The sequence below is a fragment of the Giraffa tippelskirchi genome, chromosome 12, assembly GCF_054371585.1.
Source record: "Giraffa tippelskirchi isolate mGirTip1 chromosome 12, T2T-mGirTip1v1.2.pri, whole genome shotgun sequence".
In the NCBI taxonomy this organism is placed as follows: Eukaryota; Metazoa; Chordata; class Mammalia; order Artiodactyla; family Giraffidae; genus Giraffa; species Giraffa tippelskirchi.
This window is the reverse complement of record NC_137286.1, coordinates 81,293,111-81,365,199: the sequence shown is the minus strand read 5'-3', so window position 1 is coordinate 81,365,199 and position 72,089 is coordinate 81,293,111.

Sequence of the window (72,089 nt, the reverse complement as noted above, 5' to 3'; positions counted from 1 at the left end):
CTATCACAGTTATAATTTCATGCTTGTACGAGAGTCTCTGATTTACCTTTCTCTGTCTCCATAATAAGCTTCGCAAGGACAGAGACATTTTCTCTTTTGATTCACCTTTTTATTTCTAGGACCTAGATGGTGCTTGAATGAATGTCTTTTGTTGCCTGGAGAAGTCATTCATTGCATGTCACATGAGTATGGATTTTATAATTTTTTTTCAGTCTCAGTGCCATGAATAAGGTTTTGGGGAAATGGACTAGAAAAAATATGGGGGATCCTGAACCTGGCAAGTATCTTCAGAGTATTTAGGCAGTTGCTGTTATAAGGGAAATAGTAGTGCTTGTATCTTGTGTTTGCATGAAAATAAGTAATAATTCAACTAAATGTAATATATATTTTAAAAAAGATAACAGAGCTTTATCTATGGCAGCTCTATATTGAACAGTATAAATAAAATAAAATGTAAAACACTAAAGATCAAATAAAAGCTCTAGCTTATAACTCTTGTAAGCTTCTTAAAGCATATCGGAAACAAGAGAGAAGTAAACTAATAAACATTATTTTAATAGAACATTTGCTATGTATATGCATTGTAATAAATCTTCAAAATATCTCACTTTATGCTTGTTAGTCTGACAGAAGAAAGATACTTATATATTAATTTTAGAGCAAATAAAATTGAGGCTCCAAAATGTGAATTATATCCTAGTCCACACAGCTAGTAAGTGAACTGTTTTGCATATACTTCAGGTCTGTCTGATTTTAAAATCAATGAATTCATACTTAAAACAAATATTTGTCAGATTTCAGTAATATTTGAACCCTCATTCAGAGATAAAAATATTTCTGAAACTTTGTGCTATAGAATTAAATTAACACTATGACATTTCCTAAATTTATAAATAATTATGAAATTATTTTGCTTGAAAATTTATAGAACTACAAAAATAAAATAATATTTCATTTTAAAAATTTTACAAATTATAGGAAAAATAGAAAACAAAAATTCAACATAATGGTATTACTGTGAACCATTTTTATTTATAAATTAAATAAAAATTGATTTCTGTATTGATGGCTATGCTCCAGACTCTGTATTAGTTTTGATAGCTTAAATTTTGCTTCAATGACAACAAACCCTGAATATCAGTGGCTTAACAAATTTCTATTGTATACTGTATGTCAGGTGATTCTATAGGATGTTTCACCATTTAAATTCAGGATTTCCATTCTTGCTGCCAAGGCAGAGAAATAATTGGAGTGACATAGAACAATTTTTACTGCTTCAGTCTTGAATATTGATTACAACTAGCTGTCTGGCTCCCCATAGCTGTAAGAGGGCTGGGAATTGTGGGTTGCTATGCGTCCAAGAGCAACATTCCAATAGATCTTGCTGAATGCAAATAAAGATGATCACAGTCTCAAAACTGAAATCTTTTGCTCCAAAATATTTTAAAATTATGAATTACATTGACCGACAACATGTAGACTGCAAATCTTTCACCAGGAAGGTGGGTTGGGATCAGTAGAGAGTGGCAGTGTGGGGCCTGCAGCCAGGAGGAGACACACACAGATCCCGACACGTCAAGGAAAGCGATGGCTTTTGTAGAGGGGCAAAGGGAGCTGGAAGGGCTCCGGTAAACAAAGAGCCTGCAACTTTCATGGGCTGCGTCCCTTCCATGAAGGAGTCTTTCTTCTTACAGTTGGGCTCTTCTATCATCAAAGGCCAAGAGAGTGTCCCGTTCTAGTCTGCCAAGTCGATTTAACTGAGGTTTCTGTTTAGTAAACTTTTACAGTTACCATCCACAATAAAAACCAAATTTAGTTTTATTACTGGTGAATTATCAAACATAAATGCAAGAGTAGACACAGATGCTTGTTATTGCCTTTACATCAGAACTGTGAACAATAAGATGTGCTTCTCAGTATACTGAAAATTAAACAATAGCTGCCATTTGTATGAGTGCTCTTTTGATCCCAACTGAATTATAAATACTAACACAAATATGAGCTAGGAACCCTTACGTAATAATTGGTTAGAAGGTGGTCACTGAGATGATTCAGAATGAGAGTGCTTTATTGTGATCAACATAAAAGCTTAAAATAAAATTGTACTGACAAGTCATGGCCACATGTGAGAATATATTGCTAACCCCACAGGGTGAAAAAGTATATACAGCTATTGTGTCTATAGAGCTACTTGCCAATATAAGTGAAAAAAGAGTATTCAGGAATGAGCTCACTGCAGACTGGAGGAGGACTGAAAGGATTCATAGTCAGGGTGGATTTGAGTTCAGCCTTGAGAAAAATGGTAGAACTTAAGCATAAAAGAGAATTGGATTCTCAGCAGGTTGAACATCATAAATAAGAAAAAGGGAGAGCAAGGTTTGCTCATGGGTCAAGAAGGTGAAGTTGTTTGGATTCAAGTGTTTGTTCTAAAGAGTATTTTGAATTTTCTTTTATGTAAAATGTGAAGCTAATGCAAAATTCTGAGTGAAGAACTATGCCTTATTGAAAGTGGTGTTTTGGAAAAAACATTGTGATTTTTCAGTGACTGGTGGTTATGACATTGTCAGTCATGATTACTATGTATTATATAACCAAGCTGTGCAGGGTAGTATAGCAGGCACTGTAGATGAAATATCTAATTTCACGATAATGTGAACACTAACAGTTAGACAGTCCTTTCCTTGCTTTAGAGATAACAGAAGAGCATTTCAGAAATGTTGGGCAACTTTATTTACAATAATAGTATGAACCTGAAAACAAGGAATTTTAATCCACTTTGACACCAAAATTCATATTCTTTCTACTACATCATGCTAAGTGAAGAGAGCTGCACATTTCCGGCCCTGTATTGATCCATATGAAGAAATGAGCAGTCATCCTTACTGACGCAGAGGATTTTTGTTTCTTTCACAGGACTAGATAATACAACATTCGTAAGTGATCAACATTGCTAACAATAAAGTATGTTTTTATGTGACTATCAAAAGGAAAGTAACCTAGATAAGTTGGAACTATTTCTATTCTCATGAGACATTAATATCTAAGAAATATCTGCTGAAGTTTGAGATTCTGTGGGGTCACATGACATTTTTATCAGATTTGAGAAATTTATGATATAAATAAAAAGGAAATATGTTGATTTCATAATCTATTTATTATATTGTACCTTTGTATTTTCCTAGAAATAACTCAATAAAAGGTTGTACTCTCAATGCGATAAATGGCAGTGTTTAAACTTGTATAACTGGGCTAAAGATTAAACACATTATTTAATATTCTCTAAGGGCAGCCCATTAGGCCTTGAAGCCTTCTTATCCCTCTCACTTCTTTAAAAAAATAAACATTTGAATAGCCAATATAGCCCACAAAAGAGAATCATCTTGTAACAGAGAACAAATATGACTCCATATTGGTTCTGTTTCTTTCACTTAAACTGCTACATTCTACTTCTTTTGTTACAAATTATTCACTAAAGGTTCATTATGTATAGCTTAAAGTATGTATAATAGCTCATCTCCTGGGAACCTGTCTCCCATAAGTGAATGTTAAGCTAAAATATCTTTGTTTAAGCTGACAAGAAACATCCTGACCAGATTCACTGGTGAACGGCTCCAGGAAAGGAGAAAGAAAAAAATCTGGCCTGAATCAGGAAATATTTGTAACAATTTATCATCTTTTTTACACCACCCCATCTTTTTCATTGCAGCCAAAGATGGAGAAGCTCTATACAGTCAACAAAAACAAGACCAGGAGTGGACTGTGGCTCAGATAATGAAATCCTTATTGCAAAATTCAGACGTAAATTGAAGAAAGTAAGGGAAACCACTAGGCTACTCAGGTCTGACCTAAATCAAATCCCTTATGATTATACAGTGGAAGTGAGAAATAGATTAAAGGGATTAGATCTGATAGAGAGAGTGCCTGAAGAACTATGGAAGAAAGTTCATAACATTGTACAGGAGGCAGTGATGGAAACCATCCCCAAGAAAAAGAAATGCAAAAAGGCAAAATAGTTGTCTGAGGAGGCCTTACAAAATAACTGAGAAAAGAGAAGTGAAAGGCATAGGAGAAAAGGAAAGATATATCCATCTGAATGTAGTGTTTCAAAGAACAGCAAGGAGAGATAAAAAGCTTTCCTAAGTGATCAATGCAATGAAATAGAGGAAAACAATAGAATGGGAATGACTAGAGATCTCTTAAAGAGAATTAGAGATACGGAAGGAACATTTCATGAAAGATGGGCACAATAAAGGACAGAAATGGTATGGAGCTAATAGAAGCAGAAGATATTAAGAAGAGGTAGCAAGCATACACAGAAGAGCTATACAAAAAATATCTTAATGACTCAGATAACTGAAATGATGTGATCACTCACCTAGAGCCAGACATCCTAAAATGCAAAGTCAAGTGGGCCTTAGGAAGCATCACTATGAACACAGCTATTGGAGGTGATGAAGTTCCAGTTGAGCTATTTCAAATACTAAAGGATAATGCTGTGAAAGTGCTGCATTCAATACGGCAACAAATTTGGAAAACACAGCAGTGGCCACAGGATTGGAAAAGATCTGTTTTCATTCCAATCCCAAAGAAAGGTAATGCCAAAGAATGTTCAAACTACCATACAATTGCACTCATTTCACATGCTAGCAAGTAGTGCTCAAAATTCTCGAAGCTATGCTTCAACAGTATGTGAACCGAGAACTTCCAGATGTTCAAGATGGATTTAGAAAAGGCAGAGGAACCAGAGATCAAATTACCAACATCTGTTAAATCATAGAAAAAGTAAGAGAGTTTCAGAAAAAACATCTACTTCTGCTTTATTGACTATGCCAAAGCCTTTGACAGTGTGGATCCCAACAAACGGTGGAAAATTCTTCAGGAGATGGGAATACCAGATCATCTCACCTGCCTCCTGAGAAACCTGTATGGAGGCAGAGAAACAATGGTTAAAACTGGACATGGAACAACAACTGATTCAAAATTGGGAAAGAAGTACATCAATGCTGTAATTTGTCATCTTGCTCATTTAACTTATATGCAGAGTACATCATGTGAAATGCCAGGCTGGATGAAGCACAATCTGGAATCAAGATTGCCGGGAGCAATATCAATAACCTCAGATATGCAGATGACACTACTCTTATGGCAGAAAGAGAAGAGGAACTACAGAGTCTCTTGATGAAGTTGAAAGAGGAGAGTGAAAAAGCTGGCTTAAAACTCAGTATTCAAAAAAAAAAAAAAAGGCAACTGATCCCATCACTTCATGGCAAATAGATGGGGAAACAATGGAAACAGTGACAGATATTATTTTCTTGGGTTCCAAAGTCACTTCAGATGGTGACTGAAGCCATGAAATTAAAATTGCTTGCTCCTTGGAAGAAAAACTGACAAACCTAGGTGGCATATTACAAAGCAGAGACATTACTTTGCCTACAACTATCCATATAGTAAAAGCTATGGTTTTTCCTGTAGTCATGTATGGATGTGACAGTTGGACCATAAAGAAGGCTGAGCCCTGAGGCACTGATGCTTTTGAACTGTGGTGCTGGAGAAGATTCTTGAGAGTCCCTTGGACAGTAAGGAGATCCAACCAGTCCATCTTAAAGGAAATAAACCCTGAATATTCATTGGAATGACTGATGCTAAAGCTGAAGCTCCAATAATTTGGCCACCTGATGCGAAGAGCTGACTCATTGGAAAAGACCCTGATGCTGGGGAAAATTGAAGGCAGGAGAAGGGGACAACAGAAGATGAGATGGTTGGATGGCATCACCAACTCAATGGACATGAGTTTGATCAAAGTCTGGTAGATGGTGATGGACAGGGAAGGCTGGCATGCTGAAGTCCATGGGGGTCACAAAAGTTGGACACAACTGAACTACTGAACAACAGCAATATTTTTTAACACCATCTTTTTAAATCATTGCACAGTGGTAACAAATCCGCTTGCCAATTCAGGAGATGCAACAGATGCAGGTTTGATCTCTGGGTCTGGAAGATTACTGGAGAAGGAAATGGCAATCCCCTCCATTATTCTTGCCTAGAAAATTCCATGGACAGAGGGCCTTGACAGGCTGCATTCCTGGGGTTACAAGCAGTCAGACATGACTGAGCACACATATCCGTTTTTTTAAGCCCCCAGCTTCCTGTGTGGCTCAGTAGGGATTTCCAGGTGCTGCTGCTGCTGCTAAGTCACATCAGTCATGTCCGACTCCGTGCAACCCCATAGACGGCAGCCCACCAGGCTCTTCCGTCCCTAGGATTCTCCAGGCAAGAACACTGGAGTGGGTTGCCATTTCCTTCTCCAATGCATGAAAGTGAAAAGTGAAAGTGAAGTCGCTCAGTGGTGTCGGACTCTTAGCGACGCCATGGACTGCAGCCCACCAGGCTCCTCTGTTCATGAGATTTTCCAGGCAAGAATACTGGAGTGGGTTGCCAGTGCCTTCTCCATTTCCAGGTGACTTAGTGGTAAAGAATCTGCCTGCCAAGCAGGAGTTTGGGGTTTGTTCCCTGTGTCTGGAAGATTCCCCGGAGAAGGAAGTGGCAATGCACTCTAGTATTCTTGCCTGGGAAATCTCATAGACAAAAGAGCCTGGCAGGCTACAGTCTATAGGGTCGGAAAGAGTCAGACACGGCTTAGCAACTAAACAAACAACAACTCTTCTGTTTAACTTTACCTGCTCACCTCCCCTTATTTATTCCATAAAAGATGCTAGCATCCAAACCTGGACAAGATAGCTCTGTGTGACACCAGTCTGCCGGCTTCTTGGTCTGCTGACTTTCTGAATATAGGTGCTCTTCCTTGCCCCGACAACGTGTCTGTCAATATATCAGCCTGTCGTGTGGTTAGCAGTGTGATCCTGGACTCAATCACAGTCTGAAAAGTGAAAGAGAAAGTCACTCGGTTGTGTCTGATTCTTTGCGACCCCGTGGACTATTCTATACAGTCCATGGAACTCTCCAGGCCAGAATACTGGAGTGGGTAGCCTTTCCCTTCTCCAGGGGATCTTCCCAACCCAGGGATCGAACCCAGGTGTCTCGCCTTGAAGGTGGATTCTTTACTAGCTGAGCCACAAGGGAAGCCCAATAAGACCTCTATAAGCTGATGTTAGAGAATTAGACAAGGCCCAGAACATCAACTTATAGAGCTCTTAAACTATACTTCTTGATTCGTGCCAGCCTGGCCATTTCTAAGGCACCTGATAGAGAATTCTCTGAGAAGAAGCATGGTACAGCAGTTACAAGCAGGAACTCTGACGCCAGAGCGCTGCAACTTGAATTCTCCCTCCGCATTTTATTGACGAGACACCTTCCTTCTCCTCATTGTGCCTCATTGATTCCTCATTTTTAAAATGGAGCTAATAACAGTGCCTTCCTCAGTATGTCATCATGAAAATGAAAAAAATTAACTGTAAGGTAATCAGAACAGTACCTGGTCTTTATCACAAGCCTGGTAATATGAAACTCATTGAAGCTATATACGTTTCCTTACAATATAGTAAAACAAAGCACAAAGCAACAGGGCACTTAGGCCGGCCTGAAAGGCTTGGACACACTGCTGCTGCTGCTGCTAAGCCGCTTCAGTCGCGTCCGACTCTGTGCGACCCCATAGACCGCAGACCACCAGGCTCCCCCGTCCCTAGGATTCTCCAGGCAAGAATACTGGAGTGGGTTGCCATTTCCTTCTCCAGTGCATGAAAGGGAAAAGTGAAAGTGAAGTCGCTTAGTCGTGTCCAACTCTTAGCGACCCCATGGACTGTAGCCTACCGGGCTCCTCCGTCCATGGGAGTTTCTAGGCAAGAGTACTGGAGTAGGGTGCCATTAGCTTCTCCGTTTAGACAGAAGCAGGGAGAGAGAATTGCTATGAGCTGTTTTGCACCCCATTATCTTTAACTTGCATTTCTGTTTGGAAACCATGAGGCACATTGGGTGTCACAATAAACTTCCCTTATTGAGAGACACTCTGTATCACTGACTTTCACAAATTTTCCCTACTTTGTATGCTGTTAACTTGATGTTTAATCCATACACCCGCTGCTTTGTGCGCTCAGAATGCCTTTTCTTTTAAATCTCATTTCTCCCATACAGACTTCTCAATTAAGTAACTGTTTAGCAACTGAAACAATTTTTAACTCCAAGAAACTTCTTTGGCATTTCCAGAAACATTGCAAACACAATTAAGTGGGCATTACTTGTGATCTCACTTCCCCTTCGGTGAGAGGTCATCACTTGGTCAACACTGTTGGCCAATAATTGACACCTGAGGTGAAAATACCAATGGGGCAGTGACTATGTCCACTTAACCTACTTCTCAGATCATAGCAGGTTTGCATGTGTTTTACAGGAATTTATGTTCCATTTGATAATGATAATGACCCATTATTTTTATATCAGAAGTCTCTTAAAATTGGTTCAACAAAAGCAGAGGACAGAAAATGGACAATTTTGTCAGACCATCTAGAAACTTCCATCTAAGAGATATTAGTTTGTGAAAATCTTCTAGGATATTTGAACCTTAAGTTTAATTGCCCAGCCTCCTATTTGAAATCCTGTGGAATTTTCTGTAATCTGAGTCTAGAACCAACAACTAAAACTCTAGAAAACTCAAGTTTAATATCTTTGTATATTTAAAATAACCAAGATAACCCTCTGAACATGCTCATGTTTTTATGATAACACAAGTTTTACCTGAGAAAAAGGAAACCTCTAACACATGTTTGGTTCTCCCACCCCACAAATGTGTGTATTCTTTCTTTTATTTTCAGTAAAAGGGGAAAATGAGTTTGAGGAAATGACTTAGGACGTATTACCAAAGAAGAACTAAGGAATTTAGCTATGACATTCTCATTAAGCTTACAAAAGGGAATAAGTAAAATCATGTTCTGACTTTGTGACTTTCACCATTAGTAAATCATCAAAACATTGAGAAAAATGATTTCAAGATCAAAGTAAAGCATAGTAACTTCAAAGACAGATAGAGAGCTGAGTGCTGAAAAAGCATGGTCCTCTAATGTCACTTCCATTAGAAGGTTGTAAGAATTCAGGTAAACAAGACCTGTGTCTGAAATGGACCTAAGAACATCTACTGCAACCTACCAAGTTTATATTTCCCATATTTTTTTCAGAGTTACGCACAATATCATTTTCTGCTCCACAGATGAAACTCAAGTGTGTTTTGAGAGATCAATAAGCTATCTTTAATCTCCTAAACAGAATGATAAATTGACTACATAATTTAACATTTAAATTTGCACATTCTGAAGAGAATAAATGGCACTATTAATAATTATGTCTCAAAATAAGTGCTAATTTGATATTTCCTAAGCAAGTGAAAAGTACCTTACTATGGCATTCTTCCAAAAGAATAGCTTTACTTAGGATAAAATGTACCTTTGGCCCTAGATTAACAGTTATTTCTTTTGAAATCTTACCATTTCTCAGCCAATTCACTTTATGTGTCCCCCATTAACTAATCCTAATAATCACAAATACAAGTAGTTTATTACCTTTAAGTTATGAAAACACTTCATACCAACATCAGCACACACAATACTCAACAACAACAAAAATGATATTTAAATGCTAACACTGTTACCATATAAAAAATTATTGATGGGAAAATCAGTGTCATATTTTTTACATTTTCAGTAATTTTTGGCAAGTTGCCTATATCATCAATGATAGAACAATAAATAACTATAAAAATAACTATAGCTTTAGCTACTTCAATATAAAGTTATGTAAACAGCATCATAGCAGTGCTGAAAAATAGGATTGCTTTCAATTTTACCACTTTAAACACAGCTGTTGTGTATCATTGTTTCCTTTTTCTGTCTTTATATTTTTTATGGTTGTGTATGAGTATCCATTTTTCAAACTATCATTCTAAACCATTTTCTAGAGCAGAATATATATAATTGCAGTCAGGGTCTATAGCAAAATTTTACCCAGTTTGAATTTATTTCTGTGTTGTCATAGAATCTATGTAATTGTACTTTGAGAGTATAAATTAAGTTGCAACTGTGCCCTACTTTAATTTATCACACTCCATCTTTGGGTATTTAGAGTGACTCTCATTCTTCACTATGTTAACATTGAAATAAATATTTAAATACATATAGCTTTTCCCAACTCTTGAAATTTTAAAATATATACCCATATGAATGATTACTGAGCCAAACTGTAAAAATGAAAAAGAATAAAAAAGAGTATACAGGCTCAGAATCTTCAAGTAATTCTAATTATATCCGAAGTGACTTATTAGAAATACAACTTATTTATATATATTTAACATAATCAGTGTGATTCAAAAATACTTTGTTCATTTGTGATGTTTGAATAATGAAAGGCCATCTAACCTACTTCCTGAATATTCGAGTTCTCTTTTACTATGAGCATGATAAATTACCTGACTTAGTGATCCTCTAGTTTTGGTTTGGTTCACTACAAATGAATGAATACATAGAAATGTTATAGGCAAAATGTATAAGTCAGCAAATGGAAAGTGACAGTATTACTTAAGCATAAAATATGTAGTACCAGTTCAGGATTAAGAAGACAAACTACTTATTCCAAATAAAATATATCATTTTAAAGTCAGTGAGATGGTAAACTAGCTCCACCTCTACATACAAAGATTTCTCTGTTTTGATATTGTGGTATGTAAAAATATTTCCATTATTTTATTGTAAATAGTGGTTTATTATCTTGTTCCTAAATCAGATCCTGGTCTGACCTGATCCAGAAATAATTGTATTTAAACCTCTTTCTTAAACCCAGTATTATCTTCCTGTCTGTTTATCATCTTATTACCTTCATAAAGGTACACAGAGACCTGTAAAAAAGAAGAGGCTCATTCTCTGACAGTTGATAGCAGGAGGATTTTGCCTATAAATCTTTGCACAAAATCTTAAAATAATCCTTTTGAACAGAAAGTAAGGAGAAGTGTAAACAGACTTAAGTTTCTTTCTAGCTAAAATGTTTTGTGACTACCTTATGTTATGCATGTACCTTGTGTGATTTTTACAAAATCAGAAGCATTTCATTACTAGTATTTCTATTCACACGGAGAGGTGGAAATACATCAAGAGGAATTTATAGACCAAAAATAATCAGAGGTGTGGAAAATAGAAGAGGCATATTTGAGATTTAAAAGTAAGAAGAAACTTGAACAGCAGTGTTCAGAAAATATTGAAAACATTTAGAAATAGACAGCACTTTCTAGATAATGAATGATAAAGAAAAAATCAGTTGATTGCATTTATGTAGGAATGGTTAGCAAGAAAACCAAACTTGTACTCAAGGTATATGGTCATCAAAACTTGATCACAATGAACATTTCCAGGCTCATCTTTAAACTGAAATCCTGCATCTTTTGCTGGAGTGAACTGACCACTTTTTCCAGAAAGATCATCTCACTTCCAAATCTTACCTTTGAATGTCTCCCTCATCCAATCCTTCTCTGTTTACAGAAACCCTCATAATTCAAGAAAGAAGGTCCTTCCTTAAACCCCACAAAACTTTCTAAGCACCCTCATCTCACCCACAAGCTAGCATTCTGTGATGCAATTCTTCCTGACAGCAGCACAGAGCAACAGTCTTCCTGTGGAGCAGAGGAAGGGTTTTTGAAGAAATTGTATTAGCTAATGTTTCTAATAAGGTTAAATTACATTAAATAGCTAACATTTAAAGAAAAATGTGATAAAGTGGATAAGATAAATGTCTTTAACTGTAAGTTGAGGTCTTAAAATTTTTAAGTAAAGAGAATGAATTCATCAAATATATATATATATATATATATATATATATATATATATATAATTTACTTACTTTTTATTGAAGGATAATTTTGTGGTTTTCTGTCAAACCTCAACATGAATCAGCCATAGGTATACATATATCCCCTCCCTTTTGAACCTCCCTCCCATCTTCCTCCCCACCCCACCCCTCTAGGTTGATACAGAGCTCCTGTTTGACTTTCCTGAGCCATACAGCAAATTCCCCTTGGCTCTCTATTTTACATATGGTAATGTAAGTTTCCATGTTACTCTTTCCATACATCTCACCCTCTCCTCCCCTCTCCCCATGTCCATGTCTATTGTCTATGTCTGTTTCTCCATTGCTGCCCTGTAAGTAAGTTCTTCAGTACCATTTTTCTAGCTTCTGTATATATATGTTAGAATACAATGTTTATCTTTCTCTTTATGACTTACTTCACTCTGTATAATAGGTTCTAGGTTCATCTACCTCATCAGAACTGACTCAAGTGTGTTCCTTTTTTGTGGTTGAGTAATATCCATTGAGTATATGTACCACAACTTCTTTATCCATTCATCTGTTGATGGACATCTAGGTTGCTTCCATGTTCTAGCTATTGTAAATAGTGCTGCAGTGAGCAATGGGATACATGTGTCTTTTTCAATTTTGGTTTCATCAGGGTATATGTTTAGGAGTAGGATTGCTGTGGTTTTATTCCTAGTTTTTCAAGGAATCTCCATATCATCTTCCATAGTGGCTGTATCAATTTACACTCCCACCAACAGCGCAAGAGTGTTCCCTTTTCTCCACACCCTCTCCAGGATTTATTGTTTGTAGACTTTTTGATGATGGCCATTCTGACTGGTGTGAGGTGATATATCATTGTGGTTTTGATTTGCATTTCTCTAATGAGTGATGTTGAGCATCTTTTCATGTGTTTGTGAGCCATCAGTATGTCTTCTTTGGAGAAATGTCTGTTTAGGTCTTTTTCCCACTTTTTGATTGGGTTGTTTGTTTTTCAAGTATTGAGTTGTATGAGCTCCTTGTATGTTTTGGAAATTAATCCTTTGTCAATTGTTTCATTTGCTATTATTTTCTCCCATCCTGAGGGTTGTCTTTTCACCTTGCTTATAGTTTCCTTTGCTGTGCAAAAACTTTTAAGTTTAATCAGGTCCCATTTGTTTACTTTTGTTTTTATTTCCATTACACTAGGAGGTGGATCATAGAGGATCTTGCTTTGATTTATGTCATCGAGTATTCTGCCTATGTTTTCCTCCAAGAGTTTTATAGTTTCTGGTCTTACATTTAGGTCTTTAATCCATTTTGAGTTTATCTTTGTGTATGGCGTTAGGAAGTATTCTAACTTAATTCTTTTACATGTATCTGTCCAGTTTCCCAGCACCATTTATTGAAGATATCTTTGCCCCATTATATATTCTTGCCTCCTTTGTCAAAAAGAAGGTACCCATTGGTTCATGAGTTTATTTCTGGGTTTTCTATCTTTTTCCATTGGTCTATATTTCTGTTTTTGTGCCAGTACCATACTGTCTTGATGACGGTAGCTTTGTAGTATAATCTGAAGTCAGGAAGGTTGATTCCTCCAGCTCCATTCTTCTTTCTCAAGACTGCTTTGGCTATTTGGGGTCTTTTGTGTTTCCATATGAATTGTGAAAATTTTTGTTCTAGTTCTGTTAAAAATGCCATTGGTAATTTGATAGGGATCACATTAAATCTGTAGATTGCCCTTGATAGTATAGCCATTTTCACAATATTGATTCTTCCTACCCAGGAACATGGAATATCTCTCCGTCTATTTATGTCATCTTTGATTTCTTTTATTAGTGTCTTATAATTTTCTGTGTACAGTTCTTTTGTCTACTTAGGTAGGTTTATTCCTAGATACTTAATTCTTTTTGTTGCAGTGGTAAATGGGACTGAGTCCTTAATTTCTCTTTCTGATTTTTCATTGTTAGTATATAGAAATGTAAGTGATTTCTTCTTATTGATTTTGTATCCTGCAACTTTGCTAAATTCACTGATTAGCTCTAGCAATTTTCTGATACTATCTTTAGGGTTTTCTATGTACAGTATCATGCCATCTGCAAACAGTGAGAGCTTTACTTCTTCTTCTCCAATCTGGATTCCTTTTATTTCTTTTTCTTCTCTGATTGCTGTAGCTCGGACTTCCAGAACTATGTTGAATAATAGTGGTGAAAGTGGACACCCTTGTCTTGTTACTGATCTTAGGGGGAATGCTTTCAGATTTTCACCATTGGGAATAATGTTTAGTGTAGATTTATCATATATGGCCTTTACTATGTTGAGGTAGCTTCCTTCTATGCCCATTTTTTGGAAGAGTTTTAATCATAAATGGGTGCTGAATTTTGCCAAAAGCTTTTCCACATCTATTGAGATGATGATATGGTTTTTATCTTTCAATTTGTTAATATGGCATATCACATTGATTGATTTGCATATATTGAAGAATCCTTGCATCCCTGGAATAAACCCAACTTCATCATGGTGTATGAGCTTTTTGATGTGTTGCTGACTTCTGTTTGCTAAAATTTTGTTGATAATTTGTGCATCTATGTTCATCAGTGATATTGCCCTGTAGTTTTCTTTTTTTGTGTTTTCCTCATCTGGTTTTGACATCAGGGTGATGATGGCCTCGTAGAATGAGTTTGGAAGTGTTCCTTCCTCTGCAATTTTTTGAAAGAGTTTTAGAAGGCTAGGCATTAGCTCTTCTCTAAATGTTTGATGGAATTCTCCTGTGAAGCCATCTGGTCCTGGACTTTTGTTTTTTGGGAGATTCTTGATCATAGCTTCAATTTCAGTGCTTCTAATTGGGTTGTTCATAATTTCTATTTCTTCCTGGTTCAGTCTTGGAAGATTGAATTTTTTTAAGAATCTGTCCATTTCTTCCAGGTTATCTATTTTGTTGCCATATAGTTGTTCATAATAGTCTCTTATAATCCTTTGAATTTCTGCGTTGTCTGTTGTAACCTCTCCTTTTTCATTTCTAATTTTGTTGATTTGATTCTTCTCTCTATTTTCCGTAATGAGTCTGGCTAAAGTTTGGTCCATTTCATTTATCTGCTCAAAGAACCAGCTTTTAGTTTTATTAATCTTTACTATTGTTCTTTCTTTTAATTTCTTTTTCAATTATTTCTGCTCATATCTTTACTATTTCTTTCCTTCTACTGATTTTGGGGGTTTTTTGCTCTTCTTCTTCCAGTTGTTTTAGGTGTAAAGTTCGGTTGTCTATTCGATGTTTTTCTTGTTTCTTGAGGTAGGACTGAATTGCTATAAACTTCTGTCTTAGAACTGCTTTTGCTGCATCCCATAGGTTTTGAGTTGTTGTGTTTTCATTGTCATTTGTTTCTAGAGTTTTTTTTTTATTTCCCTTTTGATTTCTTCAGTGACCTGTTGGTTATTTAGAAATGTGTTGTTTAATCTCCATGTGTTTGTGTTTCTTACAGACTTTTTCTTGGAATCAACATCTAGTCTCACAGCATTGTGGTCAGAGAAGATGCTTGATACAATTTCAATTTTCTTCAATTTACTGAGGTTTGATTTGTGACCCAAAATGTGGTCTATCCTGGAGAATATTCCATGTGCACTTGAGAAGAAGGTGTATTCTTCTGCATTTGGGTGAAATGTCCTGAAGATATGCATAAGATCCAGCTCACCTAATGTACCATTTAAGACTTGTATTTCCTTATTAATTTTCAGTTTTGATGGCCTGTCCATTGGTGTGAGTGGGGTGTTAAAGTCTCCTACTATTATTGTGTTACTGTCAATTTCTCCCTTGATGTCTGTTAATGTTTGTCTTATGTATTGAAGTGTTCCTATGTTGGGTGCATAGATATTTCCAGTTGTTGTGTCCTCCTCTTGGATTGATCACTTGGTCATTATGTAGTGTCCTTCCTTATCTCTTGTAATCTTCTTTATTTTAAGGTCTGTTTTGTCTGATATGAGGATTGGTACTCCAGCTTTAATTTGCTTCCCATTTGCGTTGAATGTATTTTTCCATCCTCTCACTTTCGCTCTATACATCTCTTTAGGTCTGCACTGGGTTTCTTGTAGACAGCAAATATATGAATCATGTTTTTGTATACATTCAGCCAGTCTGTGTCTTTTGGTTGGAGCATTTAATCCACTTACATTTAAAGAAATTTTTGAAATGTATGTTCCTGTATTCATTGATATGTACGTGAACCGTGAACTTCCAGATGTTCAAGCTGGACTTAGAAAAGACAGAGGAATCAGAGATCAAATTGTCAACATTTGTTGGATCATTGAAAAAGCAAGAGAGTTCTAGAAAAAAATCTATTTCTGCTTTATTGACGATGCCAAAGCCTTAGACTGTGTGGATCACCATAAACTGTGGAAAATTCTTCAAAGGATGGGAATACCAGATCACTTGACCTGCCTCTTGAGAAATCTGTATGCAGGTCAGGAAGAAACAGTTAGAATTGGACATGGAAAAACAGACTGGTTCCAAATTGGGAAAGGAGTACATCAAGGCTGTATATTGTCATCCTACTTATTTAACTTATATGCAGAGTACATCATGAGAAACGCTGGGCTGGAAGAAATACAAGCTGGAATCAAGATTGCAGGGAGAAATATCAATAACCTCAGATATGCAGATGACACCACCCTTATGGCAGAAAGTGAAGAACTAAAGAGCCTCCTGATGAAAGTGAAAGAGGAGAGTGAAAAAGTTTGCTTAAAGCTCAACATTCAGAAAATGAAGATCATGGCATCCGGTCCCATCACTTCATGGCAAATAGATGGGGAAATAGTGAAAACAGTGACAGACTTTATTTGTTTGGGCTTCAAAATCACTGCAGATGGTGACTGTAGCCACGAAATTAAGAGATGCATACTCCTTGGAAGAAAAGCTATGACAACCTAGACAACATATTAAAAAGCAGAGACATTACTTTCCGAACAAACGTCCAACTATTCAAATCTATGGTTTTTCCAGTAGTCATGTATGGATATGAAAGTTGGACCATAAAGAAGGTGCAGCACTGAAGAATTGATGCTTTTGAACTGTGGTGTTGGAGAACACTTTTGAGAGTCCCTTGGACTGCAAGGATATCCAACCAGTCCATCCTAAATGAAATCAGTCCTCAATATTCATTGGAAGGACTGATGCTGAAGCTGAAACTCTGATACTTTGAACACCTGATGCAAAGAACTGACTCATTGAAAAAGACCCTGATGCTGGGAAAGATTGAAGGCAAAAGGAGAAGGGAATGGCAGAAGGTGAGATGGTTGGATGATATCACCAAGTCAGTGGACATGAGTTTGAGTAAACTCCTGGAATTGGTGATGAATAGGGAGGCCTGGCGAGCTGCAGTCCATGGAGTCACTAAGAGTCGGACATGACTGAGCGACTGAACTGAACTGAACTGATGTTCCTATTGTCATTTTCTTAGTTGTTTCGGGGTGATTTTGTAGATCTTTTTTCTTCTCTTGTAATTCTTGGCTATATAAATCCCTTTAACATTTGTTGTAAAGCTTGGTTGGTGGTACTGAATTCTCTTAACTTTTGCTTGTCTGAGAAGCTTTTTATTTCTTCATCAATTTTGAATGAGATCCTTGCCACATACAGTAATCTTGGTTGTAGATTTTTCCCTTATAGTACTTTAAATATATCCTGCCTTTCCCTTCTGGCTTGCAGAGTTTCTGCTGAAAGATCAGCTGTTAAGTGTATGAGGTTTCCCTTGTATGTTACTTGTTGCTTCTCCCTTGATGCTTTTAATATTCTTTCTTTGTCCTTGGTCTTTGTTAGTTTGATTGGTATGTGTCTTGGCATGTTTCTTTTTGGATTTATCCTGTATGGGACTCTTTGTGCCTCTTGGACTTGATCGACTATTTCCTTTGCCATGTTGGGGAAATTCTCAACTATAATCTCTTCAAAAATTTTCTGATACCCTTTCTTTTTCTCTTCTGGGACCCTTATAATTCAAATGCTGGTGAGTTTGATATGGTCCCAGAGGTCTCTGAGACTATCCTCAGTTCTTTTCATTCTTGTTACTTTATTCTGCTCTTTAGAAGTTATTTCTCCCATTTTATCTTCCAGCTCACTGATTCATTCTTCTGCTTCAGATATTCTGCTATTGATTCCTTCTACAGTAGTTTTAATTTTAGTAAATATGTTGTTTGTCTCTGTATGCTTATTCTTTAATTCTTCTAGGTCTTTTTTATTTGATGCATTTTTTCCATTTTGTTTTCAAGGTTTTTGATCATCTTCACTATCGTTATTCTGAATTCTTTTCCAGGTACTTCGCCTATTTCCTCTTCATTTATTTGGACTTTTGTGTTTCTAGCTTGTTCCTTCTTTTGTGTAGTATTTCTATGCCTTTTCATTATTATTATTATTATTATTTTTAACTTACTGTGTTTGGGGTCTCCTTTTCCCAGGCTTCAAGGAAAGTTGAATTATTTCCTTGAAGAAGTTTGAATTATTTCTTCCTTTTTGTTTTTGCCCTCCTAAGGCTGGTCCAGTGGTTTGTGTAAGCTTTCTATAGGGTGAGGTTTGTGCTGAGTTTTGTTTGTTTTTTTGATTTTCCTCTGATGGGCAAGGCTGAGTGAGGTGGTAATCCTGTCTGCTGCTGATTTGGTTTGTATTTTTGTTTTGTTTGTTGTTTAGATGAGGTGTCCTGCACAGGGTGCTACTGGTGATTGGGTGATGCCAGGTCTTGTATTCAAGTAGTTTCATTTGTGTGAGTTCTCACTATTTGATACTCCCTAGGGTTAGATCTGTGGTAGTCTAGGGTCTTGGAATCAGTGCTCCCACTCCAAGGCTCAGAGCTTGATCTCTGGTCAGCGATGAGATTGCACAAGTGGTTTGTTATGGCATTAGTGAGATTAAAACAAATATCCAAAGACGAGAAACCAAAGATGAAACCCAGATAAATGGCAGTTACAAAGTCAGGCAAATAACAATGAAAATAATGGAATATACACATGTACATATACACCCATGAGCAAAGTCAAAACAGTCCAACAAAAATTAAGTATGGTAGATTGATCCGGCAAACAAAGGAAGTCAAAAATTACCAGTTAAGAAAAAAACTAACTAAAGCACAAACTGGAAAACAAAAGTAAAGCAAGGTGCCAAGTGGAGAATAAAGCAATGAAAATAAAACTAACAAATATATTGATAGGAAAGGAAAGAAAGAAAAGAAAGAAATAATAGATATGCAAAGATAAGCAGGGTAGATGAAGAATATTTATATACATTAAAGATTAACTGCAAGAGGAAAAGAACAGTGGGGAAGCAAACAAAGGAATAAATGTAGAAAAAATATAATAGGTTTAAAGAAGTTAAAATTATAAAAAAGAGAGAGAGAGAGAAAAAAAAAGGAAAACTCCCCAGAACTGCAAAAGCACAACGTAGAGACAGAGGTTTATAACAACAACAAAAAGTGTGACTCAATATACCCATGTACATATACATATATATATATATATATATATATACATATAGCAAAATCAAAACAGTCCAACAGAAATAAATAGACTCACCCAGAGAACAAAGGAAATCAAAACTTATATCTACCAGAACAAAACAAAGCTCAAACTGGAAAACAAAACTAAAGCAAGGTGCCAACTGGGGAAGAAAGCAATGAAAATAAAACTAACACGTGTTTTGAGAAGAAAGGAGAGAAAGAAAAGAAAGAAAGGATAAATAGGCGAAGTTAAACAGAGGTAGACAAAGAAGATTTATATATGTTAAAAATTAACTGCAAAGGGAAAAGAAGAGTAGGAAAAGCAAAAAAGGAGTAAATGTAGAAAAAATAATAATGTGAAAAAATTTTAAAAAAGAGAAAAGAAAAAAAGCAAAACTCCACAGAAATGCAAAAGCCCAGTGTAGAGGCAGATATTTATGAGAGAGAAAAAAAAAAGAAAACCTCAAAACTTATTTGGATTTCATAGTGCCATTAAAATCAACAACTACAGCAGACGGGGTCAAAAAAGGGACAAAAAAAGAAAAAAAATCCAAAAGATTCTATAGCACAAGTCGAAAAATTAGAATTATAAATGTTTGTCTTGAGTCACTGCTGCCAGAGTCCTTGCCCTTGCTGGGAGTCCCAGTCCACCTCACCTCCCTAGGATACCCTCCAACACTGCGCTGATCTCTGGACCTGCCGTGGGGGCAGCTCAGATTCTAATCTGCTCCTGCTTCTGTGTGTTCTTGCCTCCAGTGAACACGGCTATCAGAACTAGTGCGTTTTCTTTCATGGGAGCTCTCAATGTCCTTTCATAAAGCCCTTAGACACAGAGTCTGCCTAGTTGATCTCGTGGATTTAATCTGCAGCTTGTACAGCTGGTGAGAAGGTGTTGGATCTTCTTCCTTAGCCACACTGCCCCTGGGTTTCAATTGTGGTTTTATTTCCACCTCTGCATGTGGCTCGTCCACTGGGGTTTGCTTCTGAGGCTGCCCTGGAGGACTTGGGTTTGCCCATGTGAGGGCCAGGTGTGGAGGTGGGGCTGCTTGGGTCGCAGGGGTTCTGGCAGCACCAGGTACTCAGGGGAGTTGGCGGCTAGGGCAGCGGGAGGTATAGTGCTCTAGAAGGGTATGGCAACCAGTATTGGCCAATACGCTCCAGTATTCTTGCCTGGAGAACTCCCCTCCTGATAGAGAAGCCTGGCAGGCCATAGTCAGACACTACCGAAGCAAACCTACGTGCATAGACGCAAGACTTTTTTCCTTGTGGCAGCTCTGCCCCAGTGAGAGTTGAGCGTGAAGGTAGCGCAGCTGCTTGGCTTGAGGGGACCCTGGCGGCGCCAACTGTGCAGGGACATGGACTGTCTCCGCTCCAGGAGTGATGGCCCTATCAGTCTTTTTTCAAGCCTCTTGTAGCTGGCGATCAGAAGGCCTCTTTGGCCAGTCTTTCTCTGCAGCTCCACCCGTTCAGGCACTTAGAGGGCTCCTTGCCTGGGGTCCTTCTCTGTTGTTCAGTGCATCAGGCACTTAGAGGGGCCCCCTTGGCTGGGGACCTACTCTGTAGATTTGCGCATCAGACACTTAAAGAAGCATCCTGCGTGGGGTCCTACTCTGTAGTTCAATGCGTCAGGTGTTTGGTGGGCCAGCCTCTCTGTTGTTCAGCTGGCAGGGCTGGCGTGTGGGGAGAGAGAGAGGCTATGGTGAAGGCTCCACCCCCTACGCATGACTCAGAAGTATCCCTTGCTTCCATGGCTGCCCAGCTTTCCTCCACAGGCATTTTCCACCACAATCTCCTCCCTTGCATCCCCTCGATTCGTCTCTCCTCAGTCAACAGCAGCCCTCGCCCTGGGATTGCTCCACAATCCCTAAACTCCAGCTCCCAGCCACTGCATCTTCCAGGGGACTGTGGCAAGGACTGTCTGATTCTCATTCTATTTAGACTGCCACAGATCAGCTGTTTCACTCTCAGCCTTAAATGTTTCTCCTCTGACTCAGACAATTGCCCTGATGTGGGGTTAGGACCCCTGCTTCAATTCCTCCACCCACCAAGGGCAGGTCCAGTTCTACTAACACTCCTGTTTTTCCGCCTATTTCCTTCATCCTACCGAGTTTTGTGTGGTTCTGTATATTCTTTTCCACTGGTCATGTACTCCTGTCCACTCTCAGCTGGTGTTCTGTGTGTACTTCTGTGTCTGAAGGTGTATTCCTGATTTATCCGTAGAGAGAGATGTACTCCACATCCACCTACTCCTCCGCCATCTTGTTCTCTCCCATCAAATATATTTTAAGTAACTGTTATATTCGCAGTTTTATGCTAGACCTACTACTACAATGATGAATACCTGTATTCTAAAATATTCCACTATAATGTGAGACATTTTATGTTCATAATAATATTTCCTATACTTAAAATATGTTTTAAATATAGTAACTCCAGACGATGGAGCAATTCTGTGACTATTGGGATTAAGTCATTGATGAAAGTGAAAGAGGAGAGTGAAAAAGTTGGCTTAAAGCTCAACGTTCAGAAAACTAAGATCATCATCTGGTCCCATCACTTCATGGGAAATAGATGGGGAAACAGTGGAAACAGTGGCAGACTTTATTTTTGGGGGCTCCAAAATCACTGCTGATGGTGATTGCAGCCATGAAATTAAAAGACGCTTACTCCTTGGAAGGAAGGTTATGGCCAACCTAGATAGCATATTTAAAAGCAGAGACATTACTTTGCCTACAAAAGTCCATCTAGTCAAGGCTATGGTTTTTCCAGTGGTCATGTATGGATCTGAGAGTTGGATGGTGAAGAAAGCTGAGCGCTGCAGAATTTCTGCTTTTGAACTGTGGTGTTGGGGAAGACTCTTGAGAGTCCCTTGGACTGCAAGGAGATCCAACCAGTCCATCCTAAAGGAGATCAGTCCTGGGTGTTCATTGGAAGGACTGATGTTGAAGCTGAAACTCCAATACTTTGGCCACCTCATGCGAAGAGTTGACTCATTGGAAAAGACCCTAATGCTGGAAGGATTGGGGGCAGGAGGAGAAGGGGACAACAGAGGATGAAATGGTTGGATGGCATCACTGACTCGATGGACATGGGTTTGGGTACACTCTAGGAGTTGGTGATGGACAGGGAGGCCTGGCGTGCTGCAATTTATGGGGTCGCAAAGAGTCGGACATGACTGAGCAACTGAACTGAACTGAACAGAGGAGATACTATCTCTTTGAACCTGACACTAATCAGCAAATAATTTGGTGATGTGTGAAGTCAGTAATGAAAAAAAAAAGAGTTGGAATAACTGGCTGGACCAATAGTATCTAGGATGCAGATCATTCTGGCACAAGATAACCGCTAAGGCCACCACATTTTAGACACAATATTGTGTATTTACTTATAGTACTGGTGTTTGTATCATACAAAAACACAAAATAATAAAAAAAAATCCTATTTAAATATCTCATTTTAAAATAATTATTGTGTTCTCAATTTTATTCTTTACACATTGGGGCCATTGTTTCCCATTTGAATTGAATGTCAATTTTAGAGCAGTAGTCAAGAGAAGTAATTGAAGCTTTAAAATATATCTCCCAGGAAAACATTTAATATGTAAAAATTGTGTGCATTAAATATCTACACTATATTTAGTCCAGTCAAACAATTAGTAACAAAACCTGTAATTTCTAATCATATTTTTTCTGCCATATCACTTTTTTCTTCTATGTAGGTTTCAATGGATATATAACATGATTGCATTTAGTTTTACATAGAAGAAAGGGAAAGGAAGTTTGCTTTTTAAGGGAAAAATTCCAAGATGTCACTAGTATTTATTGGTTTCCTTCCTGGTTATATAATTATAGTGTCCCCAGATGCTTAACACCAAACATGGAATCCCAGGTCCCCAAAAATAAAGGGACCTGATTCCTCAAGTCTCCAGAGTGCAAGCACAGGCACAGAATTCTTAGCAATATTGATTTTATTGATCACCAGTTCCCTATGTGTCTCCACAGGACTTGAGTTTGAATCTTATTCTGGGAGGGCTCCAAACAATTGACACCAAAGCTTCATCACAGCACAGATGATTAATGTAACCCTTTTATGATCATTCCAACCTCCTTGCTAGGAGTTATATGGTTTAATTTGAAACAATGAACTGCAAAGACCAATCACTTTGGTGAATCTTTGAACAATTTTCTCATGCATTAAAAAAATGAGTATAATTTTGTTTAGAACTGAGATCTGGAATACTCACTATCATGTTTCATGCTGGATTCAAAATTGGGAGAATTCTGACAAATTAAGGATATCAGAGCTGAGAATTGCAAAAAAAGTTTCAACTCTACTGTGACGTTATTGAATCATAAAATGAAACATAACCAAACATTCTCAGACTTTTGTTTACTGAAATGATAAACTACCTTAGGCTTTTTTGTGTTTTTACAATTAAGACCATTTTTTTAAAAGAGCAATTTAAAGTTCACAGCAAAATTGAAGGAATGTTATAAGGTTTTGGTGTAATATCTTTGTCTTACTTGGGTACTTGGGTAATGCCAACCTCATATGATAAATCAGAAATTATGACCTTTGTTTCTATCCTCTGAAAGCTATTATGGAGCACTGGTATAATTTCCTTCTTAAATGTTTCATAGAATTCCCCAGTAAATACATCTGGTTGTTTGCCCTGTTTTGGATGGTTATTACGTATTAACTTAATTTCTTTAATAAATATAAGCCTATTCAAATTATCAGTTTCTTCTTGTGTATTTTGGCAAGGCTTGTCTTTCAAAAAAAATGGTCCATTTCCTCAAAGGTTATGAAATTTGTGAACCTAGAGTTTGTCTAGTTTTCCTTATTGTCTTTTAATGTCGATGTGATCTGTACTAATCTTACCTCTTTCATTTCAGGTATTAGTAATGTGTCCCACCCCCCCTCCCTTTTTTTTTTCCCCAGTTAACTTAGCTAGAATCTTATAGGTTGTATTGAATATTGTCAAAGACCAGCTTTTGGGTTTATTGATTTTCTCTATTGGTTTCGTGCTTTCAGTTTCATTGATTTCTGCTCGAATTCTTATTTCTTCTGCTTATTTTGGAATTAATATGCTCTCCTTTTTCTAGTTTTCTAGGATGGAGTCTTAGATTATTTTTATTTTAGATCTTTCTTCTTTTAAAATGTATGCATAAAATGCTATGATTTTCCCTCCAAACCCTGCTTTTGCTGGATTTCACACATATTGATGAATTGTGGTTTCAATTTGATTTATTTAGGATATTTTAAAATTTCGTTAAATTTCTTGTTTAAGCCAAATATGTTATTTATAAGAATGTTGTTTAATTTTCACCTATTTGGTGACTTTTCACTTATCTGTTATTGAATTTTAATGTAGTCTGAGGACAGATATTGTTTCCATTCTTTTAAATTTAAAGTGTATTTTATGACCCAGAACATGGTTTTTCTTGGTGAATGTTCCATAGAGCATTGAGAAAAATGTATATTCTGCTATTGTTGGATGAAGCAATCTCCAGATGTCAATTGTATCCAATTGACTGATGGTATTGTTGAATTCAGTAATTTCTTTAGTAATTTTTTGAATTATCTTTTATATTCTTTTTCTGTGCTTTAAACTTTTTGTTTTGTATTGGTGTATAGCCAATTAACAATGTTGTGGTAGTTTCAGGTGAGCAGCAAAAGGATTCAGCCATACGTATACACACATATCTAATCTCCCAAATCTCCCTCCTATCCAGGCTGGCACATAACTTTGAGTAGAGTTCCATGTGCTGTACAATAGGTCCTTGTTGGTTATCCATTTTTAATATAGCAGTATGTGGGATCTAAATACATATGTGGAATCTAAAAAGAAATGATACAAATAAAATTATTTACAAACAGAGACTCACACACTTAGAAAACAAGTTTATGGTTGGTGGGGCTAAAGGATTGTTAAGGAGTTTGGAATGGTCATGTACACACTATTCAAAATGGATAACCTTGCTGATTTTCTGCCTACTGAATCTATTCATTTCTAAGAGAGGGGCCTTGAAGTCTCCAACTATGATACTGAATTGCTCTTCACGATTTTATTTCTTGTCACAATTTCTATAAGTTTTTTTTTTTTTTTTTAACCTCACATAGTTTGACACTGTTGATAGATGCACACATGTTAAGGATTATTTCTTCTTGGAAAATTGACCCATTTATTTTTCTGCAATGCCCTTCTTTCTGTGATAACTTTTCTTGTTTTGGCATTGGCTCTGTCTGTTATTATTGCAGCTAATCCTGCTTTGTTATGATTAGGGTTAGCATGGTATATTTTCCTCTATCCATTTATTTTTATCTGTATGCAATTTTATATTTAAAATGTATTTCTTGTAAGCATCATATAGTTGGGTCTTGTCTTTTTTTTTCTTTTGCATATTTTTGTTAGGTTTGCTTTGTTATTTTTCTTTCTTTTTATTTATTTTTTATTGAAGGATAATTGCTTTACAGAATCTCGTTGGGTCTTGTTTTTGATCCACTTTAAGAATCTCTTTCAAGCTGATGTTCATAGTTATTCTTGATATAGTTGGATTAAAATTTATCATGTTCCTTACTGTTTCCTATATGTTGCTATTGTTTTCTGTTCCTACTTTTGTTTTCCACTTTTTTTCCTGCCTTCTGTGCTTCTTTTCCCACTTTTTGTGTGTTTTTTTTCTTTTTATAATTTCATTTTCTCTTCTTTCTTTTCTGTTTGTTTGTATTTCTCTCTCTGCTTTCCTAAAAAACTTTTTTTTTTTTAACATCTTTTAGTAGTTGCCCTAGAGTCTGCAATGTACATTCACAGGTAATTCAAGTCCACTTCCAAATAACACTATACCACTTCACATGTGATGTGAGTACTTTATAATAAATAATCCTAATTCTTCTTTCCCATCCCTGTATCACTGCTTTCATCCTTTCTCTTACATATAACATTCATACCCATATATATTGGAAATAAAAATATATGACACGTACTTAAACATAAATAACTAAATTGTTGAAATTATCATTATGAATATGAACAAACTATTGTCTGTTAGATTAATTATGAATAATACAAATAAAAGTTTTTATTTTATCTTTACTCATTCCTTCAATGGTCTTCCTTTCTTTATGTAGATCAGTGTTTCTGACCAATATTATTTTTCTTCTCTCTAAATAACTGTCTTTAACATTTCTTGAAAGGTTAAGTCTGCTGGCAACAAATTCCCTAGATTTTTGTTTGTGAGAGAAAGTTTTTATTTATCTTCCACTTTCAAAGAATAATTTTGCGGTCTACAGAATTCTAGATTAGTGGCATTTTCTCTGAATACATATTGCACTTCACTATTTTCTTTCTTGCATGATTTCTGAGCAGAAGTTGGATGCAATTCTTTGTTCAAACATAAGTAAAGTGTTCCCACCCCCACTTCACTTCTTTCAGATTTTTTTTTCCAGAATTTTTCTTTACTTTTTGTTCTCTGTAGCTTGAAAATAATATGCCTGTTTGTATTAGCATTTATTCTGCTTGTTGTTCTTAAGCTTCCCGGATCTGTGGTTTATAATCTGGCATTAATTCTGGGAAATTCTTAGTCATTATTGATTCAAATATTTCTTTCCGTTCCTTTCTCTATTCTCTGATATTCGCAATTACATGTATGTTACAACTGTTGTGGTTGTCCCACAGTCTTGAATTATGTGTTTTATTTTTTCAGTCTTTACTATCTGTTGTTCAGTTTTCAAGAATTCTACTGATACATCCTCTAAGTCAGAGATTCTTTCCTCACCTGTGTGCAGTCTACTAATAAGCCCATCAGCAGCAATCTTTATTCCTGTTCTGGTGTTTTTGTTTTGTGTTTTTTTGGTATGTGTTTAAATTTTTCTTGATACCCAGGCATGATGCACAAAGAAAACAAGGAACTGCTCTAAATAAACCTTAATAATTGGTGGTGGGGACTTCCCTGGTGGCTCAGTGGTAAAGAATCTACCTGCAGGAGATGCAGATTTAATCCTTTGGTTTGAAACATCCCCTGGAGAAGGAAATGGCAACCCACCCAGTATTCTTCCCTGGGAATCACAAGGACAGAGGAGCCTGCCAGGTTACAGTCCATTGAATCACAAAGAGTAGGACATGAATTAGCCACTTAACAATTGTTGGTGAGGTTGGGGAAAGCACAAGTATGCTATAATCCTATGATTAGGTCTCAGCCCTTCAGTGAGCCCATGTAGCCGAACTGTGAACCTCACAAGAGTGTCTTCCTTCGCCCCCTCCCCCACCTTAGGTGGAAAAGGGTAGGTGGAGTGTCACGGGGCTGGGTATTTCTCTTCTCCCAGTGGCAGGCTGAAGATGACTGGAGTTGGGGGCTGCCCTTCACCAGGTCAAATCAACAGCCCACCTGGTTATACTCTGCTGTTTGCTTCCCTTCAGGGCAGACCTTGTTAAGAAGAAATGGGTACCTTTGTAATTCAAAATGTTTCCAATTCCCCTCCCTCTGCTGGAAGCCCTGAGGGTTCTTCTCTGCTGCTGCTGCTGCTAAGTTGCTTCAGTCTTGTCCAACTCTGTGCGACCCCATAGACGGCAGCCCACCAGGCCCCACCAGGCTCCCCCGTCCCTGGGATTCTCCAGGCAAGAACACTGGAGTGGGTTGCCATTTCCTTCTCCAGTGCATGAAAGGGAAAAGTGAAAGTGAAGTCGCTCAGTCGTGTCCGACCCTTAGCGACCCCATGGACTGCAGCCTACCAGGCTCCTCTGTCCATAGGATTTTCCAGGCAAGAGTACTGGAGTGGGGTGCCATTTCCTTTTCTCTGCTATTTCCTGTAAAAAGCTCCTCAAGCTCCTGGAGGTGAATCTCACAATATTGTTGGAGTTCTTCACAATATTTTAAATGTTAAACTCTTAGTGGTCCATACTGGGTCTCCAGCAATGCCCTAGTTACAGTCACATTTTCCTATCTGACATGTTTGTATCTGATCTGCTAAGCCGCAGCTCCCTGAATCTTCTGTCTGTCTCTCCAATACTCCGGCACTGGTTTGTCCTGTGTCCACCATTCTCCTAGGGATCTAAGAAGAATTGATTTTTCAAGTCTGTTCAGCTGTTTATTTGTTGTTAGGACAGAGTGGCAGCTGTAAGATTTTTACATGAAGGGTAGAAAACAGAAGTTCTCCTACCTTAATTTTGAAGAATTTTTGGTTGTGTTTTCTAGTCCCTGTGATTGAAAATATCTCAAATGATATATATGACCAAATAAATTATAAAAAATAATGCAAAGTATGTATCACTATCACTAATATGTTAATGAACATATCAAAAGCCACTTAAAACCCTGGGTATAAAATTATGTCTTTATTAATGCCAATAATCTATATATTTCTATAAATAGGTAATATATTTCTTGAATAATGTAAACACTCAGAGAAGCATATCTTTAAAACACTATAATGCCTCTCTATTAGCTAAAATCATAGATTCTATGCAACAAAAACTATAATATTTGAGACACAATTAGTGTATTTGTTTATTTTTAATTTTAATAAACTTTATTAGAATTGGTCAAAGTTAACAATTAAGGAAGAAATTATTTTCTTTTCCTCACTTATTCTGTTTTTTTGTTAGTTTAATGAATATAGCCTTTAGTATTAATGGGCTTATTATTAATGTTTTTATTGATAAAAATTGAGAAATGCAGGTACTAAACTTCAAATCAATGGTAAAACCTTTAAAAGAGCAGTTTCACTTGAAAGCTTTTAAGGGAAGTTGTATCATCCATTTGAATTAAATGTGTTAAAGATTTGCTTCTATTTCTAAGGCCTGAAAAGAATAGAACTTTTACTAATGATGTGAAATTATGTGTGAATTGTTTTAGCACCAGAGATAGACAAAGAGATTCAGAGTAATTGTGTTTTAACATCTCATCACTAAATAAGAAGTCAATAAAGTCCGTTTATAATTCACATAGATTAGAGAATTCAAATATCTAAATGTGGGTTAATTGAAAATAAATCAAGAGATGAAGAGCTGCCAAAAAAAAAAAAAAAGTGGTTAGATTGAATTTAAAGTTTGGCAAGGAACTGGACTTATATCCTCAGAGAAATACTCTTCTTTAAATGTAAAACATAGTCTAAAAAAGGCCCATTCCCCCACTGGCATCATCTTAATTCAAGAGATGGCATTCATGGCCTCAAAGCTACAGCTTTCAGAGCTCTACAACAGGCAAGAATGACCTTAAATGAATAGGATTTTTTTCCAGTTATTACAGCCGAATGCATCTGAAATAGGGAATTCATGCATTTCACTTCACTATGGAAATCATCATATAAATGGGATAGTCAGTGGAAATTTCAGCTTATATATAGCAAGAAATTATGTCATTTACAATAATGGTACAATTTGCATCGTGTATACTTTTTTCTATCTTGATTTAAATTTAAAAAATAATTCAGTGGTTATATTTTAACTCTCTTTTAAAATAAAAGTCTGTTGGAACCCATTTAAAACAGAGATTGAAATGGTTTAATATAACAGTAGGCCAATATATCAAAATACAGTATGTTTAAGTGGTAGCCCATTATTTATCTGCTAAAGTCAGGCCCTGTAAGTTCTGAACAAAAGTCATTTTGTGCCAAATCTCACACCATAACAGTAATAATAATAATAGCAAAGAGTATTGCTCATATCACTTTTAAATGCCACTGCTTGGAAGATAATCACCAGGCAATGCATAAAAGATTAAAATATATTAACAAAACAAAAAAATCCTTTCTAAGGCACTTAGAGGTTAAAGGAAAAGACACCATTTTCAAGCAACTTTAATCTTTTACCAGTTTACTCTTAATCTATTTCATCACAACTAATATCACTTTTCCTCTTTCCAGAAGTCTCTAAACCAGCCTCCATTTGCTTGTGTGACTGTCTTTTTGTCAATTGGATTGTAAGCTCTTGAGAAAGAACGTTCATGGCTCATATTTCCTTTGCTCCATCCTCAGAGTCCAGTCTGCGCACAGTGATCCCTGCCTGCTCAAAGCATCTTGTGGGAAGTTCAGTTGGCCTTTTTATTGGCCACAGAACCTGTGTCCTAACTGGGAGTTGCATTTGGGAAGACACAGGTTCTGGACCTTGTAAAATACCCACCCTTAGCCCAGTCCATGATACCAAAAAGTCTTTCCATACATAAATATGAATGGATTAATCTTGTTCCTGCATTCTCTCACTGTTCATCAGAGTTCAAAATATCTGGAAAAAGAAACTTGTTTATTCCATAGGGCAGCTTACTTATTGTTTAACTGTCAAAATATTATTTACACTTAGCCCAAATCTTTTGTCTTGTACCTCGTACATACAGGTATACCTCTACTTATTGTGCTTGGTGTTATTGCACTTCACAAATAAAACTGCATTTTTTACAGATTGAAGATTTGTGGCAACCCTGCATTGAACAAGTCTATTGGTGTCATTTTTTCCAACAGCATTTGCTCACTTTGTGACTCTGTGTAGTGTTTCAGTAATGTATTTAAAGCATTTTCATTATTATTATTATGTCTGTTATGGTGGTATGTGATCAGTGACGTTTGATGTACTATTGCAAAAAGATCATGACTTCCTGAAGGCTCAGATAACGGTTAGCAGTTTTTAGCAATACAGTCTTTTTAATTAAGGTAAGTACATTGATATTTTTAGACATATGCTATTGCACAGTTTATAGACTATAGTATATGTAAACATAACATTCATATGCACTGAGAAACTAAAAAATTCATGTGACTTGCTTTATTGTGATATTCCCTTTATTGTGGTGGTCTGAAATCAAACCCACAATATCTCCAAGGTGTGCCTGTATTTGTTCTTTTATACACTGAGCTTGCAAGAATAATTCTTATTTTTCCTAATATTTTGGTCATGTTTTACCTCCCAAAAGACCCTTAGCTATTACCTGGGAATTGGGACTTATCCTAAAATATTTTTCATGTTTTAGAAAATATGTTTATCACAGTTGTCATTTTTGCTATAATAATAACACCAAAAATGCATACAATATGTGGTTAACTTTGTTTAGTTATATATATATAATTTAATATTAATCACAATAGATAAATCTATGCACATTCTTCAACAAAATATTTTAATCAGCTCTCAAAATTAGTATTGAGAAATGAAGACACACAATTCAGATTCTCCAGTGAATTATTACTAGTAAAAGTTGAGGCAATGACACAGCTCAAATTAGAAAACTTTATTATGTAATTTCTTCTCTTCTTGTGCATATGTGCTTAGTCATTGCAGTTGTGTCTGATTCTTAGAGACCCTATGGACCATTGCCAGCCAGGCTCCTCTGTCCACAGGATTCTCCAGGCAAGAATACTGGAGTGGGTGGTCAGGCCCTCCTCCAGGGAATCTTCCTGACTCAGGGATCAAACCAGGGTCTCTTACATCTCCTGCATTGGCAGATGGATTCTTCACCACTAGCGCTACCTGGGAAGCCCTTCTTGTTGTAATGCATATTGATATGAATCAAACAGTACAGAATAGCTATTTTTCAAAATACTGTAACACAAAATTTTAATGTAAATTATGGATGATATGCTTAATGTAGTCTATTTCGTGTATATATATATATATAATTCTTCAATTTCAAAATATTTTAAACCTCATTCTGTTTTAAAACCTCATTCTGTTTTAAAATGTATATAATGGATGAGTTGCAATTCCAGATGACTAGAAGGAAGTACCCACTTCAGTACTCTTGCCTGGAAAATCCCATGGACGGAGGAGTCTGGTGGGCTGCAGTCCATGGCGTCGCTAGGAGTTGGACACGACTGAGCGACTTCACTTTCACTTTTCACTTCCACGGTTGGAAAATCCCATGGACGGAGGAGCCTGGTAGGGTACAGTCCACGGGGTCGCGAAGAGTTGGACACGACTGAGCGACTTCACTTTCACTTTTCCCTTTCATGCACTGGAGAAGGAAATGGCAACCCACTCCAGTGTTCTTGCCTGGAGAATCCCAGGGACGGGGGAGCCTGGTGGGCTGCCGTCTATGGGGTCGCACAGAGTCGGACACGACTGAAGCGACTTAACAGCAGCAGCAGCAGCAGAAGGAAATAGAGCCAAAACCCCAACACACCCTGTTACAGCTTTTTATTCTCTTGTCAGCCATTATATGATCATTTGATAGTTCTGTCTCCCTGAAAATCCTGGAGACCTAGAAGATGGAAAAAAAATATAGCTAGGAAGTCACTTCAAGTCACAAGCTTCTTTTTGTGGTTTCCTTCCAGCTTAACTTCCCTTTACATGCAAAGAATTATGTAGCAATTTGCCACAGAACTCTGCAGGCATTTACCTAGGTGAGAGGCTTTGTCTACGAAGCGGCATTAGTTTTGGCCACAGGAGAGTCAAGCACACGTACAATGAAGTGATGTTCTTATGACTTATGACTTCCATGTAGTCAATTCTCTATGGTCCTTCACTGAAGTTAATTGTCTGTTTGACTTAAGATTATGTTTTTGGGCAAGAGCAGAAGATGGCGGAGGAATAGGACGGGGAGACCACTCTCTCCTCCACAAATTTATCGAAAGAACATCTGAACGCTGACCAAACTTCACAAAACTACTTCTGAAGGCTGGCTGAGGACGTCAGGCTTTCACAAAAACTGCGCATTATCTTCAAAAGAGGTAGGAGAAATTATAAAAGATAAAAAGAGAGACAAAAGAGTTAGGGACGGAGACCCGTCCCGGGGAGGGAGTCGTAAAAGAGGAGGAATTTCCAAGCACCAGGAAACCCTCTCACCGGCGGGTGTGGGGGAGGATTTTTTATCTCGGAGGGCAACGTAACTGGGAGGAAAAAATAAATAAAATCGACAGATTACGTGCCTAAAGCAACTCCCAGCAAAGAACCCCAGACGCTCGCATCATCCGCCACCAGCAAGTGGGGGCTGAACGGAGAGGAGCGGGCGGCATTGCCTAGGGTAAGGACCGGGCCCGAGTGCCCCGAGGGCAATCTGAGGGAGCTAACGTGAGATAGTAACCTAAACTGTGGGACAGCGAGAGAGAGAGAGAACTATCCCGCGAAAAGCCCAACTCTAAGGCACTGCCGGCCCGCTCACAGAACAAAGGACTGAGCGATACCAGAGGAGAGCTAGCCGGCTGCGGACCGCCCCATCCCCCGCCGGACACAGCGGGCAGGCAGGGCCCGCCAGAGCCGGAAAGGGGCAAACTCGGCTCCAGAGAGGGCACCCCCTACCAAACTGCAAACAGGCTCCCAGTTTTTAAGCAAAGACTGCCTGAGATCCCGGAGGGTCGACAGCAGCCGGGAGGGTCGCAGCCAGAGACCAGCTCCCCAGAACCGACACAAAGCACACCGGAGCCGGGCGCGCCCGTAAACCGAGGCGGGGACCAGGGAGGTGATAAGCCGCACCGCCCCAACAGGGGACAGCGCCCTCGCCAAACTCCTGGCCGCCTGGGCAGCTCCGACCGGGAACGGCACAAGCCGCGGGCAAAATCGAGTCTGCGCCTTTGTGGAGTAACCGGGAGCCTGAACCTGAGCGGCTTAGTCCTGGGAAGTGCACGCAGCTCAGGGCCCGCTCCCCGGCCGAGTAACCTGAAGCCTGAGCAGGGTAGACGGGGAAAGCACACACGCCGTGAGCGGGGGCGAACCCAGTGCGGCCGAGACACTGCGAGCTTACCACACACACGCCAGAATTGCAGTGTTCCTTCCTCCCCACAGCACGATTGAACAAGCGAACCTAAAGAGATCACCTCCACCGCTTTGTTGCAGGGCGGAAATTAGATACTGAAGAGATCTCCAAACAGAAGCCAAATAAACAGAGGGAAGTGCTTTGGAAGGGACAGGCCAACAGATTAAGATCCCTGTAGCTAATACCGACTGCATTAAAAAGGACCTACAGATCTTGAAAAGTATAAGCAGGAATAAGGATCTATCTAAAACTGAGCAGATCCCACACTGCTCACAACAGCTCCAGAGAAAGTCCGGGATATATATATTTTTTACTATTATTATTTTTTTTAATTTTTTTTTAATTTTTTTTTAATTAAAAAAATTTTTTTTCTCTTCTTTCCTTTTTCTTCAAGTCCTCTATTACACCTTTAACTTTCATTTTCATAACCCACTATTAACTTGCAAAAAAAAAAAAAAACCCTATTTTTGAAGCAAACTACATACATATATCTTATACCTTTTGTGTTTTTTTTTTTAATGTTTTTTTCCTGTTCTACATTTTTTTACTGTTTCTTTTTTTACTGTTTTACTGTTTTTTTTTTCTTTTTACACTGTTCCCTTTTTTCTTTTTCTTTTTTTTTTTTTTTTTTAGATTGTAAGTTTTATAAGAGTCTAACCTCTACTCTAGATTTTTAAGCTGTGTTTTACATATTTGATATCAACTTTGTACATTTAAGAACCCAATCTTTAGGACCCATTTTTACTCAGGAGTGTGATCACTGGCCTGATCACTCTCTCCCCCTATTGATGCTCTTTCTTCTCCCCCAGGGAACCTCTATCTCCCACCCTCCTCCTTCTCTTCTCAATCCAATTCTGTGAATCTCTGAGGGTGTTCTGGGTACCGGAGAACACTTCAGGAACAGGATACTGCCCAGATCTCTCTCTCCCCTCTTAATTCCTCCCTTTCTACTCATGCTCACCTCTGTTACCTTCCTCCCCCCTCTCTATGTATCTCTGTGAATCACTCTGAGGGTTCCAAACTGTGGAAAGCACAGAGGGAAGTGCTTACTGGCTAGATTGCTCTCTCCACATTTGAATTCCCCTCTTCCCTTCCTGGTCACTTCAACCCACCCCCCCCACCTCATCTCTCCATGTAACTCAGTGAACCTTTCTGGGTATCCCTCACTGTGGAGAATCTTTTCACCATTAACCTAAAAGTTTTATTATTGAGGCTGTATGGAAGGAGAAGTCTTGAGGCTACTGCAAGAATAAGACTGAAAGCCAGGGGAAACATTAATTAATAAGAGACCATCCAATAGCCTCCATAAATTCACTGAAACCAAGCTCCACCCAAGAGATAATAAGTTCCAGAGCAAGACATACCACGCAAATTCTCCAGCAACGCAGGAACATAGACCTGAGCATCAATATACAGGCTGCCCAGAGGCACACCAAATCCATAGACATCTCAAAAATTAATACTGGTCACTCCATTACACTCAAGAGAGCAGAAATCCAGCTCCACCCACCAGAACACCGACACAAGCTCCCCCAACCAGGAAACCTTGACAAGCCACCTGTCCAACCCCAACCGCAGTGAGGAACCTCCACAACAAAGAGGAACTTCATACTACCAGAATACAGAAGGGCCACGCCTAACACAGCAATCTAAACAAGATGAAAAGGCAGAGAAATACTCAGCAAGTAAAGGAAAATGAGAAATGCCCACAAAGCCAAACAAAAGAGGAGGAGATAGGGAATCTATCCGAAAAAGAATTTAGAATAAGGATAATAAAAATGATCCAAAATCTTGAAAGCAAAATGGAGTTACAGATAAATAGCCTGGAGACAAAGATTGAGAAGATGCAAGAAATGTTTATCAAGGACTTAGAAGAAATAAAAAGGAATCAATATAGAATGAATAATGAAATAAAGGAGATAAAAGACACTCTGGAGGGAACCAACAGTAGAATAACGGAGGCAGAAGATAGGATAAGTGAGGTAGAAGATAGAATGATGGAAATAAACGAAGCAGAGAGGAAAAAAGAAAAAAGAATCAAAAGAAATGAGGAAAACCTCCGGGACCTCTGGGACAATATGAAACGCCCCAACATTCGAATCATAGGAGTCCCAGAAGAAGAAGATAAAAGGAAAGGCCATGAAAAAATACTCGAGGAGATAATAGTTGAGAATTTCCCTAAATTGAGGAAAGAAATAGTCACAGAAGTCCAAGAAACCCAGAGAGTTCCAAACAGGATAAACCCAAGGCGAAACACCCCAAGACACATATTAATCAAATTAACAAAGATCAAACACAAAGAACAAATATTAAAAGCAGCAAGGGAAAAACAACAAATAACACACAAGGGGATCCCCATAAGGATAACAGCTGATCTTTCAATAGAAACCCTTCAGGCTAGAAGGGAATGGCAGGACATACTTAAAGTAATGAAAGAGAATAATCTACAACCCAGATTACTGTACCCAGCAAGGATCTCATTCAGATATGAAGGAGAATTCAAAAGCTTTACAGACAAGCAAGAGCTGAGGGAATTCAGCACCACCAAACCAGCTCTCCAGCAAATGCTAAAGGATCTTCTCTAAACAGGAAACACAGAAAGGATGTTTCAACACGAACTCAAAACAACAAAGTAAATGGCAACGGGATCATACTTATCAATAATTACCTTAAATGTAAATGGGTTGAATGCCCCAACCAAAAGGCAAAGGGTTGCTGAATGGATACAAAAACAAGACCCCTATATATGCTGTCTACAAGAGACCCACCTCAAAACTAGGGACACACACAGGCTGAAAGTGAAAGGATGGAAAAACATATTCCATGCAAACGGAGACCAAAAGAAAGCAGGAGTCGCAATACTCATTTCAGATAAAATAGACTTTAAAATAAAGGATGTGAAAAGGGACAAAGAAGGACACTACATAAAGATCAAAGGATCAATTCAAGAAGAAGACGTAACAATCATAAATATATATGCACCCAACATAGGAGCACCACAATATATAAGGCAAATACTAGCAAGTATGAAAGGGGAAATTAACAATAACACAATAATAGTGGGAGACTTTAATACTCCACTCACGCATATGGATAGATCAACTAAACAGAAAATTAACAAGGAAACACAAACTTTAAATGATACAATAGACAAATTAGATTTAATTGATATTTACAGGAGTTTCCACCCCAAAACAATCAATTTTACCTTTTTCTCAAGTGCACATGGAACTTTCTCCAGGATAGACCACATCCTGGGCCATAAATCTAGCCTTGGTAAATTCAAAAAAATTGAAATCATCCCAGCCATCTTCTCTGACCACAATGCAGTAAGATTAGACCTCAATTACAGGAAAAAAACTATTAAAAGTTCCAACATATGGAGGCTAAACAACACGCTTCTGAATAACCAACAAATCACAGAAGAAATCAAAAAAGAAATAAAATTATGCATAGAAACGAATGAAAATGAAAACACAACAACCCAAAACCTATGGGACACTGTAAAAGCAATACTAAGGGGAAGGTTCATAGCAATACAGGCGTACCTCAAGAAACAAGAAAAAAATCAAATAAATCAACTAACTCTACACCTAAAGCAACTAGAGAAGGAAGAAATGAAAAACCCCAGGGTCAGTAGAAGGAAAGAAATCTTAAAAATTAGGGCAGAAATAAATGCAAAAGAAACAAAAGAGACCATAGCAAAAATCAACAAAACTAAAAGCTGGTTTTTCGAGAAGATAAACAAAATTGATAAGCCATTAGCCAGACTCATCAAGAAACAAAGGGAGAAGAATCAGATCAACAAAATTAGAAATGAAAATGGAGAGATCACAACAGATTCCACAGAAATACAAAGGATCATAAGAGACTACTACCAACAGCTATATGCCAATAAAATGGACAACTTGGAAGAAATGGACAAATTCTTAGAAAAGTATAACTTTCCAAAACTGAACCAGGAAGAAATAGAAGATCTTAACAGACCCATCACAAGCACGGAAATCGAAAGTGTAATCAGAAATCTTCCAGCAAACAAAAGCCCAGGACCAGACGGCTTCACAGCGGAATTCTACCAAAAATTTAGAGAAGAGCTAACACCTATCCTGCTCAAACTCTTCCAGAAAATTGCAGAAGATGGTAAACTTCCAAACTCATTCTATGAGGCCACCATCACCCTAATTCCAAAACTAGACAAAGATGTCACAAAAAAGGAAAACTACAGGCCAATATCACTGATGAACATAGATGCAAAAATCCTTAATAAAATTCTAGCAAACAGAATCCAACATCATATTAAAAAGATCATACATCATGACCAAGTGGGCTTTATCCCAGGAATGCAAGGTTTTTTTAACATCCGCAAATCAATCAATGTAATACACCACATTAACAAATTGAAAGAAAAAAACCATATGGTTATCTCAATAGATGCAGAAAAAGCCTTTGACAAAATTCAGCATCCATTTATGATTAAAACCCTCCAGAAAGCAGGAATAGAAGGAACATATCTCAACATAATAAAAGCTATATATGACAAACCCACAGCAAACATTATCCTCAATGGTGAAAAATTGAAAGCATTTCCCCTAAAGTCAGGAACAAGGCAAGGATGCCCACTTTCACCACTACTATTCAACATAGTTTTGGAAGTTTTGGCCACAGCAATCAGAGCTGAAAAAGAAATAAAAGGAATACAGATAGGAAAAGAAGAAGTAAAACTCTCACTGTTTGCAGATGACATGATCCTCTACATAGAAAACCCTAAAGACTCTACTAGAAAATTACTAGAGTTGATCAATGAATATAGTAAAGTTGCAGGATATAAAATTAACACACAGAAATCCCTTGCATTCCTATACTCCAATAATGAGAAAACAGAAAGAGAAATTAAGGAAACAATACCATTCACCATTGCATCAAAAAGAATAAAATACTTAGGAATATATCTACCTAAAGAAACAAAAGACTTATATATAGAAAACTATAAAACACTGATGAAAGAAATCAAAGAGGACACAAACAGATGGAGAAATATACCGTGTTCATGGATTGGAAGAATTAATATAGTGAAAATGAGTATTCTACCCAAAGCAATCTACAGATTCAATGCAATCCCTATCAAGCTACCAATGGTATTTTTCACAGAACTAGAACAAATCATCTCACAATTTGTATGGAAATATAAGAAACCTTGAATAGCCAAAGCAATCTTGAGGAAGAAGAATGGAACTGGAGGAATCAACCTGCCTGACTTCAGACTCTACTACAAAGCCACAGTCATCAAGACAGTATGGTACTGGCACAAAGATAGAAATATAGATCAATGGAACAAAATAGAAAGCCCAGAGATAAACCCACGCACATATGGACACCTTATCTTCGACAAAGGAGGCAAGAATATACAATGGAGAAAAGACAACCTCTTTAACAAGTGGTGCTGGGAAAACTGGTCAACCACTTGTAAAAGAATGAAACTAGAACACTTCCTAACACCGTACACAAAAATAAACTCAAAATGGATTAAAGATCTAAACGTAAGACCAGAAACAATAAAACTCCTAGAGGAAAACATAGGCAAAACACTCTCCGACATAAATCACAGCAGGATCCTCCATGACCCACCTCCCAGAATATTGGAAATAAAAGCAAAAATAAACAAATGGGACCTAATTAAAATTAAAAGCTTTTGCACAACAAAGGAAACTATAAACAAGGTGAAAAGACAGCCTTCAGAATGGGAGAAAATAATAGCAAATGAAGCAACAGACAAACAATTAATCTCAAAAATATACAAGCAACTTCTGCAGCTGAATTCCCGAAAAATAAATGACCCAATCAAAAAATGGGCCAAAGAACTAAACAGACATTTCTCCAAAGTAGACATACAGATGGCTAACAAACACATGAAAAGATGCTCAACATCACTCATTATTAGAGAAATGCAAATCAAAACCACAATGAGGTATCATTTCACACCAGTCAGAATGGCTGCTATCCAAAAGTCTACAAGCAATAAATGCTGGAGAGGGTGTGGAGAAAAGGGAACCCTCTTACACTGTTGGTGGGAATGCAAACTAGTACAGCCACTATGGAGAACAGTGTGGAGATTCCTTAAAAAACTGGGAATAGAACTGCCATATGACCCAGCAATCCCACTGCTGGGCATATACACCGAGGAAACCAGAATTGAAAGAGACACGTGTACCCCAATGTTCATCGCAGCACTGTTTACAATAGCCAGGACATGGAAGCAACCTAGATGTCCATCAGCAGATGAATGGATAAGGAAGCTGTGGTACATATACACAATGGAATATTACTCAGCCATTAAAAAAAATACATTTGAACCGGTTCTACTGAGATGGATGAAACTGGAGCCCATTATACAGAGTGAAGTAAGCCAGAAAGAAAAACAACAATACAGTATACTAATGCATATATATGGAATCTGAAAGATGGTAACGATAACCCTATATGCGGGACAGAATGAGAGACACAGATGCATGGAACAATTTTATTGACTCTGAGGGAGAAGGTGAGGGTGGGACGTTCTGGGAGAATGGCATTGAGACATGTGTATTGTCATATGTGAAACAGAGCACCATTCCATGTTCGATGCATGTGACAAGGGCTCGGGGCCGGGGCAGTGGGATGATCCAGAGGGATGGGAGGGGGAGGGAGGTGGGTGGGGGGTTCGGGAAGGGGAACACATGTAAACCCATGGCTGATTCTTGTCAATGTATGGCAAAAACTATTACAATATTGTAAAGTAATTAGCCCCCAAGTAAAATAAATAAATTTATTAAAAAAATAAATAAATAAATAAATAAATTTCATGGGCAAAAAACAAAAAAAAAAAAAAAAAAAGATTATGTTTTTGGCAAAACTAACATTTTAAAGCTTAACCTCAAAGAAAACATGTGCTTATACTATTAGCAACATCATAATTCTCCCAAGAAAATCTACATGTGAGATTTAAAATATGATAACATCAAAATGCACATCCACTGTGCCTTAATGCTAGGAGACTTTTCTTCTAACTCACTGAATTTTATAATACTGAGAAATATGTAATAATGGCATTTATGTAGCATGTTCTATTACAAAAGCTTTTGAATTTTTATTTAATACTGAAATTGTCCCCATTGAGATGTTAACATTCCCCTTTGCAATTACACTGATATTACAAAAACATTACCCATGCACTTATAGAATATCAACTCAGCTGGGCTTTGGTTCAGTGAACAAAAATTAAAATATAAAAATGTATTTGTTGTTAATAAAATTTGAGCTTTGTTTTCTGGCAATAAATTTATGTCACAAGATACATTTTGATTTGGCTATTAGCATTTGCTATTGCATGTTTCTGTATAATTCAATGAATCCACCACTTCACTTGGAATTCTATTGAGGAGAAAGTAGAAAATCAACTCCATTGCCCCTACTTACTTTAAATCTATGAGACTCATTTGTACTTGCCCGTAATGCCCTGACATCTCTAGTGATAACCTTACAATGAATGCAGGTCACAGGCAAAGCAGTTTCATTGTATCTTTGGGCACCATCCAATATTGCCAAGAATACACTAGAATACTTTGGGAGTAAAGCTCTTAATAGTTAATAATTTCCCAATATTTTTAATCAGTCACATAAAAGAGTTATGTTATGACTATAAAGCCTAGTCTTTGTATGGCTTTCAATTTATCAATAATTGTTGCTGAGCTTTGGGAAGAGAACTTCTATCTTTGTCAAATTCAGAAGACTAACCATAGTTAAGAAACAGAACTATAAATAAAAATAAGGGACAAATAAAAATAAGAAGACTCTTGAGAGTCCCTTGGACTGCAAGGAGATCCAACCAGTCCATCCCAAAGGAGATCAGCCCTGGGTGTTCACTGGAAGGACTGATGTTGAAGCTGAAACTCCAACAATTTGGCCACCTGATGGGAAGAGCTGACTCATCTGAAATGACCCTGATGCTGGGAAAGATTAAGGGCAGGAGGAGAAGGGGACAACAGAGGATGAGGTGATTGGATGGCATCACCGACTCAATGGACATGGGTAAACTCCGAGAGTTGGTGATGGACAGGGAGTTCTAGCGTGCTCCATGGGGTTGCAAAGAGTCGGACACGACTGAGAAACTGAACTGAACTGAACTGAAAAATAAAAAATAAAGATAAAAAAGAAAAATTCAGGGAAATACAGATATTTCCAATTCTTTGTAGTGATACCGTTTGTTGTGACGTGTGAAGATCATTACTGTGAAATGCCTTAGGATCATCTAAGAAAAGAGGATCAAAGAAGGGCAAGTGGTTTGCTTCTCTGTCACCAACCACCTCCTTCCCAAACTTGATGATTCTGCTCTAATTTGTTTACACTTTCTTCTTCATAAAATATAGATTGCTTTCTTTTGCAAAATAGTGTTATACAGCTAATAACATACAAAGGCTACTATTAATATTTCTTTCTCATTTAATTATTCAGCAAAGAGACCACCCACGGTTATCCACATGTAACCAGGAATGTCAGAAAAGAGAAACAACTAGAATTTCTTTAGTTTGATTCTGATGTTTTCTCCTACCACATTGTTTTTAGTCAGAGAACACTCCTAGAGGTGAGAAAGGGGCTTAAACTGTGTAAAATACCCATTAGCCTGGCAGATCTAAACTGCTGACCTACACCCATGCAAATGTCATCTTACGGTGTGATTTAGTTTAACTTGAAACTGTGCACTGGCCTCAGTCTGTCAGTCGTGTCCGACTCTTTGCAGCCCCAGGTCCCTCTGCCCATGGAGTTTTCCACGCAAGAACACTGGAGTGGGTTGCCATTTCCTTCTCCAGGGGATCTTCCCGAACCCTCATCTCTTGTATCTCCTGCATTCGCAGGGGGATTCTTTCCTGCTAGCGCCACCCCATCTTATTAAATCTCTTGCACTATAGATATCTTACAAAACTTATTTGTCTACAGGCTGTTTATAAAGGTTATAAGCATGTAAGCTCCCAGTCCCTGGTTCCTGGGAATTTTGGTGGTAAAACTCAGCAAGACGTAGCATAATAAAGAGATGGTGTGCATGAAGACTGACCTTGGAGGGTAGATTCCAAGATCTATTACATCATTTCTTGCTATGTGACCTTGGGCAAGTTAGTTAACCTTTCTTGGCTTTCGTTTCTTTGTCCTTAAAATAGCTATGAGAAATAGGTGATTTCATGTTTGCAAAGTACTTGGAACAATGTCTGGCACATAATAAATATGATTCAAGTCTTTGTAGAATAAGTAAGATTACTTCTTTAATGAAACAGCATTGCCCCTAAAATTGAAAGATAAGAAACAACACATACAGACACGACTAGGTAGTGATCTAGTTTGGTGTTCTGGAGAAATAAAGAAAATAAAGAAATATTTGCTTTTTTATTGTAAAGAAATAGAGAAACAATATATATTCTAGAAAATAAAGTTCTTAATGGATCTATCTGAGCTTTTGTGCATAACACTGAATCACTCTGCTTCTATAGTCAAGAATGTTCAAAAGTGTATCTTTTTTCTCAACTAAGCATCGTGCTAGAGTTAGCCTGTCTTTGACACTTCCTATGCTGAGCTCCTGGGAGGTAATCTATATGGGGCCTTCCCAGAAGCTTCATTAAGTTGTATTGAGCGGATCTGCTTGCTTGTGGGCAAGGCGAGGAATACCAAACACAAGACACCTGTGCTCTCAAGTTAGCCAATTTCATTTCTTTAGACAACTCAAGGTTGTGTTTATTATTTATAAAATTCTGAATGTGTTGGGACCTAATTATTTCTTAAAATGCTGTACCCCTCATGCCATGTCATGTCAGTTGCAGCTGGGTCTCATCTTACCTATTCTGAGATTTGAATTTGAAGCAGGATGTTCTCGGTAGAGGGCTCTTGTCTCCAGAACACACTCCCCTCAGTAATCGATCAAAGTGCAAATATGAAAGAATTAAGCTCATGATTTATAATACCTTCAGTCTTCTCAAAATTTGATTAATTTTGATCATCTTTTTTTTTTTTTTAGGACAGGAAACAATAGTGTATTTAATAGCACTTACTATCATTAAATGACAAAAAGGTTGTCTTAATATACTCATGCTAATCATTTATATTGGAGCAAATAATATAATCACAAAACATTAATAACCAAAATGGTGTTTGTAAGCCAAAAAAGAGTATATCTACTGAGAAACATTTCAATCCAGTTGCAAAGTATGATCAACAAGATTTCCTCAGCAGCTATTATCTAAAGCATTTTAAAAAATATATATGTTTAAAGTACAATCCAACAACAGAAACATTCATAAGCTTTTTAGAAATGCAGGTACCTTGCCCAAAGCAGACTCATGGACTGGGATGAGGCCTAGAAATGAGAATTTGAACAAATATCATACATGATTCCAATATTTAAGACTCTGTGATTCGCTAGTATGAAAGTGCTCATTTTTTCCAGATTCTTCAGCTCTTCAGCTATTTCAGGCAGCTGTCAGCCAGGCAGGGTGTGACTGCCAGGTAGGATAGAACTACTTCAATCCACACATGTGTATTAATTTATCATTCCTTCGACCTGCCAGTCACACTTTTGGCCTCTTTGATAGATATGCGAATTCCCTAGGGAGCAAAGAACAGATTTGCTTAGAGTTTAAGATGGTGCTAGTGGTAAAGAACCCAACTGCAAATTCAGGAGACGCAAGAGTCGTGGGTTAGGTCCCTGGGTCAGAAATATCTCCTGGAGGAGGAGATGGCAACCCACTCCAGTGTTCTTGCCTGACACATCCCAGGGACAGAGGAGCCTGCCGGGCTACAGTCCATGGGGTCACACAGAGTCAGATATGACTGGGAGACTGAGCACCCAGCACAGTGCCTTGAAACACCCACACCAATGCCAAAGAAATGAACGGCATAGAGATGCTTGGTTGGCACCTAATCCAGCATACTCCAGAGGGTACTGCGAGTCCAGATTCAGTCTCAGAGCTAAGAAGAACATCTCTTCACTATTTCACTTGGATGAACGAGGCTGCCTCAGCACTCCTGTGCCTTTGTAAACTCTGGTGACCTGAACTACAGTCCTTCTGCCAATCCCACCACGTCTGATGAGAAGCAGTGCTGCATCTCTGCCTACCCTCCCTCTGTGTTCGCTGCTGGTTTAATCTTCTGTCTTCTTTCCTCATCTTCTCTGTGCAGCTATTTCATAATGTGCTCTTCTTGATCTCTTTCTCCTGCTCTCCTCCCTGTGAAGGAGAATTCATCTCCTTCTGTAGCTTCAAACAACAGCTCCAAGTTAATGATGTCCAGATGTTTATCTTGAGCTCTCATCACTTTAAAAAGCTAACAGCCACTTTTCACTGCTATCAACATGTTCGCTTTCACTTATGATTACGAATTTGCCTCAACTTTTGCTCATCTACTCTGGAACACATTTCCTTACCTTCAAAAAAAAAAAAAAAAGAAAGAAAGAAAAAAGGAAATCAGGTCCCAAATCTGGCCTCTTTCATCAGTGGTATCTGCATTCTCCAAGTTTCACAGTTGAGAAGTGTTTATCAACTTTGACTTCTTTAATCCTACATTTTTCATGGAGAGGATTTAATACGATTTACATGTTTTCTGCTTAGCCCCTCACTTGTTTCTGATTCTTTGTGACCCCATGAACTGGATAGCCTGCCAGGGATTTTCCAGGCAAGAATACTGGAGTGGGTTGCCTTTTCCTTCTCCAGGGGATCTTCCAAATCCAGGGATGGAACCCACATTTCCTGTGTCGCCTGCATTGCAGGTGGATTCTTTATCCGCTGAGCCATCAGGGAAGCCTATTAGAACAATTCTTTATAGAAATCTCAGGAATTCCAGGATCTTTTGAACAAAGAAAGCATTTAACTCTAAAGGAGGTGTTTCATTACGGTGATTATAAGGAAGACTTTGATACAAGAGAGACTTTGTTTTGAATTCTGTAGTACCTTATGCTGCCAGAACATAGGCATGTTGCTTAACCTGTCTAAATCTATGTCTTTCTTGCCAATATGAATTTATTCTTTCAAACAAACAAACAAACAGCCTTGGGAACTTTGTAAATTTCATGACTGTACTAGAACCTTGTATGCTGTATTGGACAACATCTCTTCACTCCTGGGGAATATAGAGGAGTTCCTTATTGCGATGAATGATAAGGTAATATATTTAAAACACTTGGCACAAAATAAACGTTCTGAAAATATTAATTACTTCTGTTTCCCCTAGAGTCTCTTTTCTGGCCCTTGGCTACCATCTCATATTTCAGGTGGATGCCATGGTTTTGTTTGCCTTTTTTTTTTCTTCTCATTAAAGCTGTCATACATAACTTCTTCTGCCTCCTTGACTTCTCCACCAAAATTAACTCTAAAGTGTACTACTTTCCTCTATATCTTCTGATGATTTTTACTTCTCTCTGAGAAGATCTGATCACTTCCATTTTACTTTTTTCCATGCGATCCATTAACAAATCTTATTTAGTGATGTGATGTAATCAAACTTGCAAGATAGTCTTTTGTGATTTGTTGTTGTTCCAATATGAGTGATGAGAGAATCAGGTAAAAAAAAAAAAAGTCTCCTGTTTTTTCGTTCTTGGCTGACTCACTGGGAATAGGGGTGCCACTAACTGAGTTTGATATAGAAGAAAGAAAGAGGAAACAACTCTTCACTCATTTAGAAATGGTAACTTTGAGACCTTTGTGAAGGTTTTTGGGGTAACTGTGAGCTTTTAGATGAACAGTTGAGCAGAAATTCAGATAAACAAATATGAAGCTTGGGAGAGAGATCTGGGCTGGAAATAAAGCTTTGAGATATGTCAACTTGAATTCGATACTCAAAGCTACAGTCATTGATTCAGTTCAGTTGCTCAGTTGTGTCCGACTCTTTCTGATGCCACGGACTGCAGCACTTCAGGCTTCCCTGTCCATCACCATCTCCCAGAGTTTGCATAAGCTCATGTCCCTTGAGTTGATGATGCATTCCAACTATCTTATCCTCTGTCATCCCCTTCTCCTCCTGCCTTCAATCTTTCCCAGCATCAGAGTCTTTTCCAATGAGTCAGTTCTTCGCATCAGGTGGCCAAAGTATTGGAGCTTCACCTTCAGCACCAGTCTTTCCAATGAATATTCAGGACTGATTTCCTTTAGGATGGACTGTTTTGATCTCCTTGCTGTCCAAGGGACTCTCAATAGTCTACCCAACACCATAGTTCAAAACCATCAATTCTTCAGTGCTCAGCTTTCTTTATGGTCCAACTCTCACATCCATACATGACTACCGGGAAAACTATTGATTAGTTAATGTGTTTTAAAATATTATGTGTTATGCATTTATTGTACACTAGGCTTTGTGTTTAAAACTAAGAATAAAAATTTGAATAAAATTCATATTTTCCAGGCCCAAAGGGAGTTAATAATCAAAGAACCAAAAATTCAGATAAATAAATATAAATATACATTGGGAAATGTATAAATCATGTGTGTTGTGATTAGAAGTGCCTGATTCCCTCTAAGTAGTATAAACTGAGAGATATCCAGTATAGTTGAGCATGGGCAAGACGGGCCTGCTCATATATAGCCAGGGGAAATTTGGATTTCAGACAAAAAACAGTAGGACTTCTTGAAGAATTTTTAAGTCGTGACACAGTGACTCATTAAAGACTGACGTCTGGTCCTGTTAAATGGAAAATGGGTAGGTAAAGGCTTCCCCAGCTGGCTCAGTTGGTAAAGAACCTGCCTGCCAATGCAGGAGATACAAGAGATATGGGTTAAATCCTGGGTGAGGAAGATCTCCTGGAGAAGGAAATGGCAAGCCATTCCAGTATTCTTGCCTGGAAAATTCCATAGACAGAAGGGGCTGGCAGGCTGCAGTCCATGGGGTCACAAAGTGTCAGACATGACTGAGTGTGCACACACACTCACAGAGAGAGCACGAGGATTGCCCCCGCCTCATTTCTGAGCTCCAGAACCACGTTTTCCATGGGTGACTTGTAATAAACTCACTAACCATGGGATGAGTGTATCATGTAGAAGAAAGTGAGCTCATATGATTTGTTGAACAGACTAGTTATTGAGCTGACACAGAAATCCAGGACTTCTGAATTTCACTTCAGTGATTTGAATGCAGTATGGATTGCCTTCTGTTTTCTAAACAATGTCCTAATTCCTGCACATTTCAATATTTTCTGTCTATAGTTCCACACCAACAAAAGCTTCATTCGCCAGAGAAGTTCTGCTGGAATTTTCCAACACAAAGATCCACTGCCAAGAGATGTTCTTTATGAACTCAGCTCCTGTGTAGCGAAGATTGTTGCCAAAGACAAAGCTTGAACTTCCGTAGCAAAGTCAAGCCTTTCATCAAGATTTCAGAATATGATTTTCAAAATTCATAATCATGAGTACTAATGACCCAAAGATTGGGAGGGTAATTAATTACATGGACTGTGATGGATGTGATGGATATTGACCAAGTACATGTTAGTTCAAGTACATGGGTTCAGGGTGCAGTAAACTGAGGTACAAAGCCCTCCTCAGTTTAGGTCAAAGGCCTTCATAGCCACAGAAACAATAACAGCGATATTTCTTCAAAGAACTGTACACAAGCAAATATAATAATTGTAGCAAATACAAACAGAATGTTTAGTGTGTTCTATCACTTTAAATGTTTTGTATGGATCTCTGTCAAATAGGTACCTTTATCATCTTCATTTTATAGAATTTGAACAAAGAAGACTGAGTCAGAGTGGTCATATAATTTTCTAAAGGTTCACATAGTTGGAAAGTAGCAGGTCTGTGACTTGAACCACAGCTGCCTAGGTTCTCTGTCTTTGTGTATGTAAAGCAATGCTGTTGAAATGTGTCACTATTCATGGGGTCAGTCTTATCTATGTTTTAACCATTGTGAATTATCAAAATTCAGAACCACCAGACAGATTTAAGTAGATAGAGTTTGAAGTTTTAGTTCAACCATCAGAACAAATGGTTTTATATTTATGTGCACAAAGATTTATAAGATGTGAAGGGTGACTATAGATTGAGAATGTAAAACTCTATTTTTTATCTTCAAATACAGTTATGACACTTGTTCAGTTTTAAGTACTAAATACTCCCTTATCACACAAAATGACTCTCAGTGTTCAAGGACACGAAATTATTATGCCCATATTGTCTACAATTGTAGATTGATCTCCTGTCATTATATTGTTGGCTTAGTTTATAATCAGTTGCATCAGTTAGTAAGTATGACAGCTGCTTGATTTGGTCTAGGGGAAAAAAAAACAACATTCTGATAAAACTCTACTAGTAAGAAAAAAATCAAATAGCATAATAAACTTTTCACATCAAAAGGACATAAGGATCCTAAAGTACTGTAATGACTCAAATAGACATATTACCCATGCATTAGAAATACTTTTAGCTGTAGCTTTGCTTTAATAGGTAAAGCAGATGTATCAAAAAACTGTAGTAAGTTCCCAAAGGGAAAATATTCCATTTGCTGCCTTGAAACTAAATAAACATGCATTTCCTAAAATGTGAAATAAACTACTTTAAAATGTTGGTTTATCGACAGATTTTAAACATGTTTTATTATGCTAATAAAGATTTTTGAAGGTGGATTTTTAAATAATATTTGAAAGGGGAAAAAGAGGTTTTTTAATAATGTCTTACTGTATTTTACTGTATTTAATTTTATTAGAGAAAATAATTGCTAACATTTAATAATTGTTTCCTTTAGGCTATTGCTTTACATTTACTAATTTATTAACATTCACAATAACTTTATGAAGTAAAGGTGACTATTATATCATTATGTAATGAGGAAACTAAGAAACAGAGACAAGGCAAGTCTCCCAAATTTATGTTTATTAAGTGGATGCGTTGCAGTGTGAATCTAGGCTATTTAGGTTATTTGTTTCCTTTAACAGCTACATTAAACTGAAATACATACATACATATATATATATATATATATATATATATATATATATATATATATATATCCATCCTCAGGAGATAATGGAAACTTGCTCTGGAAAACCTAATATTCAGATTATAAAAGGAGAATTCTATTTTAAACAACAATTACATATCTGTGTATAACAACGCTTTTATTACATTCTAGACTATGTACCATAGTTACAATATTTTACCTTTCCACTTTGAAAGAATTCTAGTAAATTCTAGTCAATGAAAAATTCTGTGCAGTATATACATTATTTAGTTCTTATCTGTTCAGATGCTGATTTTATTGACCAAGGTCAATACACACCAATCTGGTAAAGTTAACTCTGGGCAGTAGAACATATGGAGTGACAAAAGTAAAGAGAAAAAATAGTGAAGGAGATATCTTCATGATAATGGTGTTACTTTGTATCATTTGTTTACTCTCTTACAATACCATTTTGACTTATGTAATTAAAAACAGGAGAAAGGTAAAAAAAAATTCCAAGCCAAGCCTACAGAGGACCGCATATGGCAGTTTTATTTTATGGATGAGAACATGGATGCTGAGAAAGTTGGTAAAATGATCAGGATCATTGAACTCCCAAATCCACTCTTTCCATTAAACTTGAAGTATGAAGAAAAGCAAGCAAACAATATGCACTTAGAAATTCAGCCTTTGACTCCATTAGCTGCATAACTTGTGTCAGAACTTAGAATTCTGCCAGAATTCCTGGCATAAGTTTTAAAAAGGCAGAAACTTGGTGATATTTATCTCTGTCATAACACAATGCCTGGACCATAGTTAGAATTCAGCAGCTATTGAATCTGCATCAATTAAGGAGAATATTTTTATTTATCCCCAAGGAAACAGCTCTTTTCCATGGACATATATTTAGAGATCTCTTGGTTTCATCTCACATTCTTCAATCAAGATCAGACGTTGCCTTAAAAGAGGAGTAGGGTAATCAGTAACCTGGTTGTTCACAGCTCAGTTAAACAAATAATTTTCATTAATAGACAATCACAGGAATCATAATTGGCAGGAATGTGCTGGGCCCTCCCAATTCCCTGTGACATCTGGATTCTCTTTACGAATTTTCAAAGTATTATTTTCTTCTGCTTATTTTTCTTTCTTCCCATCTCTCCATTTATCTCCATTGCTCACCTGAAAGGCTTACTATTAGAATAAAAGCTTTAGTAAAGGAACGGGGATTACCATGAGGCATAAAATATTCTAGTTTCCTTTCCTATATTAATAATCTGAGCATTGATAGTAACTGCAAGAGTCTGGCCTTAAGGCACAGTATTTCTCTTAGCATGATTTAACATCAGAACAATGTTTTGCTTTTAAATAATTGCATAAGGAAGGAAAGAAAATGGAACAGGAATACCCACAATCTGTTAATAATAATCTCTAAGAAATACTTTCAGCAGCCATGGCAATTCCGACCCTAAAACTGAGCTTAAAACCTAGAAGTCTCATACATTGTGCAAGAAAATTTAAATTATACTATTTTTAAAGCTACCTAAGCATCTTAATTTCCCTGTAATTATCTTCCACTTTCAATACCCATTATCTTTGTATGCCTATGGTTTATGCTTAAAAAAATCAAGCTATAGCCATAAAAATAAAAATGCATTTTTAGTAACTACTGCCATCATACTAAAAATACATTGGATCTATAAGATTTCACAATTTCAGAACTCTTTCCCAAAACCAAATGTCTTGAATTCCCTACAATTGAGTAGAGAATAGTTTGAGTTGCTTCTCTAATTAAAGTGCAGAAAGTTAATAGCTTTGGACATCTCTGCAAAATGAGTAAATGTGTACCCATATTCTGGCATTTCCTTCAGCATTGATTTGAAAACGCTAAATATATTTTATTTTGTAGAACCAGAGCACAAAAATCCACCTAGTAATTGTTTTCCATTGATATTCCCTTGGTGAATTTGCATTTATGGAATAAGAATTGGCATTTGTAATTCAGAGCCAGTCAAATGATAGAATTTATAAACTGAAGCTCCTTATTTTTATTAGTATAAACTTGCACAGTGATTGGGTGGTTTTGTATGGCTTATTCATTTATCATGTTTTAAAATTGATTAAAGAAATAACTTTGCCTATGGAATAGAAAAAGATATTTCTTGAACAATTTCATTTAAACTACATTTCTTAGAAAACTTATTTTGATACTTTAAGGCTAAGACACTACCAAGAAATCAACTTGATATTAAATATTTTAACAGAAGACAGTCTAAATGCAAGGGTTCAGGTCTGGTCAGTGGGAGGCCTCCAGATTTGTGGCGAACTTAGGAACTTTTGACTTCACATAGGTGCTGAAAACATGAATAATGACCTTACTATTGATTATATGTCAAGAGGGAAAAAGTCAGGGTAGTGCATCTGTGGGAATGAGATGAAGCCATGGCATAGGTCAAACTGTGGATAAATGAAATATTAGTTCAGCAGTAATATGCTCTCCCTTCCGAAGGTTTGTTGTATAGACCGACCCAGAAGGATATTGAAACCAGGGAAATTCACATCACATCCATCTCTCACCCCTTTCTTTAAACTATAGCAGATAACACAGACAAACGCAGGCAAAAAGGAACATGAAAGCCATTCACTCTTAACAGAAAGAGCAGTTTAAAAGGCTAATCTAGTATGGGATATGAAAGTTGGTGAGAGATAATTCCATAAATTTTGCTTTGATGTTCTAGTTGGTGGTGGTCTGTGGTGACTGAGATTCTCTTTTTCTTTTCCTTTCTATAAGAGTCAAATAGGGTGAGGCCCCCAAAATATGGGAATGGAAAAATTACTCCATTTAATAAGTAAACATAAAATGTACAGAGTCCAAGATTCTGGAGTGAGAATTGTTGGATTTCTCGTAGGAAGTTTTATTTGCTCCATTCACTGAAACATCTACAAGGAAACAGTAGTTAGTGACTCTCAGTCTTCAGCCTTGACATTAATGAAACACCCTCAATGTACTTTGGAGAAAATGCATTTCTTTGCATCTTCTCTCTCTCTCTCTCTTGTCCTTCTGTCTCTGATATTGGCATCATCATTTATTTGTCTAAGTCAGGAACATCAATTATTTTCCTTCACTTCATACTAACTCCCCATTATCTTCTACGACTATTGAACACAGGCCTATTCATGATGCACCTCTGACTTCTCTTTGCTTACTACTGACTGCTACTCGCTACACTGCCTGTTCTCACTGCCTCTATCACAGAGCACTGGGCACATCCCCACACCCATGTAAGAAATATGTCAGTGAAAAGGATAATGAGACTGTGTCACTAGAAAAGATCATTCTTTTGGAGAATACAATCCTGCAATCCCATTCCTGGGCATATACCTGGAGAAAACTCTAATTCAAAAAGATACATTCATCCCAATGTTCATAGAAAATGTTCATAGAAGCACTATTACAATCACCAAGACATAGAAGCAACCTAAAGCCCATTGACAGATGAATGGTAAGGGTAGAGTAAGGAAGATGTGGTACTTAAATACAACGGAATACCGCTGAGCCACAAAAAAGAACAAAATAATGCCATTTGCAGCAACATGGATGGACTTTGGAGATTGTCATACTAAGTGAAGGAAGCCAGATAAAGACAAATATCATGTAATATCATTTATATATGGAATCTTAAACAATGATACAAATGAACATATTTACAAACCAGAAATAGAGTCACAGACATAGAAAACAAACTTATGGTTACCAAAGGGGAAAGGTAGGGGGATAAATTGGGAATTTGGCATTAGCAGATGCATGCTACTATGTATGAAATAGCTAAACATTAAGGACCTACTTCATAGAACAGGGAACTATATTTAATATATCGTAATAACCTATAATGGAAAAGAATATGCATATGTATGTGTATATATATATATATATATATATAACTGAATCACTTTGCTGTACACCTGAAACACTGTAAATCGACTATACTTCAAAAAAAAAGTAATTTGTTTTAATTATTTAAAACAATAGCCCTTCGCTCAGGGTAGACAGGAGACTTGAGGCAAAGAGTTGAAACAATAGCTAGTTTCACCTGTCAGGGAATTCCCTACACAACTTAGGTCAATGAGTAATGTGGTTTTGTTGTTGTTTATTTGTTTAATTTGAAAGTTTATGAAGAGGTTACAAAGAATGATTTTATGTCTTGTGACTATATTCTCAACGTGTTTAAGAGAGGAGATAATTCAGAATCCGATTACTGTATATACCATGGTCTCATGGAGGGCATACAGGTATCTTTCTTGCCCTGAATGTACAGAGGCTGATAAGGATGTCACCAGCCCGTAATAATATAACAAAGATCTCATGAGTTAAGTAGTTAGAGAGATCTCTGTGTATCAGTCACTCTGCTAAGCTGCTTTCTATAGAGCATCATAATCAATCCTCATAGCAACCTTATAGGGTCATTACTATTATCTTCATTTTATAGATGAAGAAATTGACTTTCAGAGAGAAGAATTCGATTGGCCAAGGTCTGGTGGTGGAGGTTTGGTCTCTAAGTCATGTTTGACCCTTGTGACCCCATCTATCCATGAGATTCCCCATGAGGCAAGCATACTGAAGTGAGCTGCCATTTCCTTCTTCAAGGGATATTCCTGACCCAGTGATTGAACCTGCATCTTCTGAGTTTCACGTGGTCTCCTGCATTGCAGGCAAATTATTTACCACCGAGTCACCTAAATTTGAGTCCAGATTTAAATGCAGTCTGATTCGCAAGATAAATTCTGTAGTAAACACTGACTCTAGAACCCTCTGCCTGAATTCTAATCCCTTAGAATATATTTCCCTTATATATTTAGAATGAAGTTTTAAAAAGTTAATAGATGTTTAGCATAAAGCATAAAATCTAGCACAGAGTGAATACTCTAGACCTGTTAACTTTTTTCAGTTAACTGTCTCCCCTCCATTCACCTTATATTTATAAGTGGGACACTGGGTAGATTTGGATGCATGTAGTTTTAGGACCTCTGTATACTATTTACCTGAGTCAGGGGGGCATCAGGCAGAGTAAAGAGGGTAAAGGAATAAGCCCCATCATATCCCAGTTTAGATAAACTGTTGCCAAAACCACAAGATTTTTAAAGTTACTCTGATTTAAAGATCTCCCTTGAATGGTACAAAGAATCCTCAGGGCAGGAATGGAAGTCCAAGACTGGAAAAACTGCCATTGGGGATCTGACAGTAATAATTATTACCAGTGTCTGTGGCTGCTTATGCTTGCTTCTTCTCCAAGTGCACATAGATAGATAGATTAGAGGTTTTGACCTCTTGAGACCAATACTTTTTGCATTTAGTCACATTTTAAAGCAAAATGAAGATGATATCCAAAAGCCATAGTAAAGAAAACTTGACAAATTCATTAATCAGGGTTTCCTCTCCTCTCACAGATAATATAATCACTGAAGCACAACGTTCATATTGTTTCTGCTTTGGGTATGTGAATATATTCACTTTTTGTGTCCAAATTCAAATTTTATTAGTTTTTAAAAAGATGAAATATTACACACCACATACCCTATTATTTCAGATGCCAATAAAGGTAGATTTTAGTTAAACAAATAACTAGTTAAAGGCAGTAAAAAACGATCCTAATTAATGAATTTTCTCATTATTCTTTCCCATGGTCTTTAGCTGTTACAATGAGAGAAAATCAATAAAAGGGTGAAAGGTACTTAATTATCTCTGGCCATTTGAAGTGTTTTATATGTAAACTTTCATATCCAAATACATTTAATTTATAGGTTTGGATTAGTTTTAATGGATGATATGAACATTGAAAATGGAAAGAATCTCATCCTGGGAGCCAGAAGACCCGAATTTCCTTCCTTTCTTCACTGGTCATAAATGTCACTTGACCTCTCCCTACCTCAGTTTCCTCAGGAGGACATGCAGACTCTGCCTGGGTAGCCCTTCCTCTGGTTTACAAATTCTCCAAGTTTTAGCTGAAGTATCACATTCCTTATTTAAATATTATTGTTAGACTTCTAATTTCATCTGTAGTTTACTTTGAGGCATTTAGCATCAATTTAATTATGTAATTATTTGTCTACTGTCTATACTACTAATGGACCATAAGCTCCAAATGAAGGTAAGAACTACTGTTTCTCTGCTCTACATAGTGGGCTCTCAAGTAATATAAAGAATATAAAACACAACAGAATTTAGGAACTAGGTAAACTGAGGACTGTGTCTGCCCCACATAAAGTTATTAAAAAAAAAACAAAACACTATTAATGCCAAATGGAATCCTTCTAGGGCTATGACTTTGTGACTTCTAGCTTCGAAGAGTAGGTCATTCGAACACATCAGTGACATTAAAACAAAAAGAAAACAAAACAAAGCAAGGAGGAGTTTATGAGATGGTTCCATCAGACAAATTAGTGAAAGTTTTTTCTAATGTATTTTCACTGTCTTCTGTTGATATTAGTAATTGGCTCATTTTTCAGTAATCTCAGTTTCTTTTTTATGGGATTGTCATTTTTTATTGAAGTATACTTGGCTAACAATACTATATTAGTTTTAGACGTACAGCATACTGATTCAATATTTCTATAGATTACACACCATACAAAGTTATTATGAGATAGTGGCCATACTTCTATGCTGCACATTATATTCCTGTGACATTTTTGATTAGCTCAAGTTTATACTGCTATCTCCAAATATTCTCATATCACCATCAGTACTTGTATATAGCAATCTGTAAGTTACATAGAGTTAATAAGTTTAAAAAGTGCATTGAGAAAATATTAAAATTCATCACTTCCTTACAAAATAACCCATTTTAAATTGATCTAGGGACCTCTTGTAGTAATGAGCTCTTCTTGTGTATTTAAATATGCATTTATGTTTACAACTTGTTTTGCATGGCACTTTAGAGATGTCCATCCCCTTTCACAGTGAGACGCAGCTGTATGGATCAAAACTGTGCTTCTCAAATAGATGAAGCTATGTTTTTTATTTACTTCAGTTTCTTTAAAACTCATGTACTCTGTAGTCATTCAATAAATATTAGTGACTAAAATTACAATAGTTTCAACCTCTCTCTCAAATGCCCTTCAGTAAGAAAATTTAAAAACAAAACATTCCATGTAAATTAAAACTATGAACAGAAAACTAAAACTTGGAAATATTTATCCAAAAAAAGAGAGAGAAAAAGAAGTTAGTCATTCAATGCCCTTGACTATGAAAATCCTTCATTTCTTATTACAAAACTGGAGACAGAATAGAAAAGCATAAGTTTGAATCTGTATATATTCTTCTTCAAGCTAAGATATTCTTTAACTACCATATTATATTCCTTACATAAAGCATTCATTTATGCCATGCATAATTAAAATAATTATGGAAATAGAAACACATTGACCTAGAACATTTTTCCCCCACAGTCTTGGTACAATCATGAGAACTAAATTCATTATTAGTATCTATTCCCGTGTCTATTAGAAAAATTATGCACCCAGTACTAATCTTGTCACTGAAAAAAATATAGTATACCCCAAACTTATGCTGAATTTAGATATATTTTTCATAATCTATATTGACACAAACATAAATATCAATTATGAAAATTCTGCCACTTGCAAAAATGATATGAAGACATTCTGTAATCATCATTCAAAATTTAGAAAACAATGCCTTTCTGTGACACAGAATAACCCTAAATATTAGACTTAAACATGAAATAAACTAAGACAAAAACACTTAGTTTCAAAACACGTATTAAAAGCTTTGAGACAAAAAGAATTTTGTAAGCAATTCCTTAAATAACCTCTTGTGCTAAAGGATAGCTCTCTGACATAACAGAAATTTTAAGGTTATCTAAATACATAAGAAATATTTGTTTTTCTAAGTATAGAACTGCTGCTGTTGCTGCTTAGTCACAAAGTCCTTTCCAACTCTTTGCAACCCCGTGGACTGCAGCCCACCAGGTTCCTCTGTCCATGGGATTTCCCAGGCAAGAATACTGGAGTGGGTGGCCATTCCCTTTGCCAGGGGATCTTCCCAACCCAGGGATTGAAACTTTGTCTCTTGCATATCCTTCATTGGCAGGCAGGTTCTTTACTAGCTGAACCACCAGGGAATGTGCTTCAGGGCAGCAAAGGAGACATAGACTTAAAGAACAGACTTTTAGAGTCAGTGGGAGAAGGCAAGGGAGGGATGTTTGAAAGAATGGCATTGAAACATGAGCATTACCATGTGTAAAATAGATGGCCAGTGCAAGTTCAGTGCATGAAGCAGGGCACCCAAAACCGATACTCTTGGACAACCCAGGGGAATAGGGTGGGGAGGGTGGTGGGAGGTGGGTTCAGGATGGGGGGTGCACATGTATACCTGTGGCTTGTTATGTAAATCTAACCATAAAGACAATAATGCCTCAAATGTGAAATTCTTTATCTCGGTCTTACAATTCAACAGCAATTGTTTACATTAAAGTTTTTATGGCTTTTCCAGGAATAGATTTCTAGCTAATATTTTTCAAGGATGCTGACTTTAATATATGGAATAATTATACTAAGCAAAACTCTTCCCAAAAGAACTTGGTTTTTTGGAAAATATTCTGAACCTAAAATTGCTTTACAAAAATGAAATCTAATTAAAAAATAATTCCATACAGTGAACTAATCCATAAAGTATTGAAGAAACATTTTTTTCTCTAGGTTAAATCCATATATTTAATCCAACGTTCAGAGATTTTTTTTTCCATAGGAGCTAGTACTTAAAGATTTCCTAGATCACTGTCTCATAACTAGGTTGTGACAATGAGGAAGACAAAGGCAAAAGTAAAGATGAAAGAAAAGGTGAAGAAGAAAGAGAAGGGCCAAGCAAAGAAGGTGCAGGAGGAGAAGCAGGGAAAAAAGAAGGTGATGATAATGATTAGACACCAAAGAAGATGAAAGAGACAGTAGAGAAGAAAGAGTGGAAGAAAAAGAGCCGGGAAGAAAAAGAGCAGGGAAGAAAGTGGACACTCACTAAAAGAAGGAAGCCCTTACTATTCTGAAGCAAAACATTAACAGAAAAGACAGGTTTCTCCTATTTTTTCACTTTTTTACTGTCATCCATTAGTCATGTGGTCTTCCTTGGTGGCTCAGATGGCAAAAATTCTGCCTGCAATGACCTGGGTTCATATGTACTTGATCTTTTTCTTTGCTGGGTAATGAGAATAGTATTGCCCGTTCTCTCACAGATATATCTCTGTTCATCCCTATCTATCTACCACTTATCAATATCTATCCATACATCCATCTATCTTTCTATCATCTGTCTGGATCATCTATTTAGGTATGTTACTTTCTAACATTGTGTTTCTCAGGGAAGAAATCATCTAAAATCAGCCCATGTGTCATTCTTAGAAAAAACTCTAACACAAAATCTTATTCACATCTCTGTTAGCATCACCCTGACAAGCGAGACTATAAGCAGAAAAGCAGGAAAAGTTCCTCTATGGGGCCATAGCTCCTAATGTTGTATATCTTTCTGCCCTAAACTGCTGTCAGTAAACTCAATCTTCCAAGCATTGCTTTAGGCTTTCTCCTCATGGAAAACCATGCTTTCATTTCAGTTGACTGTAATTAAATAACTCCGAAGGATTCAATTAAGGGGCAAATAACAATCAATATTAATATTGCTTTTCTAGATAATTTTGCATGTTAAAAGATAATCTGTTTTAACTGAAACAAAATTTTATGAAAATTTGAAATATAGACATTGTATAGGATATATACTCACACTGGAGAAGGAAACTGGAAACCACTCGAGTGTTCTTGCATGGAGAATTCCATGGACAGAGGAGCCTGGAGGGCTACAGTCCATGGGGTTGCAAAGAGTTGGACATGACTTAGCAACTCATACACACATATACTTACAGAGTGGAGTCCTCTGGAAATTTACAAATCATATAACATACCTGAGGTAATCTACAGACATATTGGGCCAAATATTGCTTCTACTTAAGAGCTAGTTTAAATTACTTCTGCCTCCTACTTGTTTGCTTATTCTCACCATTAGAACTCTAACATTTATTTATCTATGTTCAAATCATTTCTCATACCAAGTTTTTTGTTTGTTTATTTTTCAGTCCTAAGTGATATCTGCCTTTTCTCAGAAGAGACCATGTCTGTTTGCTCACTGTTGTACCTAATACAATAGCTGAAAGGTAACAGCGACTCAATAAATGCCTGTTGGAAGAGTGTAGGGTCAGACCTCAGAAATGAAGGAAAACTTGAGCCAAACAGAGTTCTATGCAAAATATCCTTCTTTTGGTCCATGAAAGTATGTTTTGATTCAGGCAAAAGAAATATGCAAATTGAGGGTTTGCGTAGTGAATGAGTAAAATTAAAGTCAATTGATAATCACATCCTGTGAGGTTAACAGAAGAATACAGGCATCTGAAAATGAATCAGTGATTGGTACAAACAGGAACATCAAAAACACAGATGATTTCCAAGCTTTTAGTCACTACTATTTGCAACTTTAATGCAAACAAAAATTAGTCTTTGGAAACTCTACAGATAAGCACTAAAATGACACGCTAATAGATTATCATTTTAATTCAGACATGGCATGTGCAAGTCTTCGATATGCCTTGATAGAATACTTTTATTCTTTCCCATGACTTGATTTTTTATGGCAGGCATTTCCCTCTTCATGTCACTGCCTATTTCCATACACAAAGTGACTAGCCAATGTATGATACTACATTTCCAATCTCACAGAATCCCGGGCCCTATTGTTGCAATTCCTTTCTCTGCCTCAGACATTGTGAAAAGCATTTGTTGTAAAGTATTGTTGAGTTGACAGGTCTGGAGTTGCTGCTGACACTGTAGAAAAAGACTTCCCCAAAGGTTAAAACCTACGTTTTATCAAAGAAAACAGCAATGAAAGATTTGAACTATTGTGTCTTGAATTATGGCTGGCTGAGACACTCTACTGAATCACTTAATCCTTTTAATACCTGCCTATTTTAGCTTTTATATAAGCATCTGCTCATACAAAGCCTGCATCAAACTCCAAATCCAGGAACTATTAGAAGTGCACATAAGACTGATGGACTGTGCTGTGAGCTGTGAAAAGATTCAGAAAATGAAGGAATCAGTATCACTGGAGCCCAGGAGGTGTGAGCACTTAGATACCCAGACTCAGCCTTCTCGTGTCTTGCTTATTGGATTTCTTCTAATACCAGACTGTTTCTAACAACTGAGAACAAAATGGTGTCAGGAAATCAGATATGTTGATGTAATTATTTTTGTTAAGCTGCTAGGCCTATTGATTGAGACTATCATAGGAAAATACTATAGTGGCTGTTGTGCCACATGACTTTGAAATCAATTACAGTCGAGTTCATGTCTCATGTGGCAAACCTAATGGAAAAAGATTGATCTGTTTAGTGCAAGGTAAATACTTACTATTGAGATTTGATTTTGTTATACTTCTGAGTAGGATAAATGAGGAAGAATAGAAGCAAGTCATTCTGGAATTTCTTTCTCTCTCAAGCCTTGGTTGGCAATGAAAAATTTCCACTCCCTCCCACCCCCGGTCCCATGATAGGGGAAGGTAAATGAGAAACTGAGAATTGAGTCAGTGAAACAGGAAACCTTCTTCCTACTGAACAAAAGAGGAAAGCATAATCTAAAGGACAATACAAAAATACTTATCAAAGCAAATACAATTGTTTTTTTCATTAAGAAACCATGCAGCTGAAAGTTTGAACACTTGCTTCAGTACTTACGCATACAAATGCAATAAACAAAGATTTCATCATCAAGGTATCTTGCTAGAACCCAAAGAATTAGTATCTGGAGTTAACTAGGTTAAGAAAATGTGATTAAATACCCGGTATTTCATGCTTCTCTGTATATAGATATTCTCAAATTTAAGTCTAGGAATATGAAAACAAACATTAGCAGGTAAAGTCAGTAGCTCATGTCTAGATAAATACAATTCTGTGGATAATCTGTTTTAGAAGTAAAGGACTGGATATCAGTGTGAAATTGTACCTCTAAAGTATAATTTACATGTCTTCCCTCAAAAGTGGTAGTACTTGATCAGTGAATATTATCTAAAATTTAGAAATAATACTGTATCCTTTATGGAACTGTGACCTAAGTATTTTATTTCCCTTTCTTACTACTTTTAATGATTTGTTATTACTAGTCTTCCCTTGACTCCTTATCGACAAATGTCCATATAGTCAAAGTCATGTTTTTTTCCAGTAGTCATGTACAGATGTTAGAGCTGGACCATAAAGAAGGCTGAGCACCAAGGAATTGAGTGCTTTTGAACTGTGGTGCTACAGAAGACTCTTGAGAGTCCCTTGGACTGCAAGGAGATCCAACCAGTCAATCCTAAAAGGAAATCAACCTCGAATATTCATTGGAAGGACTGATGCTGAAGCTGAAGCTTCAATACTTTGGCCAACTGATACGAAGATCTGACTCACTGGAAAAGATTCTGATGCTGGGCAGAAGGATTGAAGGCAGGAGGAGAAGGGGGAAACAGAAGATGAGATGATTGGATGGCATCATTGACTCAATGGACATGAGTTTCAGGAAACTCATGGAGCTAGTGAAGGACAGAGAGGCCTGGTGTGCTGCATGCAGTTCATGAGGTCGAAAAGAGTCCGGCACAACTGAGCAACTGAACAATTCTTCCTTTGCCATGTTCCTATAAATGCTTCCGATGATACTCCACTGCTTAAATCTTTAGAACATTTTTAAAAATATAAGGATGCATTTATCTTTTTTGGTTATCACTTTATTTCACTCTAACAAGTTTTATGTAAGCAGTGATCTCTGTATATATTACCTTATCTAGAAAACAGTATGTCTTTTTCTAATTTTTTTCAAACTTTTGTTTGTAGAGAATCACATTCAGATACTATTCTGTACACAAGATAAAAATGTGCAATAAAATGTTACTTAATCTTAAAAAAGAATTAAATAATGGCATTTTCAGCAACAGGGATGAACCTAAAGATGATCATACTAAGTGAATTAAGTCAGAAAAAGAAAGACAAATATGGTATCAGTTATATGTGGAATCTAAAAATATGATACCAGTGAACTTATATACAAAACAGAAATAAATACACAGACACAGTAAACAAACATGTGGTTGCCAAAGGGGAAGGATGGGGAGGGATAAATTAGGAGTTGGAATTAACAGATACAAAGTACTATACATAAAATAGGTAACCAGCAAGGACCTATTGGATAGCACAGGGAGCTAGACTCAATATTTTGTACTGACTTATAACAGAAAAAATCATCTGAAAAAGAATATATACACATGTATACATATGTGTGTATACATATATATATGTGTGTATATACACATATTTACACACACACACATATATATATACACACACATGCATACACACTCATAACTGAATCACTCTGCTGTACACCAGAAACTAACAAAACATTCTACATCAACTATACTTCAATAAAAAATAGAAAATAGAAACAAAATGTGCGTAAGTCCTATAAGAAGGTTGTTTTCCACCACATTTTCTTCTAACTCACACAGTAGCAAAACCCTCAATTAAAAGAAGTTGAATAAAAACTTCAAGTATACATGCTTGTGGACACTCCATCACTCACTTCATGAATAAGCCAAGGAGACATCCCCTACCAATATTTAAGAAAGGGCATCAAGCTACACATGTAAAATGAAAATCCTGCCATTTATAAAGAATTGTATACTAGGTAATGCAAATACAAGTTGGATATTCATTAGGAATCCATGAGCCATAAAAAGTCAAACAGCCACAAGTGATTCATCTTGAAATAAAAGTAGACATTGCTCTATAAGAAGAAATACAGAACCATTAGGTGAAAAGTGAGTAGTGGTAACCAGTTAACCTAAGATGAATACAGGTTTACCTGCAAATGAAATGTGACAATGCTTGAGCTTTTCCTCTGATGTTCCAGAAAAGATGAAGATGAAATAGTCTTCCTTCAGCTTAAGTGCTGCATACTCATGGTAGGCTAGATAATAGAAGTTCTATTGAGACTTATTATTCTCAATGAAAGTAATGTCAAACTGGACGGCCATTTAAGCATGAAAGTGATAGATAAGGAAGTTTATTTTAAGTGCACAGGGTTTTTTTCTTATATTTAAAAGACTGTTTTTTTGGGGGGAAAATTACTTTAAGTAAGAAAGTGCTCTGTGTTCTGATGACAACACGCAAAACAAACACAACTGAAAAAATTTGTGAGTGATCTTTCTGAGTGGAGCGGTAGTGGGTGCTGCTTTCATATGTCAGAGAGTGTTGACTTGTGGCGTTCTGCATGCCTTTATTTTGTTTCTTCAACCTCACAGAAAGGACAGAGACACATGGCTCTCTCCTCCTTTCTTGTTGCATTTCTCTATTATCTGCTCTAAATCTGCAATTTATAAGTATTGACTGAACTAATCCATTACATTTAAATATCTTTAATGGGTGAAACACTTTTAACATGAAACATACTATATTAACTGAAAGATATTTATCCTGTCTACAGTGAAAGAAATTGAATAAAGACACCGTGTGTGTGTGTGTGTGTGTGTGTGTGCGTGTGCCAGAGAGAGAGAGACAGAGACAAGAGACAGAAATAAAGAGACAGAGAAAATATGTCTTTGCATATCCTGGGGAAATGTCTAAAAAGGTTTGTATTAGTGTGAGAGCATTCACCATACTTACAGCTTTCTGAGATATTGGCTCAGACTGAAGCATAGATAATTAAAGTCAGCTCAGGTTTCCAGTAAAAACAGATATTATTGTAATGCTAGGACAGACTTTTCTCTCTTTGTATCTTTATAGCTTTTGTGATCAAACAGAAGACTTTACTTTTTTCCTATATTTGAATTTTAAAGGGTTCTAAAAATCCTCATTCTCTTATATCTGAATGTCACAAATCTTTTAAAAATTGTACAAATGGACTCTGCAATACATAGAGGGATGAGGCCAGGGATAAGACATCTGGAAGGATTTGTAGTTGCTAGGAATAGGAGCTTTCTTGGGCTTGGTTTGGTGGGTCATCCCTGGAGGATCTTAAAGCAGGAGAGGTAATATCCATCTGGACTACTTGTGATGCTGTTTCAAGAACATGAAGCACCCATCATTCAAACTCTAGACCCAAAGGGCTATTAAAAGGGCCCTGCTTGAAAATAATGATGACAATAGCCTACACAGCATGGTGTTTACAGTTTTCAGAATGCTTTCAGAAAAAAAAAACAAAAAATGCTCAACCCTTATCTCTGTGAAATCTCTTTGTTCTCCACTTTTTCCAACATTATCCACCTACTCACCTAAATTAGTACTCCTGTGTCATTGGTGACACTCCCCCTGTTCTAATTCCCTACAGTTTTCAAAATGTCTCTGAAATCTTTTACTTTCTTTCCATTTTCACTCTCATGGCCTTTGTTGGATGCTGATCTCTCTCACAAAGATTGTTATTTTACCGTGACTTCTCTTGCGGGTCCCAGCTCACTATCTCCATGTGTGTGCTCTGTGGCTCCTGGAGTAAACATTCTCAAATGCAGTTCTAATCACAACAGTGTCCTAGTGGTCAGGGGTCGAGGACTCCTGACAGCTTGCCAGGAAGTCCACACTCTACTACTACAATCTATGCCTTTTCAACCTGCTTGCAGCTTCTTTGGTTTTCTTTCCTTTTTTTTTTTTTCCATTCTTTCACCTGTACCTTCAAGTCACATAGAGGCATTGCTTATGCACCTCTACCACACTAACCTATAGAATGTTTCTGCAACGATGCCTGTTCTCTTTCTTAAGTCTGGGACAACTCTCTTTGTTCTTGTGCTGAGAAAACACGGCCTTTGTTCAAGAATAATTTGGGGAGGGCTACAGAGAGTAGCCAAGAGATTCCAGTTTGATTCCAGGGTTAGGAAGATGCCCTGGAGGAGCAAATGGCAACCTGCTCCAGTATTCTTGCCTGGAGAATCCCAGGGACAAAGGAGCCTGGCAGGGTATAGTCCATGGGATTGCAAAATGTCAGACACAACTGAGTGACTGAGAACACACATACATATACACAGGGAGGGTGACAGGATTCAGTCATAAAAGACTCTGAAATCACATTAAGGAAACTGAACTTTGTGTCAAAGGAAATTGAGAAACAGGAAGGATTTTAAAGAGGTGAGTTCTATGTTTGCATTTTAGATGAGAATCTCCTTATATAGGAAGTGACCTGGAGAGGAGCAAGGGATGGAGATCAGTTAAGGATGTTTTAGATCAGAAGAAAAGGTGAGCTGATAGCTGCAGTGGGCAACAGGAATGGAGAGACACGTGGGTGAGTTGAAAAGTCTTACGGAAGCAGATTTGGCAAGATTTGGAAATTAGCTTGATTCAGGGAGTCAAAAAAGTGCAATATAGTTAGGTAGAGAGTTTCTATTCTACCTTTATGATGAATTTCATGATGTGTAGTTTTGAATCTGGGGGATATGATTTTTAGAAGTGACTTTTAAGGTGAAGAAGTTGCTATTTTTATTCAAATGTAAGGGAGGAACTTCAGGTCAGAGTTGTTGCTTGACTTACTCAAGATCATGCAATTAATAAGTCAGAGCTGGGGCCATGTCATCCCAAATAGTCTGACAGCTCTTTTCAGTTACTTTCAGCAAGGAAAGCAGGAACTTTTAAAAGCTATAAGTGAGCTTCCTATGGCTAGAATTTTATTTTTTAAATGGAGGTGACATGAGATCGCGGAGAAGGCAATGGCACCCCACTCCAGTACTCTTGCCTGGAAAATCCCATGGACGGAGGAGCCTGGTAGGCTACAGTCCATGGGGTCGCTAAGAGTCGGACACGACTGAGCGACTTCACTTTCACTTTTCCCTTTCATGCACTGGAGAAGGAAATGGCAACCCACTCCAGTATTCTTGCCTGGAGAATCCTGAATGAGGTTGTTCAGGCCTATCTAGAGCTGGCCCGATTGTCACGAGGCTCTCGATGGCCATGTGCACAGTTTATCTGGCAGTAGTACAGCTGGCGAGGCCAGTGGTCTCCTCCCTTCCTGGCCTTATTCTTCCCATCTGCAAGTCAAAGGCAATGACTCTCAACAAGGTAGCTTCTCGGGGCCTCTGGGAGGCTGAGGACTGTTGTCTTCTCTCATGGCCAAAGGCATAGGCCAGATCAATGCTCTGGGGACTTGCAGGGCCAGGGGATCTACAGATCTGAGATTGTCTATAAAGAAGCTGCTTCCTCTTGGGGTCACAGAGAGGTAATTTAAGCAAAAAAAAAAAGAAAAAGAAAATCAAAGATGCAGACAAAATAGAGAAGCGTACAGAGAAAAGTCCTGGAGATGCAAGGGAGAACCCGAATTCTACCTTCATGGAGTTGACATCCTCCAACCAAGAACAGGACTGACCAAGATCATTCAGGGCAGGAAAGTAATATTAAAGGCCAGATAACTTGAGGAAGGTGAGGTTTGGCTGTGAATTCTTTCTCCTTTGGCAACCTTAGGACGGTTTTGTCAGAAACCAAGCTCAGATTGTTGAGCCACATTGCTGCTGTGAGCTAGGCAGCCAATGGGGTGATAGCTTTTCCAACCATGTGGCTCATGGGAACAGGAAAACACTACTGGCCTAGAGGCTGGGGATGACTCCTGCTCCGAAGCAGGCGTTCCTTCAGGAAAGGAAAGCATTTGGCCAGGGAACGATTTCTGGCTTGACTTTGGGGAGACTTCATTATGTCCTGAAAACTTAGCTTCTGAGAAGGTTGTGGAACTGAAAAATAAAGCTGTACTGAGCAGCTTGAAGCAAAGTGTCTGGCAGCTATTTCAAATCCAAGGCAGTTACTAGAGCCAATAATCATGGAAGGAGGAATATATGGTTGTTGCTGTTTAGTTGCTAAGTCATGTCTGACTCTTTGTGACCCCATGAACCATAGCCTGCCAGGTTCCCCTGTCCGTGGGATTCTCCATAGACATGTATATATATAACATACATACTATATAATATGGGCTTCCCAGGTGGCTCAGTGTTGAGGAACCCACCTGCCAATGCAGGAGATGCAGGTTTGGTCTCTGGGTCAGGAAGACCCCCTAGAGGAGGAAATGGCAACCCACTCCAGTATTCTTGCCTGGAAAACCCCATGGACAAGGAAGACTGGAGGGCTATAGTCCATAGGATTGCAAAGAGTAGTACATGATTGAAGCAACTTAGCAAGCATGCACACACACACACACACGTATACACTATATAACATACATATTCTAAGTAGATATCCCAGAGGAAACAACCCTTTCAGGGCAAGAGACCTAAGCATGTGTTCCTGAGAGTAACATGGGAATGTCTTTCTCTGTCATGCTGTGTATATAAATCATATTAAAAATAAATTGCCATTATAGTTCATAATGCTACCCACTAAATGCTGCTCACTTAGAACACATTTCCCTGGTCAGATCAAGGCAGGGAGAATGGGGATGTACCTGTAAGCTTATGAAAATATTTCAAGTATTTTGGTATTTACCAAAAAAAAAAAAGTTTCTATTAAAAAAGAGAGAGAGACAGAAAGAAGAATCAAGTATGGAAGGAAAGGAGTGAGGAAGGGATGGAGGTAGGGGAAACAGGATTAGCATGGGGAGAGGCTACTGAATAAAAAGATGCCATAATGTCTGCACGTTTTTAATTCATTCTTTAAATAAGATTTTCTCCCTCCAAAAATATTATATACAAATTAATTGACAGCTGATTCATGTAGATGGAATTTGTCTTTTTCATACAACTTAGGAATGTTTATTATTCATTTATAAATAAGGGTCCTTTAGCTTTCTTTCCCTTCCCATATCATACCACATTTTACTAAGAAATTTCCTCAAGTTTAAAGTCACTTTCTAAATTTTGCTTTTTTTTTTTGTGACCACACCACCTGGCTTGTGGGATCTTGGTTCCCCAGATAGGACTGAACTTGGCCCTTGGCAGTAAGAAAGAGGAGTCCTAACCACTGGACTTCCAGGGAAGTCTCCCTCTTGTTCTTTTTTAATATCATGATGATGATATATCTAAGATTGTTTTCTAACTGGCTGATGAGAGGATACTAAAAAAAAAACAAAACTGAAATGTTTTTGTCTAAATGCCTATTTTTCAATATGCCAGTGGTAATGCATAATTAAATATCTACTGACACTCACTTAGTATAGTTGGAAGTGAACATAATCTGAGTTTCTGCTTAAAACGGAGCACCTGACATGTACCTCTTCCCTCAGATAGATGAGCCTTGAATCATGCATTACCTCAAAGAGATGTGAGCCGTGTCAGACGGTGAGCACAGACAGCATCGTTCAGGCAGTGGGGCAGTCCTAATCAAGATGAGCAGGGGGACCACACACAGACAAGTGATGAGAAGTGAGCTACTGAGATCAGATTAACTCAGCAGCGGAGAGGCAGCTTGACTTGGCGGTAGGTTGGTGCAGAGGTGGGGGGTTGGGAAGAGGCACGACAGAAAGATGGGCAAGAATGGAGCTGATGACAGTTCCGACAGGTTTAGAATCACTGCTGCTGGATCGTTCAACAGTCAGACTAAGCCCAAGACCCGGCAGGGTAAAATGCATATATTCAGAATGTTATTGGACTTCCTCACACTTTCTTTCTGCCAAGCATTGTTTGCATGTCAATTACACATGCCGAGGGCACCATGACCAAGACTGAGCTTGGAGCTGAAGACAGAAGTTAGATTGTCCAGTTATGGATATGTGAGTGTTAGAGGCAGATAGAAATTTGCAAGACTTCAAGAAGCCTATGTACATCACTGTCAGGAACTGTGAAGGATCTGAAAATTGACTGTACTTGCCATCTAGCTACTCAGTTTGCTGCAGTTTCGCTGACAAAGACAAGACGATGCATGGGTCAGAGGCAAAAGCTTTCATTTCTCACAGTAATAGCGATAGTGAATGTACGCCTGTTCACTCAGCCCTAGCTCCCAAGGAACACCATGAAGAGGGTCAAGTGATGGCTGTTCACACAGTAGTGGAACCATGAGTTTAGGAAACTGTTAACATGTAGTAGGCCTGACCATCGTCCTGGAGGAAGACAAGACAGCTGTCTTCCAAGGATGTTCACTTGTGCTGGTCACTTCAGTCGTGCCCTACTCTTTGCGATCCTGGAGACTGCAGCCCACCAGGCTTCTCTGTCCATGGGATTCTCCAGGCGAGAATACTGAAGGGGGTTGCTCTACCTTTCTCCAGGGGATCTCCCCAGTCCAGGGGTCAAACCCACATCTCTTACGTCTCCTGTGTTACCAGGCAGGTTCATTTATTTATTTATTTATTTATTTTTACCACTAGGGCCACCTGTGAAGCCTTAGGATGTTCTCTATACAGTCAAGATTGTAATGACAGTGGGACAAAGGCCATCAGTGCCTTTGCTCACAAGATGTGAAGAAACACTGGAGACCTATGGAGAACCGATTCCCGGCCATCAGTGGATTCAAGCTCTTATTTTACTGTTTAGGAGACTGAAGCTCTGAAAGGCTAAGTGATACCTCAGGGAAACATGATCATTATAAGATTTTATGTCAAGCCTAGATGCCCAGGTTTCGATAAAGGTTAATAGCAAACCTCACCCTGTAACATCCACATTTCCTACAATTTCTCCCATGGAGTTCCTAAGTTGTGCAAAAGATATAAATTTTTTTTTTTTTAGCTTAACTGATGACTGATACTCATGATACTCTTGTACTCATAGTATCAGTAATGTCATTGTTCAGAATATTTTGTGAGAGTATTCAGATTGTCCCATTTTTTCTCAAGTAGATTTAGACATGTGTATAGATTTATTCTCCACAGGAGACGCACATGGTTATCTATATAGTGACATAATTTGTGTAGAATGTTAGGATCATGCCTTGATGACACTACATTACCCAAGAGGATCCCTTAGAGGAAGAGCCTCTGACATCAATAGCATTGAACCTGTCAGGCATAGCAGATGAGCAGCCAGTCCCTTCGATCATACAAAGAACTCGGTGACGTTTGGAAATTAACACCTTGAAGTCAAACACTACTTGCTTTACCTGTAAGAGAGGGATACCTCAAAGTGTTATCTTGAGAATTAAATAGAGTGTATGTGGCAAGGCTTCATTTAGAAAAAAGTCACCAGAGATTGTGCTCTGTTGAAAACTGTGGGCAGTTGTGTATTTCATAAACACTGTTGTTAATGACAATCACGAGACCTGTAAGCTGATCAATGTGACAACATTGACACTTTGATTTTCGTAAGATTTCTACGTGTGTGACTTTCAAAGAAAAATTTTAAAACAACCAAAATATATAAAAAAACAAAGCCAAGATCATAGAAAGATGATTTTTTGAAAGTTGTTTTTCATGTGCAAGTTCATTTTTATGGAAAGCGCATGACTTCCCCAAGTAAATAAGCTTTTGTTTTTGTAGAATAGAGGGCATATTTTATTTATTTATCACTAATTTGCAATTTCCTTAAGATGTTGAATTTATAATGATTAAGGTGTTTGGGTTCTTTAATTAAAATTGATATTTTCTATTTCTTCCATTTGTATGTTTTCCAACTCTGTTCATTTAATCACTGTACAAATGGAGTGTGTTTAAAAAATCGTGATATTTTTATGAACCATATCAACTGTCTTTGAAAGTCATGACTTCTTGTTACTTGATAAATCACCAGAAAACTGGAAAAATTATTAGAATTTAGAAACGGATTGCGTCTATGGCATTTCAGTCTATTACCATGCTTGCCAAAGTCCAGATTCCTCCTATTATTTTTACTAAGGATTGCTTCATTGTTCCAATAACTAGGTTTGGGTTTCATCTATTATCGTTTATCCCACTCTCTCTTCCTCCCTCATATAACCAGGGGTAACTGCTTTCTATTACTCTTAATTCAGCCAACATCATTTACCAATGTGGAAACTGAGGCCCTGGGGTGTTATGACCGATTATCTCCAGGCAAGAATACTGGAGTGAGTAGCCATTCCCTTCTCCAGGGGATCTTCTCGACCCTGCATTGCAGACAGATTCTTTACCATGTGAGCCACCTGTGAAGCCCAATATTAGGGTTATAGAAAAAGACAAATGTCATATGATATCTCTCATATGTGGAGTCTAAAATAATGGTACAAATAAGTATTTTTACAAAACAGAAAAAGACTCACAGAAATGGAAAGTAAACTTATGGTTATCAGAGGGTAAAGGTGGGGAGGGAATAAACTGGGAATTT